The sequence below is a fragment of the Perognathus longimembris genome, chromosome 7, assembly GCF_023159225.1.
Source record: "Perognathus longimembris pacificus isolate PPM17 chromosome 7, ASM2315922v1, whole genome shotgun sequence".
NCBI classification, from domain to species: Eukaryota; Metazoa; Chordata; class Mammalia; order Rodentia; family Heteromyidae; genus Perognathus; species Perognathus longimembris.
Window position 1 is genome coordinate 82,195,641 of NC_063167.1, and position 60,205 is coordinate 82,255,845.

General features: G+C 38.1%; 1 protein-coding gene across 2 annotated transcripts; it reads right to left on the reverse strand.

The window, feature by feature from the left end:
* Positions 1 to 6,523: 6,523 nt before the first annotated feature.
* On the reverse strand, positions 6,524 to 40,576 carry Dph5 (diphthamide biosynthesis 5). 2 transcript variants are annotated; one of them, XM_048352060.1, is made up of 8 exons: positions 40,446 to 40,576; positions 40,102 to 40,263; positions 32,198 to 32,322; positions 24,175 to 24,283; positions 17,101 to 17,221; positions 11,195 to 11,234; positions 9,689 to 9,792; positions 6,524 to 7,304 (listed from the first exon to the last, which is right to left on the reverse strand). In XM_048352060.1, the coding sequence occupies exons 2-8, from the start codon at positions 40,234 to 40,236 to the stop codon at positions 7,099 to 7,101; spliced, it is 840 nt and encodes a 279-aa protein (XP_048208017.1). In that variant the 5' UTR covers positions 40,237 to 40,263; positions 40,446 to 40,576; the 3' UTR covers positions 6,524 to 7,098. The 2 variants fall into 2 exon arrangements, with proteins under 2 accessions (XP_048208017.1, XP_048208016.1); XM_048352059.1 differs by having other exon boundaries at positions 6,525 to 7,304; positions 40,428 to 40,576.
* Between the last annotated feature and the right edge of the window lie 19,629 nt (positions 40,577 to 60,205).

Genomic DNA, 60,205 nt, shown 5'->3' on the forward strand with positions numbered 1-60,205 from the left:
CTGCCAAGAAGTACTAGATCTCTGCTATAGGAGTAAGATAAGTAAAGTAGTACTTAATTTAAAACATTCCATTCCATACAGACCTTTTTGAAATGAAGAAATTGATTTCATGAATGTGTCAACACAGCTTTGAAAATTTAGTGTATCTTTTGATTATGGTGTTGGAAAGCTTGTGGAAAAAAATTTCTTGCTTTGTCGTGTTCATCCTTCTATTCCCAGATTTATCATGAATTTACACTTAGGCAATCTCTAAATGTTTAGTCAGATAGAAACTATGACAGTAGGAGATAAGCATGGATTAAGGACAGGTAAGCCAATAATTATTACAAAAATATCTCACCATTTCTTTGGCATTTTGCACAAATAAGCAACATTGTCCATTTTCTTTAAAACAGTCCTGTGAACCGCACATTCTTTTGAAGGCAGTGGATGGGGAAAATACTTTGACAGAATCGGGACTAGAGCCTGGGTCACTTGAATTTTTAGAATTGTATTGAGCTAAATCAGTAATTGCAGTTTCTTGATTTTAGAGAAAGTTTCCATATTTGTATTAAGAGCCAGTGTTTGTTTTAATTCTATATCCAGCTGTATCATCATCCAAAACTCTTTCAGAGAGTATTTTTTAAAGGTGCTTCTATTTAAAAAAACAAAAAACACCATAAAAGCTTAATGCCTTCACCACTTTCATTTTCTTTAAAATAATTTGTTTTTATCTTGTTCTCTTGTGAATTCCCAGATTTTGGTTGAACACTCCATGGTTTCTTTACTCATTTTCCTCTTTGTGTTGTTGTTTCCACTTGGTATTGTTGCTTTGACTTCCAGTTAGGAAAAAATGCTATAGTTTGTATTTTGGTATTTGAGGTTTATTTGTTTGACATACTGTGCATCAACCACAGGGAAATCCATTTTGAACTGAATGTCCAGAGCCTGTCAGGAAATTCCATTGCTTTCTCAAGAAGTGGACAGTCATAGTTCTCCCACATGTGACCTTTTTCCCCAACTTGTCTCCATTTAACAGAATGAGTGTTTGAAATTGGAAATACTGTGAATGGAAAATTGCCACATCGCTTCCTAGTGTATCATAAAAACCCAACATTTCACCTCTCTGCCTTTAATGATTTTAAACGTATGGCCAAGTTTGGGATTGGGTTTGATTTCCTTGGTGAAGATTATTGCTTGAAAACATACAAGCATTCGGGTCGAAGGCTGGCTGTTAACAGTGTGGTTTGAATATGCTCACTAGAGCCGGCATTATGATTGGCCCAAGTGCAATACCACAGATCCATAATGTATATTTCTCTTTCTACTTGCACATTTACATTTTGTTTACACTCCAATGTATTTTTAAAGAATCACAAATGTATCAAAATTCATTTCAATAAAATTTGTTTAAGCCCTTAGTACATTGTGTCTTATACATTGGGTGAACTGGGAAAGAGCACTGGTGCACATTTCAGAAAGAACAGATGCTAAAAGGCTAGAAGTGGCTTCCATTTATCCTATCATCTCAAAAAATATATCTTAGTACATTCTAGCTATTTCCATTAAAGCCAAATTGTATCCTTAACTCATTCTCTATGATGGCCTTATTTTAGGAAATAAGACCAGCACATCTGACACGAACCTGCATTTTCCTTCCTAGGTTTTCCTTCTTATCAGTAACAATTCTGTCTCTCTGTCCAAGTGTCGTTCCCCACCCCCCGAACTCCTGGGGCTTTCATCCAGGGCCTGAGCATTGTCCCTGAGCTTTTTTTTGCTCGAAGCTAATGCTCTACCTTGGTAGAACATGTAGCCAAAGCTCCACTTCCAGCTTTCGGGTGGTTAATTGGAGATAAGAGGCTCACAGGCTTTCTTCAGATCTCAGCCTCCTGAGTAGCTAGGATTTCAAGTGTGAGCCACCAGTGTCTGGTTCAGAAGCAGTATCTCTTTAATAACTTCTTCCACAAAATCTCAGGCCCTGCTCATCCACCTTTTCAAATGAATTCCTATCAAATGATCTTTTAATACACCAGGTTTGGGCCTTACCATCTGCATGTCTGCCTGTGGATTAGATTCCTTAGGGGGCACAAATGTTTCTTCCTATTCTTCCTAGACATTTCCAGAGCTCCTACCTCTAACTTCACTTCTGTCTTGTCCACATTGTTTAAAAATAATTGTTGGCTCCTTTGTCACATTCATGTAGCACTACCAACATCAAAATTCAAAATAAATCAAAACAACAAAAAACCCAAGTTCATCTTTCCCATTCAAATCTCTTCTCACTACCAATTCCCGTCAGAATTCTGTACAGAATTCTTAGAAATGTAAACACTGCCTTTGCCAACTCTGAGTCTCTTATCACTGTCTTTCCCTTTCTTCTTTGAAATCTGTTAAATTCACCTTTGCATGCTTCTTGCCCTGGCCTGTCAGTTACAAGCAGAATCACATTTGGGAATGGCTTCTCATTTGGTCCAGGCCCTGGCTTTAGACCATACTCATGTCAACCACTCCCTCCCCTCTCCCCTGTATGAAAACAATTCTGGCCTTGACAAGGAGTGCAGGAAAATCTGTGGACTGACTGCCCAGGCCTTTTCTAACAGTTGCCTTACCCTGAATTTCTGACTCCCCTTGCTGGTCTTGACATGTCCTGCCCAGACTTGCTGGATGTGGAGACCTGCCAGGCCTCCCTAACTTTTCTGTGTCCTCTGAAGTTAGCCTCAAGCTAACTCCACTAAGCACAGCATAGTGACCTCTGGACACGTTAGAGCAGCCTTTTGTCTACACGGGGAAGTTTCCTCGAATAATGCACTAGTATTTTAATCTTTCTTTAAAAGAAGCTTTCCTGTGTGGACTAACAGTCTCAGTTTGTATTCTGTGCTCTAGCTTGGAACCTTGAGCAGCAGCTTAGTGATTTGTGTATGTGTTTTTGTATCCATACTGGGGCTTAAACTCAGGGCCTGGGCAGTGTTCTTTAGCTCTTTTTTTTTTCAAGACAATGGCTCTATCACTTGAGCCACACCTTCATTTCCAGCTTTTTGCTGGAGCTGAGTCTCATGGCATTTCCTACCCAGACGGTAAAGAAAAACTGAAAACTATAAAGATCATTCAAAACTTACCCATAAAAAATACTCAGTTTAAGAGGGCAAAAGACACAGACAGATGTTTCATCAAATAAACTAACAATGCCAAATAAACACACGAAAAGATGCTAAGCATCATTAGTCATAAGGGAAGCAAATTAAAGTCATGATGAGAGATGGCTACACACCCATCTAAACAGTAAAACAAAAACAACAAAAACCCTCTCAACAGGAAGAACTGGAAAAATTCAGAGCAATGGGAAGTCTTAAGTAATCATGGGACTAAAAAATGGTACAGCCACTGTGGAAATCATTTTGGCAGTTTGTTATGGAATTAAATTTAGACGTACTATGATCCAGAAATTCCCCCAGACTCTAGAGAAATAACTTATAAGCATGGATGTGAATATTTCAAGAACTCCCCGATAGGAATGGATAAACAGTCTACCCATTTAAAAGCACACAATTATTTTTTTTCTACTAGTATCAGCTGTCCAAATTGAGTTCCATTTTGACATGTCCATAAACGCATACAATGCACATACAGGACCCACCTCTCCATTGTTCTTCACTCCTCTTACCAAAGCAATCTAAACAAGCTTGCTTATCCCACTTCTTAACAATAAGAAACAATAAATGTTTGGTATATGCAACAATTTGTATGAATCTCAAAGTGTGTTTATAGAAGTCAGACTTATTTTGACATTCAACAAATTGAAAAACAATAGAGAAAGGACACATCAGAAGTAGCCAGGGATTATGGGTAGGAAGAGATTTATAAAAGTGACAGTGGGAGTTCTTTTGGGTCATGCAATTGATACATATCTAGAGATGGGGAGGTGTCACTATAAAGTAACTTGAGTAACATTTAAATACAGCTGACAGTGCAACTTGGTAAACTCTTTCTAGTATGTACAAGACACAATTCTACAAGTCCTGTCCCCAACACTGATTTCAGGATAGCAGGCTGAAAACAATATTGGCCATCTTTTTTCCAAAGGGTGAATAATACAATTTTCATTTTTATAATTTCATTTATTAAGGTCATAGTACAAATAGGTCTGCCATATTTAGAAAAAAAGGCATTTGAATTTTCATTTTAAATACAAAGAGTTTCCCCGCCTATCATTTGTGATTTTTGTCTTACCTCGGATTTTCATCAGTTTTATCTGATGTGGTAGGTATGGTTTTCTTTCTATTTATTCTGTTTGGAATTCACTGAGCTTAAAGGATCTGCATTGATTGTTTTACCAAATTTGGGGCAATTTTGGCCTCTACTCACATTTTTTTTTCTGCTCATTTTCTTTCTCTTCTCTTTAGGGAAATCCAGTTACATCTAACAAACTGCTTGTGAATGCCCCACACAGACTGCCCAGATTACTTTCAGTCATCTCTTATCCCAGGGTGAACAGCTGCCCCCTGCGGCTATGCCCAACATTTTAGTTTTCTATATTATGTTCTAAGTTTCCATTTGTCACTGATATTTATACATTACAATCATGTTCGTCTGAATACAGTTCTAAAGGATGTCTAGACCAGGATTTGAACTCTTGACCTGACACTTTGGGCTCATTCGCAGATACTGTACCATCTGAGCCATGCCTCCAAACCCTTGATCTACTAAATTTAATGTCTAAGTTATGTTGGGATCTCTATTGCCTATTTAAAAATAAGGCTAGGCTTCATATTTTACTGTCTCTTATCATTTTCATAATACCCCGAAGCATGTTAAGTTTTGTTCTAGCTGGCATTTAAATTATTGGTTAATCACCTTGATGGAGGCCTGATTTTACATTGTGAATTAAGAATTTGCCCTTAGTTTTGTTTAGAAATATCTACCCCCAGACCAACTTTTTACTAATAGAAGGCCATCCTTGGGTTTTAACCCAAGTGCATTGTCAGAATTTGAACCAGAAACTGTCTTCTCTGGAAATAGAATGTGTCAGCTTCTGCAGTCTTCTCTAGTGGGGGCCTCTGCCAGGTTCTTTGGGATACCCCCAACACGTGCTGTTCAGGAGTCAGCGCAGGATTTGAGAGATACACAGACGAATGACCCTCCTTTGGCACCTTATTTCTGAGGGCAATCCTAGCGTGCTCCAGTTCCGTCTTCTACTCCAGTTCCGTCTTCTACTCCCTCAAGCCAGAAGACGGCAACTTCCTGTAGTTCTGACCACCCCCATCTCTAAATTCTGGGAGTGCAAGGATGGCAAAAGCCATGTTAACACCCTTCTCAGCCTGCATCTGACTCCCACGGGTCCTTAGACAGCTGATTCCAGAGTTTATAACAGAGAAAGTTTGAGCATCATGGGCTACTTCATTACTGCACCAAACAGAAGCCCCTTCTTCAGCTTAGGCTTTTTGGAGGGGTCAGTAACAGGACTTGAACTCTCTTCAGAATGCTGGGCAGGTGCTCTACCACTTGAGCCCTGCTCTAGCCCACTGATGCTTTATTTATTTTCAGATGAGTGTTGGTAACTTTTTGTCTGGGCTGGCTTCAAACTTCAGTCCTTCCAATCTCTGCCTGAGTAGCATTTTAAAATTCTTAAATGTTTAAGCATTTTTAAAAGGAAATAACAGAAATGGCTTTAACATGAGAGGTTATCTCCCCTTTTGTGCCCAATAGATGGATGAGATGTTTCAAACATATTAGAACTGTTTATTCCAAATGAAATATCTAAAATAATTTCTACTGATAATACTAAAAAGAGAAATTTTTCTTTAACTACTAATGAATTCAAGAAGTCAAATTGATTAGGCCATGGAAATACACAGAACTGAACTAGCCTGTAACAAAGATATTTCTATTCTGAATCAATAGAAAGTACATAACTTTATGGTTATGATATATAATAAATGAGTCTTACTTTAAAGTGGGTAGGGTTGGAAGAGATGAGAGAATAATGGAAGTGGTGACGTTGATCAAGATGCATTAAACTCAAACACTCACTGAACTGAAACTCCTTTGTACAAGGACGTAAAAGCTAATTTTTTAAAAATGGAATAAAAAAAGATAAGAAAATAAAACACCTCCAGACTTCAGCAGAATACAAGTCACATATTTGGGACATCAGCTCAGAAGGGTATCATTTTGTGGCAGCGGCTTGGCTGAGCTAAGAAGGACTGCTTGGTGAAGATGGATACTTCCTACTTCTTTCTAGAAGTCTTGGTACCAGTTGTCAGAATAACTTGTCTTAGAATCAGGACAGCAGGGCTGGGAATATGGCCTAGTGGCAAGAGTGCTTGCCTCGTATCCATGAAGCCCTGGGTTTGATTCCTCAGCACCATATATACAGAAAAATAGCCAGAAGTGGCGCTGTGGCTCAACTGGCAGAGGGCTAGCAAAAAGCCAGGGACAGTGCTCAGGCCCTGAGTTCAAGGCCCAGGACTGGACAAAAAAAATAAATCAGGACAGCAGACTTTTATAATGGAAGAAAATTATAAAAATATATGAAGTTATTGGTCTTCTATTTGCTTTTTCCCCCCATTTTTTACCATTGCAAACTAGAATCAAAAGGCAAACTTGTTAACTGGCTTCATAAATAAAAACTGCTTTTAAATGATTCAGTCTATGGATGTTCTCACCATTATTTCCCCAGCTTGGTCTACTCTACTTGCACATATCCTGAAAAGCTGCAAGTGATGATGCCATAAGATTAATCTCTGCTGTTGGAAACTAAACACTGTTGAGTCAAATTATTTGTGTGTACACGCGTGCGTGTGCACACGTGCACCAATTTTTGTGCCTAGGTGCTGTCCCTGACCAAATTTTTTGCTCAAGGCTAGCACTCTACCCCTTGAGCCACAGCTCCACTTCCAGCTTCTATTTTTGGTAATCTGTACATAAGCTATCTTGGCTGACTTTGAACTGTGATCCTCAGACCTCAGCTCCTGAACAGCTAAGATTGCAGGTATGATCCATCAGTGCCTGGCAAATTATTATTATGCATACTAGATAAATCAAAAGAATGTTTAATTTGTTATACAAATAATTATAGAACATCTATATCTAACAAGACACAACAGAAATGTCTGTCAATACTCAGGATTCTAAGCTGTTTTCTTGTATGGCAAATAGACTTAGCATCTCCATCTCCAGCGGATGCATGCTGCCTCCTGTGATAATCAGGGAATGCAGGGGACCCCCCAAGTCCACGGTGCACATCTGCTGTAATGTGCCGGTTGCAATTTTCTGGTCCTCAGCTCCAACCCTGGCTAAGCCAACACAGAGCGTGTCCTCGGTGATTGCTATTGAGAAAGAGAGAAGAGAAAAGGAGGCAGGGAGGGAGGGGAAAGCCAGAGAGAATGCCATTTAATTCAGCAATGTACCATCCAGTACAATACTAAAAAAAAAAAAAAAAAAATACTAGTGCAAGAACCCTCAAGAAGGCCTTATAACATTAAAAGCAAATATTTTCAAAAAAAAAAAAAAAAAAGAAAGAAAGCCTCAAACATCGACCCAAACTAAGCTGTCTGCAGTGAGTGGCTAAATCTTAGAACATGATAATAACCGTGTTAATACTCCTTATAGTTGTATAGCATTTGTTGTAAAACAGATTCTGAATGAACATGACTGTGACACGTATTTTAAATATGTTTTGAGACAAGTTCATATTAACTGATACTAGGAAAAAAACCCATAGGATTATAAAATAAAGACTTCTGAATTTTTACTTGGCTACTTAATGAGCTATGTGACAAACTAGCTCCCTCTTGTTCTTCCCCTTTCCTTCCCTCTCCATCTCCTTCCCTGCCTTCCTCTGTCTCTACATTTTGCTGGTTAATTGGAGGTAAGTATCTCCAGTTGTCTGCTTCAGCTGGCTTTGAATCTTTGTTTTTTGTGTGTTTTTTTTGGCCAGTCCTGGGGCTTGGACTCAGGGCCTGGGCCTGAGCACTGTCCCTGGCTTCTTTTCGCTCAAGGCTAGCACTCTGCCACTTGAGCCACAGCGCCACTTCTGGCCATTTTCTGTATATGTGGTGCTGGGGAATTGAACCCAGGGCCTCATGTATACGAGGCAAGCACTCTTGCCACTAGGCCATATCCCCAGACCCCTGGCTTTGAATCTTAATCCTCAGATCTCAGCCTCCTGAGTGGCTAGGATTATAGCCATGCGCCATGGGTGTTCAGACACTTTTCTCACTTTTTAAAAACTATAACACTATTAGTTTTTGTGAGAGTTAAGACAACGGATATAAAAATATTTAGTAAACTATGGAGCCTTTGACAAACAACAGTCATTGTGACATTACTTATGGTTTTAGTTTCAGAATAATTAATTTTAGTGGTCTCTGTAGGGTCATTCCCTCTGGTTTGAAAGCCGAATGGCTGACTTTGAGCTCGTCTTACCGTTTAGTGGAGAAAGCTGTCCTGGCTGAAGTGATCAAAATGGGGGCAACAATTTAACCAGGAACAGCAGGCATGCAAGGAACTCAGTAAAAGTCATGAATACAGGTCATCCTTGCAAATGTTTTCACAAATTTAGTAAGAGTTACTAATAAGAATGAAATATGAAGTATACTCAGCACTCAATGTATCCCTTCTCACACAGGATAGATGCTCAAAGGCAGTCAGTACCTTATAGCCATAGGAAAGGTACATTGAATGTTTCATTGTTGTTTTTTAATAGAAGAATATGCTTTAAAGTAGGGACTTGCCCACTGCAGATGGTTACATCCAAGGAAAGAGGAGTGATAAGTAGACATGCACAAAAAACTGAAGAGATTGGCAGTGAGGGTACTGAGACTAGCACCGTCTTCCCCTGAAGAGAAGAATCTGGCCTTCGTCTTTGTCTGGCCTCTGCACTGAGAAGTACAGACCCTGACACACCAGCCCCATCACCACTCCCATCAACAGCTACTGTCTATTGTTTCTGGGTTAGAATAAGCTTCCCCATAGTGTTGATCTGGCCATGGTCTGCCATGTCTCAGACCTGGGATCTGTAGTCTGGGACTGGGACAGAGCAGCTATATGAGGGGCAGCAGGGAGGACAGAGGCTCCTGGGGGGATACTGATATCTGCCATAAGTAGACTGAGATAGTGGGTACACACAAGCTGTGCAGGGGGTGGGCCCTGCTCTGTGCTCTCCAAGAGGGACTAAGCTGCCACCAATATTGTCACCCATGCCCTCTCATCCTTAGATTCCAAATTAGCAGATCCCCAAGCGATCAGGGCACCCAAAGTCTAGAAGAGCAGCTCTGGAGGCCATCTGCAGTCTGTGCAAGCCTGCAGGCTCACTGGGGTGACAGCTACATTTAAGAACATTTCAATAAGGATCGGAGAATACATATCATATACCACACAGTGTCTAATTATTAAGAGTGTAAGTACAAATTCTTTTGTCTTTACCCAGAAGAAAATGGTCTTTAGTCTCAAGTGTTGAGTAAAAACATAGAATAAATATATATATTTTTTGGCCTGGATCTCACCATTAATAGTGGCTGAACTGGAAGCACCTTACTTGATCAGATTACTTTGCATTATCTCTTTACATCAAGTCTATCATAATTGATGAGAAATCCTTACTTTCTGGAATTGTGTTAATCTGACAATAAAGCAATCCATTCTCTGTCTCTCAGCACCCCTGTGGCCCACAGTAGAGGGAAATAGAAGAGCCCTTCTAGAATGTTGGTACCTGGTTCTTCTCCTTGTTTTCTCTGATTTTGAACAATTTCCAGAAGCTGCTGGGCCGCCTGGTTTACACTCATATACTGAGGAGGCTCATAGATCTTCTTTCCCCTGTAACACAAAACCACAAGCCAGGGTTCTCACCAGGAATTGCAGAATGCTCTATAAAGTGATTACCCCCCAGATGCTCCCACAACACAGCTTCCCTGAGGGCTTTCACGGGAGACCACATTAATTGTACACCAAAGCAGTACTGGCTCATTCACATGATTCTAACTGTCCTTCTATGCCACAGAAATCCAACAACTCAGGTGTCTAAGTCAGTTATCTTTATTCAAAGTGATGCCTTTGGTGAAACAAAATTCAAATTAAGTTTCAACATGGTCTATACCACAGCTTCACCAGGTCCGTAAAGTGTTCTAAGGAACACCCCAGGGTCTAAAACATGCTGGTCACCTTTTTCCTAACCTGCTTAAACTAAGCTGTTTCTGTTTAAGCAGTTTCTGTGAAAAGTAAATAAAGACTGAAAATCTTGGATGGTGACATATATTTATTTCCATATGCCTCAGGGCCAATGATGACAGTAATAAACTATGAGCTACAGAACCTGATTAAAATTATTTTACTGACTCCACAATAGTTCTCTAAATTGAATATGATCCAACAGAAATACAATGCAGGCCACAATACAATCTCAAATGTTACAGTATCCACATTAACAAAGTTTAAAAAAGCAAATAATACATCTTATTTAATCCAATATATTTTGAGATATTTTCATATTTCTTCACATAAAAATTATTAAAGAGACTGTTTCATACTACGTTTTTGAGATCTAGTATGTATTTGAAGTATATCTTAATGTAGATGCTAAATTTTCATTGGACATATTCAGGTTGTGTTTCATAAAGTTTGTGGTGATAAAAATAGATTTATATATTAAATTTATTCTAAATAACTAAAAACCTATTGGAGTATTTTAAATGAGTTAAAATGCAACGAGAACCTCATATCATCCATCTCACTAGCCACATTTTAAGTGTTCAATAGTCACATGTGGGCAGCGGAGCCTGGAGATTGCATCTAAACAAAAAAAAAAGGGGGGGGGGGGAGACTGTCTTCACTAAGCATACGGAGAATTCAATGTCAGGCAGAAGTGAACTGCCCAAGACCACACCACTAGCGACAGGCATGGAGCTCCAACTCTAGTTCTCTGCGTTCAAAGTGCCCACCACTGCTGCCAGGGTTGAATCTGTGGAGTCCATACTTATTTCTGCCCTACCACACTACGTATCATTCTATAAGAGAAAATGTTTTTATGCTTAACTGTTAATGAGAGCTCAGGTTTTTTTTAGAGCTCATATCATTTAAGTAGATATGTTTAAAGAGTTCAAAAAGCTGTATATATGCTCAGAATAAGGGCCCATACAAAGGCTGGGGTGGAGCTTGATGGCTGAGCACTTGCCCAGATGCACAAGGCCCCACATTCAATCCTCAAGGAAACAGGACTTACTTGATTAGATTTTCCAGAGACTGCTCCTTTACTTTGATGTCTGTAGGGAGTGAAAAAAAATTAATTTGATACTTTATCCAAAACTCTTAAACTGCCAGGAAGAATCTAAATTTTTAGAAAATTTAAATTTTTAGAAAACATCTACATTTTTAGAAAACATTCTCCCCAAGTCCCTTGAAGCTCATGTGAGAGTAGGTGCATCTTCCTCTCATTTGGGAAATTACAAAAGAATGGAAGGCAGCATAGAGGCCACCATTTAGAAAACAAGTATGGGTTTGGCTCTGAGACATTGTGCAGGGGTCTAATTTCCTGTTGGAAAAGAAGATAAAGGAAAAAAATAGATAAATACTGGCACAGACACTACCTAACAGCTAATTAAAATCTTTGTTTTCTACACAGGCTCAATGGTAAGTCTGGTATTGAGCCTATTCAGAGACAAGGTTTCATGTTCTATTTTGGCTTTCTTATGAATGGTAAGATATGTCATAATTATGAATAAATACTTTGACATCAAGTACTCATACTTTTTTTTGGTCAGTCTTGGGGCTTGAACTCAGGGCCTGGGCCTCTTTGTGCTCATGACTAGTGCTCTAGCATTTGAGCCACAGCACCACTTCTGGCTTTTTTGAGTGCTCAAGAGCACTGGCATCACAGAGACCTGCCAGGACAGAATCCCGGATCTCATGGGAACTGACAGTCTACTCCCTGCAAACATTTGATCCCTCATACTGTGAAATCACTGATGCTCCACTGAACTAAGTGGGAGAAGGTGAAAGAGCATAATTGTTCTTCGTCCTCACAGGAACTCCACACACAGCAGCAAGAACAGCAGCTGCTTCCTGTTTTACATGCTGAAACAAATGGTTCAGCCAAAGTTTGCTTCTGCGGAATTAATATGGTGCAACTGAGGAGCTGTGGATAAACGTCTACAACTTTCTTCTTGATAATAAAGGCTTTTTTTCCTTATGAAGAATATTAAACAATTTGCTTAAGATTTGCAAAGATTAGTCAGTAGTTTTTGGTGTTCCCTGGAACCAGCATTAAGGTATTTTTCAGGTTTGAAATATCTTTAATATTTCCACTTGTCTGGCAAATATGGGAAAAATGAGTGCCTATAATGGAAAATATGACCTCCAATATAACTAATGGCATAAGTCAAATTTTAGATTTCCTTTTTATTATACTTATAAGAATTTTAGGGCTGGGAATGTGTATTAGCAGTAGAGTGCTTGCCTAGCATGCATGAAGCCCTGGGTTCAATTCCTCAGCACCAAATATATAGAAAAAGCCAGAAGTGGTGACTCAAGAGGTAGAGTGCTAGCCTTGAGCAAAAAGAAGCCAGGGACAGTGCTCAGGCCTTGAGTTCAAGACCCAGTACTGGCAAAAAAAAAAAATTAAGCTCAACACCTTTATTAATTCATTCATGTTGAACTTCTGAAACGTGTCTATGTATGTATGTATGTATGTATGTATCTATCTATCTATCTATCTATCTATCTACGGAGACCTAGTGTTGCTATGTAGCCCAAGCCAGCTTCAAACCTGTGATCCCCTTGCCTCCCATCTACAATGTGCTTGGTACTACAGGAGTATACCATCACAGTCTCCTTAAAAATGCTGTTATAATTTATTTTTGTCAGTATTAGGATTTGAATCATTTCCTAGGTCTCTTTGCTTGGCTGGCACTCTACCATCTGAACCATGCTTACAGCCCTGCCTTAAGCTAGTTATTTTGGAGATGGAGCAACACCAACTTTTCTGCATAGGCTGGCTTAGAACTGTGATCTTCTGGATCTCAGCCTCCTGAGTATCTAGGAGTATAGGTATGAGCCTGTAATATCATTTTAATCTGGGAGTATCAGCTTATTGTTTATAGTAAGATCTTTCATATTTTCATTTTGTTAAAATTTTATTTTTAACAATATGCTCTACAAGAAATTTGATTTTTAAAATGAAGAAAGCTGGGGAGAATCTTTACAGGAAAGTGTGTTTTTAGCTGAACCTAAGACTTCATTAGTTAAACCTTTTGTTAATGAAGCCTTAATCAAGGTAGACCAGTTGACTACTTTTTCCTTGTCTTCCCACAGGTTATAGTTTTTTCTCTCTACACCTACTTGCTAGAATGTAAGCTTCTCCTACTTACCTTAGCTCTAAGGCTTGGCATAATGTGAAAGTAGCCAGTAGAAATTCCATACATAGTTACTGAATAAATTTACTCACATGACTCTCCCACCACCAACTTATCAGTCACTTTAAACTATCTTTAAGCAGCATAAATTCCAATTCCCTCATAAAGTCTTTGTTGACTTCTCCTCTAGTGCTCTGTTATATATATACATACACACACACACACACACACACACGTATCTTCTAGTAATATTTAAATTCCCTCTAATTTCTTTTCATGTTTGTTTCTTACTATTCCTTACAGGGTTTGGGCCCTAATAAACACACACTACTTCAAATGATGAAAATGCTAGATAATTAAATGGTTTGATTATTTGGGATCATGAGCTCCCATACTTCCTGTTCCTGCTTTGGTTACCAGACCATGGAAGATATATTATTTAGCTTTGTTTGTATTTCCCTAAGAAAGCTAAGAGACAGCTCTTAGTAAAAGAATTCAAGAGCCAAAGCTGTGATTCATCCTGTCTCTCCATACATAGAACTTAATTGTGCCTTAATCGTTTATGTGTAATTCCTTAGTATCCAAATGAACCAACTACATAGATCAAGCACTTAATAAATTTCTATAAAACATCTTTCTACATGCTTTCTCAAAGCTTTCCAAACATTCATGTTCTTGCTATCCTTCTCTCAGTTTTAATAGACCTATGGGGAAGTTTCCAGGCACTCTGTTGCTTTGACTCTTCCTTCTCTGTTCTGTTTTAAAATTTTCAGTGTTCTTGTAAAATACGTACCCATTCTATGATCTGAACTCCACTGAAGCCCCACTTCCATCTTTTAGTTAAATGTACTTATACTTCTTCCTTTAACAAAACTTCTTTTAGAATGCATTTTCCCCCATCATACCACTTTGAGCTTCAACCTATCACTGGCCTTAATTGGATCTAAGCTTAGACTAACAAATCTGTAGCACTAACTAATCAGTGCTCTACAATGCTCTTGTTAATAATGACAACAAAACCGTGAGATTCTTTCCACATGGAAAATCCAAGAGCCAACTGTAAAATACTAACTTAATTTCTAATGAAGCACTAAATCTCTTTGGCAATACGTAAGATAACATATCAAACAAGCAAACTGTGGAATATAAACATAAGACAAAAAGGAAAATGTTACAAGGGTTTAATAGCTCGAGTCAGATGCAGAATCAATTGGGTGTCAATGTAAATAGAATAAAAGAAATGTATTTTATTGAATGACCTAACAAAGATTCAAGATTTTCTGTGCCAATAAATGACCAAATGAACTTACAAGAAAAAAAGTTTAACCAATTAACTTCCACAAATATTTGTTCAGGAGCTATACTGTGCTAGATGTCTAGGCAAGCGAAGTCCCTGCTGTTTGGAAGCAAGGAAAAATAAACCAAGCTGATAAGGTGTTTCCAACAGGTGGTGGATTACACACAAATAACACTTGGGAAAGTCACCGAGGGAGTACAGGGTACCACAGATGAGATTACAGGAAATTTCATTCTACATTAGGAATTGGCAAACTTGTATAAAGGGTCAGATGACAAATACATATATTATGTTCTGAGCATCACAGAGTCTGTTACAAGTTATGGCTGCCCTTGCAACCCTACAGTTACCCTATATAGATAATACATAAATGAATGCAAAGGCCATGTTGTGATACAACTTTCTTTTTTTTCCCTGGTACTAGAGCTTGGGGGCTTGAATTCAGGGCCTGGGCACCATCTCTGAGCTTTTTTGCTCAAGGCTAGAATGGCACCACCTGAGCCCCGGTTCTACTTCAAGGCTTTTGGTGGTTAACTGGAGAAAAGAGTCTCATTGACCTTCCTGCCCAGTATGTCTTCCAACAGTGATCTTCAGATCTCAGCCTCCTGAGGAGCTAGGATTACAGGTGTGAGTCAGATGGGAAATGACTTTCTTGACCAAACATGTATCAGCCCAGAATGGCTACCTGGGCACTAGTTTACTAACCCCTGCTCTGGACATTAATATCTAGTTTCTGTACTATATGAACCATGGTGTGCGTAGAATGTCAGTCATTAGTAAAAGTAAACTGTATTCTTCTCCATTAAGGCATACTGATGGGATTGAACAAAATGATAGTAACTTTGAATAATAGAGAAGCAGCTATCTTAGGTAAATGATTCTTTTTAGCAAACAGAAGCCTTTCTAAATGTTCTGGATATCTGCATTATTGTAGATGCCTATATTATGATCCATCCCCTGCCCTGCTGGGTGAGTTTCCAAACTGTATCACTAAAAGTCCAATTCAAGTATGTTTTCAAGATCAAGGCCAATATGTGAGCTTTTTACTCCCAGTAAATTATAAACTACACATTTGAGAATAAGAATTTACAAGCATTTGCTGGACGTCACTAGCTCATGCCTGCAATCCTAGCTAATAGGTGGCTGAGATCTGAGGATTGCAGTTCAAAGCCAGCCTTGGGCAGGAAAATCCATGAAGCTCTCATCTTCAATTAGTCAATTAGTGGTGCTGTGGCTCAAAGTGGTAAAGCACTGGCCTTGAACAAAAACGTTCAAGGACAAGTATGTAGGCCCTGAGTTCAGGCCCCGAGTTCAGGCCCCATGACCTGTTTTTTTTTTTTTTTTTTTAAAAAGGCTGAAAGTGGAACTGTAACTCAGTGTTAGAGCACTAGCCTTGAGCAAAAGAAGCTCAGGAAAAGCTCCTAGCCTTGAGTTCAAGCCCCAGGACTGGCAAAAAAAAAAAAAGAAAAGAGAGAGAGAGAGAGAGAGAGAGAGAGAGAGAGAGAGAGAGAGAGAGAGAGAGAGAGAGCTTCTACCACTGAGACAAAAATATATAGAGAAATTAAAAACATTAAACAAACCAACTAATCCTGGTCCTTCAATCATGCAGTTTGAAAAGAACTGCCCTATACAACCCCATGGAGCAGGAGTATTCATTCCTTTCTGGTAACTATGAAGACAAAGGTTAAGAAATATTCTACAATATCCTCTCTCTCTAGTAAGCAGGAACACTGGGATTTAATCTTCTGATTCCAACCTTCAGTATAATTTCAAAGTTACCAAAGACATCACTTGGCTGTGTCCTGTTCACCAGGTGAAGTTTAAAACAGTAACACTAATATTTCTTTTGCAACATATGCTATTAGAAAACAGCCTACTAAATATGAAGCTTTCAGGGCCTCTGTTAAAAAGCAAAGCCCATATCCTTCTTAAACTTTGAGTGCTGGGAGAGTGAGCATTGCTCTTTCCACACCAAACAAGAAATACAAACTGGGCAGAGTACAGGGAAAGGTGCAGTGAATAACAGCTCTGCCACTAGTAGCTGGATGGGAGTGGGGAAATGGGGTGTTGATGTCATCTGTAACACAGGTAGCATTAAGAGGCTCTCCACAGTCTCTTTCAGATGTACCAACCTGTGACTGACAGCAGTATTAGAGACATTCTAGGAAGATGACGAAAAGTCAGGGATGGTGGGAATAAGAGCTCAATGCAAGTCTCAGTTGTAGTAGGTGGGCAAGGAGCCACAGCAGACAATGTACAGGATCCCAATGGCCAGGGGATCTGCAGAGCAGAAGGAGCAGTGTGAACTATAGCATGCACACAGAACATCAAATGGTGCCGGGAGAGTATGGGGCACGGTGCTACATGGAATGGCTGCTGCTCCACGCCCTTGCCCTTCCCTACCTCTTACTAGCTGTCCATAGAACAGTTCTTACTTAACACAGAAGCAAAATGACTTTATGAAAACCCCCAAATTCTCACCTAGTAAGCATAATGTATGCATGCCATTCTGTCTGTTTTTCTTCACTTTGTCAAAGAAGCTTTCTGGTCTCCAAGTGTCTGTCCAAAACACAATAGACACTGTCTCTCCGAACTTATACAGCTAGAAAAAACAAAAACATTAGGCAATGACGGGGCAATTCACAACTAATTCATTGAGAAAGAAAAAGTTTAACTCCTTTACAACCAAAACAAAAAGTGAGAACCAGACTTGAGATAAACCCTACATGAAATCTGTAGCAGAAGTTCTTATAGTAGCTGGTGTTTTTCTGAAAACTCATTTCAGTAGGAAGCTTCTAGGCAGCTCGGTATAGCACCAGGCAACCAATTTACAAGTTACCTATGCAGTGGCTAAAAATATGAAGAACCTAGAAATTAAAAAGGCCTTCTATCACTCGAAGTAGATTTCATAAGTTTATAGCTGACATTACCAAGGCTAAGAAGAGTCAATGGACTTAGCTAAAGTCACCTAGTGAGTTAATAAAGGAGAAATGCTCCAAATAGGTCCAAGGAAATGCTCCTGTCTGCCATACTATCTGAGTAAAGCCCACAAGGCACATGATCACTCCAGCCACTCTCAAAACCTCTGCCCCCTTTATTTAGCAAGATTCTATTGGCTCCCAAAGTCCAATGATAAGGATCTACTCCCACATTTCCTCCTTTGTGCTCAAGTAGGCCACCCACCTAACCATCAATGCAACAGAGAGGCTGGTTCCTCTCAATCAAGCTGACTGCACCAGTTCACTTAAATGTATCCTGTTCTGTATGGTATGCTGAGAAAATCTAGTTTTCAGTTCTAGTTCTACAATTTGCTCATTGTGTGACATCCCTCTAAGTCTATATCTATAATATAGGAATAATGAGAAATGCTGTCCTTCCTACCCAGAGGGATGGGAAGTCTAAACAGCGTAAAAATATATTCAACAGCAAAGTGACTATGTTAATACTAGCTTTTATCCAGGCACTGGGAAAAGGAGATATACTTTCAAAGACAGTGTATAGCAAAACGCACTATTAATGTGTTCTATAATGGTGCAATTCTTTCCATTTCAACATGGTTTTTAAACAACTTGTAACAGATTTGGAAAGCATTCTAATCCTCTGTCACAAATTAACTGCACTGAAATACTGTGAGCCTTGAGGAAGCCATTTACCTTTCTAAAGCCTTTTTTCTTCATTGGAAACATGGTCTGATTCTGCTTCCAGTGGTCTAAGGCATCTCGCTTCAGTTTCAGAGGTGCTGTGAGAGGTGAAAGGGAAGCAGATAGGAAGGGAACAGGACTCTCTTGGCATTTATCCCTGCTTCACCAGAGTGGTTCAACCTCTCTCATATTTTACATTTCAAGGTCATAAAAACTCTAAGAGGTATGGCTCAAATGGTAGACCACCAGCTGTAAGCATGCTAAGCAAAAGCACAAGTCCCTGAGTTCAGGCCAAGAACCAGCAGGCACCCAAGCACAAACACGCGCGCACATGTGCGCACGCACACACGCACGCACACACACACACACACACACACACACACACAGATGAGTACAGTAACTATAACCCTAGTAGCAGTTTGTAAGGGTTAAACAACGAAGGGCATGTTATGTGCCCTTTACAGTTAAGAGATTTGATGATGTTTATAACAATACAAAAATGTTTTAAAATTCTATGTCCTGACAGAATCTAACTGCATCCCTTAATAGAATGAGGGCAAAAATTACCAAATACCTGAAGCTGCACTTATGATTCAATTCTGACAAGCTCAACTACATATATTCAAAGACTGGATTTCTTACTCTCTGGTTGGATTTTGAAATATCAGTATTATTTCCTTGAAAAATTTTCATGAGGAAACCATTAAGAAATAATATTATATATAAATGCAATACAATTATATAAAAATACTTTAAGCAAATCTTAAATACTTTAAGGGACATAGAAACATAGCTACGGAAGTAAATAAGTTCTCCATTCTAAAGAAATGATGTCTTTTTAAAAAAGAGAATTAAGATGCTAGTCACATAAAAACACTGACTGAAGTACTCAGTGTAAAAGCATCTTTGAATTGTCTAATTCATGGGACTAAAGGAAACATCACATAAGCACTGCCTCTAGGCCCCTGATTTATAACTAGCAGCACCTTTGTGGCTGCAGGACAAACCGCTTCAGTAAATCCTGGAACATCACGCAGAGTTTCACCACTCAGATGTCAGTACCTCAAAGAACAGAAGGACCCATACTCTGTGTTTCACAACCAGAGCACTTACCAGCAAGCTCTAAAAAGAAACTAGGGCAAGTAACTCAGGACAAGAACTGAGGTTGCATAAGTTCACATACTGAATTGTCTCCTAAGGTAAGCCTTCACGAGGGGACTGATTTTCTTAGCACTGTTCCCATTAGTTTCTAACAAACAAAGCCTGCTGTTCTCTAGGAAAATGGTAAAGAAAACACAGGCTTTTTTTCATTTTAACCTAGAGTAACTCACAGAGAAAGCAATGGACCTAACTTTCAATTCAATTGTACTTTATCTATGAGAAAATATAAAAACCACTTTTGAAAAAACACAACAAAATACTCCTAGTTCAAAACTATCCAGTCATTCATTGTGTGTAAGGTACTACCTAGAGTGAGAAGATGAGACAAAAGAGACAAATAGTCCTAGATAGTAAAAAGTAATTATCAAATTTTTGAGAGTCCAGCAACCCTACTTCCTCCCTCTCCCCCGCATACAACATATAAAGCTAACTTCTAAAGAAGACTGGCTATGTGCTGGGACTTAAAGGATACATAAGAATTATAGCATAGAAACAACCTGGAGCAAGAATGGGAGGGTGAGCTGAGCAGAAAGGCATTGTATAGACATAGCTATTACACCTGATGCTCTAAGCAGTGTCTCTAATTCCTGTCATGGTACCAAGTGCAAATTCCCATCCATTCAAGCTGTACAGCTTGTACAGAGGCTGACCACTCATTTCCTTCCTTCCACCTTGTTTAGCCTGAGTCTCACCTCTTCTCTCTGCTCCATGGTTTCTTAACTTTCACAATTGTAGATGCTTTGTAAAAACTCCACTCATGATTAGTCATTAAAACACTTGTTGTTTTATATTACTAATAAACATTTCTGTGCTTAATTTAAAATTAAGAAATATTATGGACATGAAAAATTAGAAACATTAACTTGCTATGAGAAATTTGGCTCCACAGTTAAATCTGTGAAGTGTGAGGAAAAGCAGAATCAGCAGATTTGTCAAAACAGACAACTGTTTGGATCACATAATTGAGAGTGAGTTGTTTTCTCTCCTAGACAGGATACATTGCATAACACTGATGTGATAATTTAGTTTTGCTGAAACTAAGAAAAAGATTTTGGACATAGCCACATACAAGGTACATAGACCAACTTAAAGTTGACTGTGACTGAATATACAGAATAGATACAAAATATATATGCCTACATACAAATGAGAAAACCCATCTATAAATTGAAATTTAAAATTCGGTTAATTCCAAAAGCAATATCTAATGTAGGGGATAAATAAACAGTTAAACTCAAATATGAGTTGAACTGTAACCTCAGCATTTAAAGCAAAAGGATCATGAGTTCAAGGCCTGGGCTATGCTGTTACAGAAAATCAAAATGAATAAATAAGTAACAATTAGAAAGAGTAGTAAATAGAAATAGAAAGAAAAGGAAAAAAAATTCTAATAGGCCAATGATTTTAGCATATAGTCAAAGATAGTTATTGTAAACTAAAAGAAAATCAAAATCTTGAATGAGTTCTTCTAAAGTTGCAGATCAGGCAGAGCTCTGATATCCTTGATAACTAGTTCTTTGTATTGGACTAGATTTCCTCATTCCTACATTAGTCCATGGACAACAGACCAACTAAGGTTTTCAAAAACAGGAAGAACCACTACAAGGTCAACAATTATTATTGTGAGTGGTGAGACATGAAAAAAAAAGAAGTGAGTTGTTACTTTTTGAAAGAAATATACATTTTCCAGAACAGATATGTACTATATAAACAAAAGAACATATGGCAATACTCAAGGTCACTCATGTAATAGCAAGAGAAAGTTGAAGCATTTCACAATGAGAAAATTATACAATCCTCTGCCTGAAAGAAAGCAGCTTCAACTGATGAAAGTTTCTACCCAGAAATCATTGCTATCTGCTTTCATAAAACGGACTCATTTACCTGTCCTCTGAAATGCTTCAAAACCCTTTTGGTCACTAAATTTTTGCATAGGAATTCATATATTGTCATACAAATGACTAAAAAAGGTGAAAGTTACAGGAGGCTTATAGGTAGCTCACTAGCAGAGAATTTGCTTAGTATGCACAAGAGTTTGGGCTCAATCCTCAGAACTCCCCCACACATACAAAAAGAAAAAAGAAAAGGATTAAAAAACAGAAATGTTTCAGAATGTGCAATGCCTTCCTATATTTGTTCTGCCTAAAAACCCATGTTAATCATTGAAGAAGACTGTATGAAAATATACCAAACAACGAGTGTGGATGCCTCTAGGCTGAGAGACCATGGATTTTTTTTAAATTTCTAATCACTGTATTTTCCTAATTTTCCAAGAGTCATCCACTTACTATCAAGTTATTTTTCAAACAATAAGGCAGAAGCAATATGAAATATAAGCAAGTCTAATTCTATATGACTAACTGGTAAATGTGTCTGCAGAAATGTTCATCTCCAAACAGTCAAGAAGAGCCGGAATGTAGTTCATTGGTAGAGTATTTGCCTAGAACCTGTGAGTTTCAGATTTCCATCCTCAGCAATAAAAGAAAGGAGAAAGGGAAGGGAGGACAGAGAAGAGGAAGGAGAGGGGAAAACCCAAGAAAAGGACTTTAGTCTTCTTGTTGTGTACTGAAAAAAAAATCAACTTGTCTAGCTTTAGACAAGTAAATAAACTTTTCTTTCATTAGAAAAATCTAAAAATAGAAAAGAGTAATAGCGTTATTCAGAATTTCAAATCTCATGATTTGAAAAGATATGTGCTTAGAGCTAATGTACAGATTCAGTTTGACATGACTGAAGCCATCTTGATCAGAACACCATGACTGTCCATAAGAAACCATGGTTGATTTTTCTCTGCACACCTTCCTAGCACATTATAAATAGACAAAACCATTAGAGGGTGTATGTGTAGCTCTATGATTGCCTCCTACTGTCGAGAATCTGCCTAAGTCTTTACAATTAGCCCAAGTACATTCTACCTCTGTCCTGACCATCTTTAAGAAACCCAGGCCTTGTGACTCAAATTGTAGGACTCCCCCTGTTTTAAGGGTGACCACATGCGTTTTTGGCAGCGAGTCCTCGAGTACTCAGTACTGTGTGCAATTCTGAATTGTCTGCCTCTTTTTCTGGTCTCATGGCACCTTGGAGCAGCTTCTAATACACTAAACAGTTTGTTATGGAACAACTAAGATTTTAAGCTTGAAAAATCCTAAAACTTATTCAACAAAAAACCTGAATGCTCAGCCTATTTTGGTCAAGACAATTTTTGCCTTGGAAAACAGGTCAGCTTTCTTAATTTCCAAATCTACAATGTTCCCGAGATTCTCTCCTTTAACTGAACTTTCTTCACTGTAGAAATATCTTACTCTTATCTAGCAAACTTCTTGTAATTCATTTTTTGCCACTTAATTCAGTTATAATTTAGATATCATAACATTTACCTGTTTCAAGTTCACTGTTTTAGAAATTTAGAGCTGTGCCAGCCATCACCACACCCAGCTTTAGAACACTTTCCTGACCCCACTAAACTCTCTTATGTCCATTTACAGTTAACCCAAGTAATTCCCACCAACTACGTTCTGTCTGTAAATCTTCCTTTGGGGAACATTTTCTATAAGTAGAATTATACAATATGATTTTCTGTCTGGCTTCTTTCACTTGACATATATATACTAATTTTTACCATAGCCCTCAAGGTGTACCTTTCTGCTCAAAAAACAACTGGATAGTTGTTTTTGAAATTATGGAAAAGTTCTTTCACAGAGATAACAGAATGCCTTTGAAAGTGCTGCCTACTTCCCTTTTGAAAAATTATGTAAAAGCATACAAGAAAGCTGTTAGTATTCTATATTTTACAAGTAGATTTCTGGAAACTAAAAGAGTTAACATAGTTCCTTGTAAGATTCCTTTCTAGGATTTTTCACTTATGTGAGCTGGTGGTTGCAGCTTCAGTGGCACCTAGGCACTTGTTACAAATATAAACCCTTGGACCCTATCCCAGATCTACTGTGAAAATCTGAGGATAAGACACAGTGATCAGTCATACAAGTCCTCTAGATGATTCTAATCAATACTAAAAGCTGAGAAACACTCGTTCCGGTTTATTATTTCTCCTACAAATGGTAGCCCAAATAAATACACAGTAAAGGAATATTAAAGGAAAAGGTCTTTTCTAAAAATCCTAGCTACTCAGGAGACTGATATCTGAAGAACTCAATTTGATGCCAGCCTGGGCAGACAAATCCAAGAGACTCTATCGTCAATTACCTAGCAAAGAGCCAGAAGTACAGGTGTGGCTCTTTAGAGAGAACACCTTGAATGAAAAAACAAGCAAGAGCATAAAAGCCTGGGGTCAAGCCCCAGTACAAAAGAAATAGGAGGAGGAAGGAGAAAGGAGGAAGGAGGAAGGAGGAAGGAGGAAAGAGGAAGGAAGGAAGGAAGGAAGGAAGGAAGGAAGGAAGGAAGGAAGGAAGGAGTCATTGTTATGCCTTTGATGACCAAAAATAATACTGTAAGGAAAAATATGGTCCTCAGCAATGCTGAATTAGTCATTTAAAGGAATATAGAAATAATTTAAAAAATATAGTCATATTTGTTGATTATGTATATTTTCCATTTTTCTGCATGTACAAGATACAAAATTAAAATACTTCACTAGCTAAATCTAAGCACCAATTCCAAGAAATGGAAAGAAAAGCAGTATATACTAAATAGTATACTATCAAATAATGTTTCACAACTCATAAAATCTCCTTATAACATATAGAAAATGAAAATATTGTTGTTTAATTACACATGAAATGCTTTGCAACATTACCTGTAAACCACAGCAGCCTACAGCATTCATGATAGAAGCATTGTGAATCACTCGATAAGGGATTCCCAACTTCATTGCTCTCAGAATAAGATCACTGTGTGTTGTAGCCCTGCAGTGAGAAATCAGGTTAAATCATACATCACTAAAATGTTAAAGCAGTTTTCATGAGTTTAAGTCAGAGTTGTTTTTCCTCAAATTCTGCTTAAGGGTTTTATCTCCATCCTATCCACATCCTTTACAATGTGGAATTGGAACTTCAGTATACTGGTAGCTTCTGAAGAAAGGGCAAATTTGTTTGCTTGTTGTCCTATGGACATCTACAGAAGACATCTGTGGATTCACTGAAAATCCTCTCTACCTGCTATTTTGAAATATCAACTAATTGGTGTCGACCAGTTATACTGCTGTGCTATCAAACATTAAATGTAATTCCCTACCCATTCACCACCCTTTCTCCCCTCTTCCCCCATGCACTTCCTGGGCTCTCACACCATTAGTATAATCTCTACTTCTTTGAGAACAACTTTTTAGCTTCCACATATAAGTGAGACCCTTTAAATTCTTCAAGTTACTACTTTTGAGTTCTAAGTTATGGCAAAACTATACCAAATTCTTTTTCTATCCAATTTTGAAAGTTTTGTTTCGGTATTTTTAACTTTTCAGTCTTTCTGTTAGAATTCTAACAGAATCCTGCTAGGAGTTTATATCTGTCTAGCATCATTCTTTAACTGTTTACCAGTCTTGTTACTGTGTGAAATTTGTGTATGTATAATTTGTGTGTGTGTGTGTGTGTGTGAATGCATGTTCTGCCTGTTGCCTTTCCTTTTTTGTGAGGTAAGTCTCATGGTTATATTCTGTCTCTACAGAATATATGGAAATATAGATTGAATGCTGTGAAAACTAAACCCACATCAATTTAGAACTGCATTACCAAAGGCTTCCCCCTCCACCCTTTTTTTTTTTTTGGCCAGTCCTGGGCCTTGGACTCAGGGCCTGAGCACCATCTCTGGCTTCTTCCGGCTCAAGGCTAGCACTCTGCCACCTGAGCCACAGCACCCCTTCTGGCCGTTTTCCATATATGTGGTGCTGGGGAATCAAACCCAGAGCTTCATGTGTAGGAGGCAAGCACTCTTGCCACTAGGCCATATTCCCAGCCAGCTTCCCCGGCCTCCCCCCCTCTTGATAGAAATGCCAAACCCTACTGAGGCAAACAACATTAGCATGTTTGAGAAACTGCTTACAAACAAGCAGAACCTGTCAACTGGTCAATGCATACCAAGCAGGAAGATCAAGAGCTTAACCCCATGAGGTAGCCAGATACAGATTAGCCAGAATCCACCAGGGAAGCCTGTTTTTAATCACACAGATAAAATAAAAATGTGTGTGAAAAATAATTATGCATTTGATTTAGAGTAAGGTTTTTTTTTTAAAGCATGAGTGCCATTTGTAAAGAACAGTTTTAATATCACCTTGACCAGAATCATACTACTTAATATTAGCAACAAGGAAAAGTGAGTTCACTATTTGCTGTTGTTTTTTAAGTGATCTTGTTGTTACTAAATACAGTAAATTTGTTTGTATGATCAGATCCATACACATATGTAACACATACAAATTTAATATTTCTGGTATGTGGACTGAGTCACAGGCTGAGAAATACTCAAGAAAAATTTTCTTAATAATATACTTGTTATTTTCTATCATTGTTTTTAATTTTTTTCTATTGTTTTAAAGGCAAATTCAAAAGACAAGAGGCAAAATGGCTTAAGGAATGAAATCAATAAAATAATGTACATAAAAGTGACTAGCTTAAAAGTACAAGATTTGTATGACTTTTAAATTTTATCACATCAGTTTGCAGATAAAGTATTGATACATTTAACATAGATAATGTCTGGAAATAAACTAAGGTTTCCAGTAACATAGTGAAAATGATATTCTCACGAATAACTAGAAGGAATATTAATTGGTAATACTGTTTAGAAAAAATAACTTGGCAGTATACTTTATATGCTAGAAATGTCTCTGTCAACAATATTTCATTGTTTGATCTTGAAAACCTACTAGAAACAATCCAAAAACGCAGAAAAATGAAGAGGGGGAAGAAATCATACACATTAGTTTATAAAACCATTTCATGCTGGAGAAAAAAAAATGGACTAATAATGCTGACATGGACTGAACAGTAACTGTTCAAATGTAGTTCATGAAATGGGCACAGACAACACTGGTAACAAGTGGTATGTGCACACACCATTAAGGAAAAGGCATACAACATAAGAATAAAAATTGCACATTCAATTACAAAAGTTATATATTTAACATATATTATGTGTTTATCATATTATATATTATAGAATTACACATAATTTTATATACACACATACTGATGTATGTACTGATTTAACACACGCGTACACATATACAGACACACAATTACAGAGCACTCTAAGATCCAATATAGAATAAAACAAAACCATGATTAGGAAGTTTTCCTAATGAAAATCTCATTCAAGGACTTATATGGAGATTCAGAGAGAGAATACTTGAGATTCTTGGCTTTCACATGATTAAGTCAAAAGCACTGATTAATTTCACATTTCTTTCAGTAAGCTAAATAAAATATAGATGAGAACTACATCAGCTACTTAACATTTTATTTATTTGTTTGTCTGTTGGTGCTGGGACTAAACTCAGGGCCTCAAGCTTGCTACGCAGGCAGTCCACCACTTGAACCAGACTTTTACTCCATGACTTTGAATTATCTTTCTCAGTAACTTAATACTGTGAATGTATTTAATGCATGGAAATGGTGAAAATGGTAAATTTTATGGTACATGTGTTTTTTCACAATTTAATATGTATTTGAAACAATTTTTTTAAAAAGAATTTAAGTATATAAAAAATAAATAACAAAATTAAAAAAATTTTTAAAAAAGAATTTAAGATTGAGCATCCTGAACAATCTTCCTTTCATGTATTTTATTGAAATAAGTTTAAAAAAAGAGCCTAACATTAAACCAGACTTTTAAAAATCATGTATTTCTAAGAATTCATGCTTTATTTGCATTTTATATGTCCTTTCTGGTATAAACAAAACTCTCACTCTTGGGGACCAATTAAAATTACATATTCTGGGTGTGGTGGTATGTTGTGTCTCAAGTTACTAGGGGAGTTCACTTGAGTCTAGGAATTTGAAACAGTCTAAGCATACAATCTTCTTAAAAAAACAACAAAAAACAACAAAAAACACAACAATAAATAGCTGGGAACTGGCAGTTCATGTCTACAATCCTAGCTACTAAAGAGACTGAGATCTGAGGATCATGGCTCAAAGCCAGCTCAGTCAAAAAGTCCTTGAGACTCAACCTTCAAAATAACTAGCCAAAACAAGTCCATAAGTGTGATTCAAGTGGTAGAACACTAAACAAGCAAGCCAAATAAGCACAAAACCCTGAATTCAAACCCCAGTACCTCAATAAATCAAGTCTAATCAAATGAATGATGTATTTCTCACAATCCCATTTCTAGCTACTATACCTCAACAGTAACCCAGTGATCATACGAAAAAAATCTGTAGTAAATCTTATTTTAATCTGATTATATGATTAATCACAGACATAGGGAAAATTAATTGCCATATGATTTTTTTTAAAACACTCAATGAAAGAGAATCTAAGTACCTACACTTAATCCTAAAGAGCCTACAATCTACTAACTAGAAACAGGAAATATAACCTGAACTGTCTTGGATTGTCCTTTTCTATCTTCCTCCACAGACATTCTTGTCTCTCTAAAATACATTCATTCTAGTAATTTAGTGATATTAAATGATGTAAATCAGATTATGACTTTGCAGCTTGAAATCGTCTAAAGGTTTGCTACTGTATTTCAAGTAGATTTCAAAGTATGAAGACCTTAGGCAGTATGGCTCCTGCCTATGCCTACCACCTCCTCCTTTCCTTTTCTCTTAGTCACTATGCAGCAGCCCCCTGAACAGTCATCCTGTTTCCCCAGTCCTGTCTTCCTGTCTTTCCCTTTTCCTCTTCCTTTTCAGTCTTCTGACATTTTCTTAAGGATTATTTCCAGAGAAAAGCTTTTCTACATGACCCTGCATAGATGAGTCTCTTTTTACTATGCCTTCCCCCCACTTAACATTTTATTTCTTTTACTTTGATTACTGTTGGCTTCCTCCATTGATGGCAAAGCCATGTATGCAAGATATCCTGTCACAAATATGTGTATAAAGCTATCTCATTGAATGGATGTCAGTGGAAGACAATGCTTCATCCTTTTGTTCTTTGTTGACTTTAGGAAATACCCCAAATCTTCAAGGAATACTTAATTCACATCAAGTATATGCTAAGTATTGTATGCTAGGGAGACAAAAATGTGAAAGACAGGCTATCAATGTACAGGCATAGTAGATGTACAATGTTATTTATGAAATTCTGTAATACCATATGAAAACTAATATTGTTATGAGTTAGATCTAAGGGTGCTCACCAAAAAAAAACCAAAAAAACAAAAAACTCTCGTGTTGAGTGCATGGTCATCAGTGGTGGTGCTATCTGAGGAGGTTCTGGAAACCTCCGGTGAAACCTATCTGGAAGAAGCAGGTTATGGAGGGCAGGTCTTGAGAGTGTCTTGTCCCTGGTTCTTTCTTGTCTCTTTCTCTACTTCCTATCTGCCATAATAAAGAGGCTCCTCACCTACCATCTCACTACCATGAGGCTCTGCCCAAGTACAGGGAACCAAGGAACAATGGGTTGAACTCACTGAAGCCATTAGCAAAATAAATACTTTCTACCATCAGTATTGTCTGGTATTTTATTCACATATGCACAAGTAACTAATGCACAGATATGGTGCCACATGCCTGTAATCCCCACACTTGGTAGGCTGAGACAGGAGGATCACAGATTCAAGGCTAGCCTAAGCTACACAGGCCAGTATGAATTACACAGTAAGACTCATCTTAAAAGTATAAGTGATGTATGTATGTTGACATAATAAAGGACAAAAGCAAGAAAAGCTATGTTTTAAAAGATGAGTAGTTCTGTCAGAGATAGGTGATGGGGTCGTAGGGATGGAGGAGGCAGCTTGAACTAAGGTGTGAAGGTGAGAAGGATCATGATGTTGGTTGGCATGAGTATGGGCCTTAAAACAAAAGTGGCAGAATAGAGACAAAGTAGGATTTTTTTTTTTAAATATCTGCTAATGATGGAGCTGATAAAGATCTCATCTGAGAGGCCGGTTAAGGTTTCTAAACTGTGGCTTTACAAATAGGAATCTGAGTTTGTGAATGGACCAGACCAAAGGTGTAGAATATAAGAAGCTGGATTAGGTAGAAGTGGCAGCTACAGTGAAAAGGAATGAGATGACATAAAAACTGGATAAAGCAAAAGCCAATAGCAGGGTTTCTCAGACTAAAGTGAAAAGCTAATTTGTAAGGTTCTACATTGTCAAGGAATAATTGTTTGCTTTGCCAGTCCTGGGGCTTGAACTCAGGGACTGAGCACTGTCCCTGAGCTTCATTTTTGCTCAAGGCTAGCACTTTACACTTGAGCCACAGTGCCACTTCTGGCTTTTTCTGTTTTTGTGCTTCATGCATGCTAGGCAAGCACTCTACCACTAAGCCACATTCCCAGCCCCGGAATAATAGTTTTGTAAAATGCAATAAAAATAAATTACTCAAGCCAAGAGTCAATGGCTCATACTTATAATCCTGGCTACCCAGGAGGCTTAGATCCGAAGATTCTGGTTCAAAGCTAGCCTAGGCAGAAAAAGTCCATGAGAATCTATTTCCCATTAGCCAGAAAAAATCTGGAAGTGGAGGTGTGGCTCAAATGGTAGAGAACCAGCCTTGAGCAGAAAAACCCAAGAGAGAGCTTGAGGCCTTGAGTTCAAGCCTCATAAATAAATGAATAACTATTCAGAAAGCAAAACATAAAACAAAGTAATACAAAAACATAAGCCCCACATTTGTGTATGTGTGTGCCTGTCCTGGGACTTGAACTCAGGGCCTGGGAGCTGACCCTGAGTTTTTTTGCTCAAGACTAGCACTCTCCCACTTGGGTCACAGTTCCACTCTGGCTTTTTGATGGTTAACTGGAGATGAGTGTTATGGACTTTCCTGAACCAGCTAGCTTTGAACCACAAACTGTGATTTTTAGATCTCAGCCTTCTGAGTAGCTAGGATTACAGGTGTGAGCAACTGAGCCCCAGATTTTTTATATTAGATTCAGCTGATATAAAATTTACTTTCTAAGGGGGAAGGGGGATAAGGGAATGAGGGAGGAGGTAACAAACAGTACAAGAAATGTATCCAATGCCTAACATATAAAACTGTAACCTCTCTGTACATCACTTTGACAATAAATAAGAAAAAAATAAAATTTACTTTCTAAAATGGCTACAAAGGTTTATAAAATGCTTACTCCTGATTTCTATACATATCTCACCAGGACTAGTAAGTGTATATGCTGGCACCAGTGTGTAAATCTCACTCTGAGTAATATCTGTACTGTGAAACAGACATTGCCAGTGCCAGGAAAATAAAAAGTAACTTGAGACCACTCAGCCAAGCTGGCAAGTGTGGTGGGGAAGAGTCCCATGGAAACACAGGTATTATGCTGAAGAAGTCAATGTGATAATAAGAGACTTTTGCAAAAGTTAGAATATACTTAAAGCTAGGATTTTTAAGTTTATTTTACTACGCTACTGCTAAAAAACATAGGTACTACTACTTTTCAGAAACATTTAAATTTACATAGAACAAGGTCAGAGGCTAAAACAAAATAAATATTTCTGAATGTGTAATTATCCACAGTTACTTGTAATCAAGCATAATTATGATACAGAATCTTCGGCTATTCAGATGATATAAATTACTTCTTTTTAACAGACACATGTACATATAACCCCATTGTTTTGAGAAACATTCTGGATAGTGGGCTCAAAGTGATTTAATTGTTCTCATGTTCCTTAAATCTCCAACATAAATCCTGAGTGACCAGCTGTGGACAAAGGACTCTGCTGTTTGGCTTGACATTAGAGATTGATGGCGCTTGACTAGACAAGTAGAAGCCCATCTTCTTGGTAATGAGAAAGAACAGAGCTCCCAATGGATATAAGGAATTGAAATCAAGGGCTTAATAAATGATAAATTCAAGGCAAGTAAAGTGACAGCAGTGTTACAAAATATTAGAGGACTAAAGAGAAAAGCCTAAAGGAAGATGAACATGCTTGCAATTATCTGCAGCAAATAGCAGGCATGACTTTTGATAATAGGATAGCTTATTTAATAATGATAAACTTAGTTAAGGTATTCCATGTCCTACATGATCTAAAACAGAGTTAAAGAAATAAACTGTAGAGTTGATAATTCACAACATAGTAGCACATCTTTACCAAGTAGATTTTCTTCATTAATCTCAAAGGTAATGGAAGTTTATACTGTGAAATTTTATTTTGTTTCCTTTGGCATTTTTGATATGTTGCTATGAACCTAGCTTGGGTTTTAAATGCAGTAAGCAGTCCATGCTGACCTTGAGTCTGTGATCCTCTAGCCTCAGCCTCTAAAGTACTGGGATTTACAAGTGTATGTCACTACATACAACACTAGGTATGAAATTTAAATAGGGCTTATGTAATCAGGACCTGACAAGGAAGTTTTAAACACAATAATTTGGTTATTGCTGATTCATAAAAATATATAAAATTAAATAAAGGAGAATAAATACTCAATAAATATTCAATGCACATATGTGAAATGGAACCATGTAACTGGAGGGTAGGAGTGGAATTGGGAAAGATGAAGGAGAATTATGAGAGGGTATCATTGATCAAGATGTACTATACTTACAAACTGATATTTTTAATGTTTAAATAAATGTATATGTAAATGTATATGTATATATACACACATATAGAACTGAAAATATAATCCCTCTCTCTGTGTATCACCTTTATAATAACAATAAACTAATTTTTTAAATTCAAAATGTCTGCTTTGACTTACCCAAATGGATCTCCAACTACAAGGAATGCAATATCACTGACATCAGCATCCTTTAAAATATTATCTGCTTCTTGTTCCACTTCTTCTCTATCAGCAAGAATTAATTTTCTCCCATAAAACTCTTCCTACAGATTCAAGTTCAATACCAAAAAAAGAGACAGCAGGTAACTATGCACATACTCACAGAGGCACACATACCACAAAACAATCTTTGTCTAGAACTAGGCAAATCTTGGCAACCATCCAAATACATATCATTTAATATAACTCATCAGTGAGCCAGAACTGTATATCATGCTGCAATTAAACTCTGTCTTTGGGGCTATTGTAATATCCCAAGAGGAGCCGACCCCTTAACATCTGAGGCCTTTAAATTTGACTTTAATAGACCAGGCAGAACATTAGAGAATGAACAGAGAATATGTATGCATGAGCCCCAGTTTAGAAACATGATAATGCAGAATATATTAAACACTAATGATAAACATGCAAGGTGGTCCAGATTTTATTAGATTTTCTCTAGCTAAAGCAAAGCCAACATCAAGAAGATACAATAGGAAATGATTTACCTGTCTGCAAAACCAGCAAATATGTTTATATAATTTTAAAGGCAAATTTAAAATTATATTCTCTTTTGCTGCTAAGAAGGCAGAACTGCAGGAAAAAAGAATTAAATTCTAAACATACAAGGACTTTTGAAACAAACTATTGAATGAGTTAATCTTTTGGAGTTCAAGTATAGAGAACATGCTCAGGAGAGCAAGCCAGTGAACCAGTGTTTACTTGGTACTCGTATTGCTGTTGTGCCTAAAAAGAACCTTACAACTGATTACCGACGGGATAATATGCACCTCTAATGGAGTAGAAGATGCATAGGTCAATAATACTGCTTCTCACATACTGAGAAGCTGAGTTTTAAAAAGTTATGAGGACTGCTGTTGTGGCAGAACATCTGTCACTCAATATTTGTCAAACAAATGAGGTAATAAATGATTAAGCATCCCAAGACCAATGCTATAGGTTCCAAACTCTAATAATTATTTCTTAACACTTAACTCCTTCGATGTGAAAAGGATGGCATCCAGGAGTAACCTTCCATAAGTTCCCAATGACAATATTTTTATAGACAAAAAAAATGCTCTCATTATTTCCAGTTTGCCATATATCTTTATCCCTAATCATTGACTTTCATGTTTTACTTTGACTTTATGAGTCAGAAAATTGAGTAGTTAAAAGAATTATGTTTGCAAATCCAAGAAGATACTCATACATGATTACAGAAAACTGAAAAACAAAAGTTTTTTTCCTGAACTAACATTTCCTTAAAAATAAAAAAAGATTAAGAAGCCACACACTAGCAGGTGGTTCTATTCTACACTGGATAAATAATCTAACGTTTAAAAAAACCCTATCTTGAAACTTCTATTTTGTATCACTCCAAATCATTTATTCAAAGCCGACTGCAAACCAAAATTAGCCAAAAGGATAAAGAAAGTGACTACATAGTATTAAAGGGAATGAGCCATCAAGAAGACATAACTATATATAACTATATATACATATACATGCATTAAACACTGGTGCATTCAATTTCACAAAATACTGCTGGTCAATAAAGAGACACCTAGGTCTATATATTGGGCGATTTCAATAAATCATTCTCATCAATATCCAGACCAAAAATAGTCAACAAAACTTCATTTGTTCTTAACCATAGAACAAATGACTGATGTCTATAGAATATAACATATAATAGATGCAGAACATACATTTTTCTCATCAGCCTTTGGAACTGTCTCCAAATTTTATCACAGTTTAGGACACAAATACCAAAAAGCTGAAATAATCTCTTGTATCTTACCAGAATATAATGTAGAAAATAACAAATATCAATAGTTAAGGGAAACAATCAATATGAACACATGGAAGTTAAAAAATATGCTTTTGAATAACCAACAGGACATTAATCAGGACGGATTTTTTTTTAATGTCTTGAATTAAATGAAAATATACCTTACCAGAACTTTTGATATATAAGAAAAGCAGTTCTTTTATTTTCTTCTTTTTTGGGGGGACGGGGGACGGGGGGCAGTCCTGGGGCTTGAACTCAGCTTGGGCTTTGACTCTGAGCTTATCTGTGCTCAAAGATAGTGGTCTACCAGTGCCACTCCTGGCTTTTTCTGAGTACTTTATTGGAGATAAGAATCTCATGGACTTTCCTGCCCAGGCTGGCTTCTAATCTTGATCCTCAGATCTCAGCCTCCTGAGTAGCTAGGGTTACAGGCATGAGCCACTGGAGCCCAGTTCTAAGAGGTAGCTTACAGCTATCAGTGACTATGTTAAAAAGTGAGACAGGGGGCTGGGCCTAGTGGTAGAGTGTTTGCCTCATATACATAAAGCCCTGAGTTCAATTCCTCAGCACCACATATATAGAAAAAGTCAGAAGGGGCACTGTAGCTCAAGTGGTAGAGTGCTAGCAAAAAGAAGCCAGGGACAGTGCTCAGGCCCTATGTCCTGAGCCCTAGCACTGGCAAAGAAAAAAGTGAGACAGATCTCAAATAAACAACCTCATGATGCAACTCAAGGTCTGAGAAAAATTAAGATAAACCAAACCCCAAATTAGTAGCAGACAGAAATGATAATTATGGTAAAAATCAATGAAGTTGAGAAAAGTACAAAAGCTTAATGGAACAAAGAGTTGGTTCTTTGGAAATATAAACAAGATTGACAAACCCTTACAGAAACTAACCAAATGAGAAGAGCTAAGTTAATGAAATTAAAGACAAAAAAAGTATATTAAAGCAGATACTTCTAAAATCCAGTTCATCTGTAGAAAAATTTTAAAATGTAAGAAATTGGAAGACTTAGAAGAAATAAATGACCTACTAAAATTGAACCAAGAAAATATAAACCAAACATTGAAGCAGGAATAATCTCCCAACAAAAAGAAGCTCAGAATCACATGGATTCACTGCTACATTGTACCTGAGTATTAAAGAACTAATACCAATGCTCTTCAAACATAAAATAGAAAGGGAAAAATGCTTTGAAACTATCCCCATGAAGGCAGCATTACTCTAATACAAAAAACAGATAAAGGGTACACACACACACACACACACACACACACACACCCCTCATAAACCAATTTTTTGGATGAAAATATATAAAAAATTGTCAATGATTACTTACTAATCAAATTCAACAACACATTAAAAAGATCATATACCATGATAATGTTGGTTACGCTCCAGGGATATAAGGAAAGTTCAACCTATGCAAATCAATAAACATAACAGAACACATAAATATAATGAAGAGCAAAAAAATTAGATGATCATTTCAATAGACATAGAAGAAGCCTTTGAAAAAAATTTAAGATTATTTCCCAATAAAAATCCTGAAGATACTAGGAATATATAAGGATTATACCTTAAAAAGGTAATAGCTTTATATGACAACACCAATGTCAACATTATATACGTGGGAAAAATACTAAAAGTATATCTGTAAAATAGGAATGAGACAAGGATGTCACTCTCACCACTCTTGTTTAACACAGAGTCTGAATTCTTAACCAGAGCAACAAGAGAAAAATAAATAAATAAAAGACATGCAAATAGGAAAGAAGTAAAATTATCCTTGTTTGCAGATGATATGGCCCTATACTTAAAAGACCCTGAAGACTCCAGAAAACTTCTAGATATAAGTTTTTTTTTGTTTTTTTTTTTTTTTTGGCCAGTCCTGGGCCTTGGACTCAGGGCCTGAGCACTGTCCCTGGCTTCTTCCCGCTCAAGGCTAGCACTCTGCCACTTGAGCCACAGCGCCGCTTCTGGCCGTTTTCTGTATATGTGGTGCTGGGGAATCGAACCTAGGGCCTTGTGTATCCGAGGCAGGCACTCTTGCCACTAGGCTATATCCCCAGCCCTAGATATAAGTTTTATATAACTTATTTTCAGCAAAGGATACAAAAATCCATGTACATAAATCACAGAGAAATGAAGAAACAGTTTCAAAATAAATACTTAAAGATAAACTTTACTATGGAGGTGAAAGACCACTATGATCAGAACTACCGAACACTAAAAAATAAAGTTGAATAAGATATAGAAAGAAGATGGAAAGACCTCCCATGTTCATAGACCGGGCAGAATTAGTATTGTGAAAATGGCTATATTACTAAAACTATTGTACAGTTTCAGTGTAATTACCATTCAAATTCCAATAATATTGTCCACAGAACTAGAAAAATTAATCCTAAAATTTACATGGAAGCATAAAAGACCCCAAATAGCCAAAGAAATCCTGAGCAAAAAGAGTAATGCTAGAGGTATCACGATACCTGATTTGAAATTATACTACACAGCCACAGATACCAAAACAGCACTATGCCAGGTTTTGGTAGCTCATGCTTGCAATCCTAGTTACTCAGGAGGCTGAGATCTGAGGATAGAGGTTTGAAGCCAGTCTACACAGGAAAGTCCATGAGACTCTTATTTCAAATTGACTACCCCAAAAAAGCTGGAAGTGGAGCTGGGCTCAAGTGGTAGAATGCTAGCCTTGAACATAAAAGCTCAAGGGCAGTGCCCAGGCCCTGAGTTTGAGCCCCAGGACTGACACAAAAACAAAACAAAACAACAACAAAAATAGTAACATGGTGGCACAAAAACAGACATATAAACCAATGGAATAGAGTAGATGTATCAGAAAAAAAAATCCTACATAGCTCTAGCCATTTGATTTTCAACAAAGATGACAAAAACTCATGTGGGGGGAAGAGGGGGATGGATGGGGACATCAACTTGAACAAATGGTTCTGGGGAAAGCAGTTACCCACATATAAAAGGCAAACTAGACAAACTCTCACCCAGTACAAAATCAATTCAAACTAGATTTAAGACTTTAAGATCCTCAAACTCTGAAAACTACTGGAGGAAAATATAAGGAAAAGACTTCAAGAATAGGCATAGGCAATGACATTCTGAATAAGATTCCAATAGCTCAGGGAAACAATAGCAAGAATTAACAAATATGACTGAATGAAATTTAAACACTTCTGGGCACAAAGGAAACAATTACCAGAATGAACAGATAGACTACAAAATGAGATATAATCTTTGCATCTTTTCATCTGACAGGGGATCTTTAAAAAAAAAGTATCTTTAAAAGGTATCTTTAAAAAAAATACCAACTTAGCCAGTCACTGGTGGCTCATGCCTATAATTCTAGCTACCAAGAGGATCATAGTTCTAAGCCAGCCGGGGCAAGAAAGACTGCAAGACTTTTATCTCCAATTAACCATCAAAAAGCAAGATGTGAGCTGTGGCTCAAGTCTTGTGTGTGTGTGGGGGGGGAAGCTCAGAGATAGACAAGAGACCCTGAGTTTAAGCCCAAGGATCCATGCATGCGTGCACACACATAAGTGAGTAAAAATGTATTTTTTTAAGTTAGACATCAAAGAACAAATTATACTATTAGTTAATGGGCACAAAACTGAATAGGCAGTTCTCTAGAAGAACAAATAGCTAGTAGACACATAAAAAATATTCAACACTTTTAGCCACTGGAAAAATACAAATCAAAATTACACTGAGTAGAGGGCAGAGACAGAAGATGGTGAGTTCCTGGCTAGTAAGGGTAAAACTAGTAAGACTTCATCTCAAGAAAGGGAATGAGGGGTGGAGGTATAGCTCAAGTGATTTAACAAGCATCAGGCACTGGGTTCAATCTCTAGTTCTCATCCCCAAGGAAAAAGCACACTAAGTTTCCACATCAGCCCATGCTGAAAAAGAACAAAAAAACCCCACAATGTTGGCAAGGGTTCAAGGAAGAAGAAAGACGTATTCAGTGTTAAATGTAAATTACTATAATCACAGAAATCAGTATGCAGGTTCCTAGAAATATAAAATTCAAACTAAATGATCCAACTAAATCATTCCTAGGTGCACACCTGAGGGATTCAAATCTAGCATACATGAGATGCCTACATATCCACCTGTGTTATAACACTCAAGAGACACATAATGGAATCAGCCTAGGTACCCATCAATAGATGACTGGATAAAGATATGTGGCATTACACACAATGGAATATTACTCTGCCATAAAGAATATTGTGCCACTGCAAGAAAATGGACAGAACTAGAGACTATCATGTTAAGAAAATAAGACTCAGAAAGACAAATCTACTAGGTTCTTCATATATGTGGAATGTAGATTTCTTTTCAGAGACATGAAAGTTGAAGAAATATTTGGGAAAGAGACCCATGAGAGGAGATGAGAAAGGGTAATGGGGTGGTAAATACGACAAAGTACATTATGTACATGCTTGACAATGTCATAACAAAACCCATTATTTTATAAAATTGTACAAAGCATGCCAAAACCATAAAACATTTGCAAAGCACTTTCACATCTTAACAAAACTTGACATAACCCTCAAATTACCTCTGTTTGACAAATAAAGAAACTGATAGTCAGAAATTGAGAAGTGTTTTATTTCTAAACATTTTGCGTTAGGCACTATGTTAAGAATCTATGAGGGAGACATTTTTACCCAATTTTACACAGTAAGAAACTAAAATTAAAAGAAGTTCCCAAGAACACACACACAGAGAACAATGACCAACCAGGTCTCAACTTTCCTCTGTGCCGGGCGGGCTCTAACACCTTATTCTTATTCTATTAAACTGCTTGTTATGTTTTTCTGTTCTGCTGAGATGTTTAAGTTCACTCTAGTTTTCCTTGATTACTGATTAGACATATTTCCCTCAGGTAGAGGTTAGATATTCTGATTCCATCCTAACAGTGAAAAACAACAAATATGCCCAATAGGTGCTCATCGAACACAACTTGTATTCCAATTCGTGACCAATTCAAAGAACATACATAATTTCTTCTTCACAATTTTTTTTTTTTTTTTTGGCCAGTCCTGGGCCTTGGACTCAGGGCCTGAGCACTGTCCCTGGCTTCTTCCCGCTCAAGGCTAGCACTCTGCCACTTGAGCCACAGCGCCGCTTCTGGCCATTTTCTGTATATGTGGTGCTGGGGAATCGAACCTAGGGCTTCGTGTATCCGAGGCAGGCACTCTTGCCACTAGGCTATATCCCCAGCCCCATCTTCTTCACAATTTTAAAGTAACTTCTCTGGGTTGTAATCTCAGGCGAAAGAGATCTGAAGTTCTGCAGGAACTTTTTTGTTTGGAAGACTTGACAGACTGTAAAAATTCATTCCCTGAACGTTTTCATCTTCATCACTACTCCGCTTGGAGTTTGACAATACAACTGAAATTGACCCTTCATGTAAAATTTACTGAGCCCTCAATGATGACCAGCTAAATGTATAATCCACTAACAAATCCTCTGGTTCAGGCTTATGCTAGATATACACGTGGGAACAGGAGCCTTGCTAGGAAATGTCTACTTAAAGATCCAATCTCTCTGGATATGCTGTAGACAGAAAGGCGAGCACCATTCCCAATGGAAATACTTCAAAGGGGTAAGCTTTTATCTGGGTTTCTGAATATATAACCAGCTCATTAAGGCCAATTCAGTACCTCATTAGCACTCAACTCAGAAAGGATTTCTTGGCTATCTCATGAAATAAAGGATTGTGATAACAATCCCTGGGAGTGTAAAACTTTTCCTTTTATTTTCTTCCTTTGCTTACTGGAGAGACACAGCATTCAATTTGTAAAGTAGGACAAACTGCCCTTTCATTTTCTAAGTCATCTGGTCGGTGTATGATTTCCTGCTTTGGACGACTCAAAGGGATCCTATTCAAGATCAGGGGATGTGTTTAAGAGTCTAGCCAGCAGGCACTGGAACCTTCTATTCAGCTTATTGTATGCTAATCATATGCTAGACTGTTCTTTTCCCAGGAGGCTGGGGACCCCCATGACCTACCAGGGCTTCCTTCCCTACAGTCAGGACTGAGGTGTAGGCCTCTAGGTAGGCCCGACTGCAGCGTCTCACAACTTCCAGACCCTTGACAGTGATGTCTTTGGCATCTCCCAGGCCCAGGCCGACGAGGTAAAGCATTTCCAGCTCCAGAGGAAAGGGTGGGAACTGCGGGATGGAGTGAACAAGAAAGACCACGTCAGCGACACCGAGGTGCTCCCCCCCCCGCCCCGCCCCCAAGTCTGGGGACAGACATAAAAGCACAAAGTGGCTCCAGAGCAGGAGCCCGGAGATTAGACCCTCGTGTCACGCTGAAGGACTGAAATAAGTGTTTTTAAACACAGCCGCACCAGTTTGGTCCAATTACTCGAGGAAACGAGTAGCCAGCTGGCCAGACCCCACAAAGTCCTAACTGCAGGGCTTCCACGAAAAAGTAGCAGCGACAGCTGCCAGGACTCTCTCGCTGCCGGTAAGAGTTCCGGTGCCGTAAAGCGCGACGAAAGCACTGCGTCTTGTGCTTTATGGCACTCGCAGCGCCATTGCAGCACTTTGCGACTCCCCGGAGGGGGCGGGGCCAGCCGCCTCCGGAGCGCTCGGGCTCCCACTGATTGGCTGTGCTAGTGGTGACCTGGCGACTTCTGGTGTCTGAAGGTGAAACGTCAGTGGGCGTCGGGGAGTCGGTGGAGTGCTCCCCGCGCCGGCCTTGGCGGGTGGGAACGAACTTGGCCTGCCCACCTTCTCCGCCACTCTTGGCTTAAAAGGGCTTCACCATCCCGGTTCTGGTTCCGGGTAAGAGCGGTCACTCCGAGCCCGGTTAGGGCCGGTCCGGCTCGGGCGGCTGCGGCCGACGGCCGGAGTTGGCGGACGGTGGCTTTGCCCGTCTCCCCACCGCCACGCCGTCCCTCGCATTTTGCTTCACGTTTGCCGTCTCCTGGGCGAGGCGTCAAGTTGGCAGACCCAGCGGGGCGTGGGCTCCGATTTCCCTGCAGAGCCACCCTCGTCCCCTGGCTTTGCCTCTGTGACCTCCGACCGGTCGCGTATCTCACCCCTACCTCCAGGCCCTGCCATAGTCATCCTCAGTGCCCGGACACCCGGGTCTCCCCGTACTGAGAGAAGCGACCTTTCCGCGTCCCGAGCTCCGCGATCCCGTCGTAGGACTTCCCATCAAGGAGTCTAACCGAGTGTTGGCTTAGATGTGATTCCAGCATAGGAAACCTTTGTTTTGACTGAAGATAATTTACACCAGTGACTTCATCCAAGTTCAAAAGATAGTTTTCATTGTTTATCTTGGGACACACTGCTGATTATTCAGATTTTCTCGACGGTATTTTCTTGCCCAAACTCCTTTTCTTTTTTGATTCTCTCTTCTCTCTCCCATGTGTATGTGTGCTTTACATGAGTTACACTCTCCACGGATGACTTTCTGCCGGTTAATTGGAAGTACGAGTCTGGACTGTTCTGCTCAGACTAGCTTCGAATCTCAGTCTTCAGATCTCAGCCTCCTGAGTAACATTACAGGCATGATTGAGCCACCAGCATCTTTGCTAAACCTTGACGTTTTTGTTTTTCTTTTCCCAACAGTGGTTTAGTCTATCCTTTGTACATCTCATGTGATACTTGTTTCACGACTAATTCCACTCTCCTTGCGTTCACTTATTCCTCAAATGATACAAAAAAACCCCTCAAAATATATTAAAACATAGATATAATTGGAAAGACCTAAAACTAGCAGATGAAAATAAGAAAGATGACAGTATTTAAGCATAGGTTTCTTAAGTATGGCGTCAAAAGCATGATGCATAAGTAATTAAGATGGACTTAAAATAAAAATGTATGCTCTTCAGAAGGTACTACTAAACCATACACTAGGAGGAAATATTTGCAATAAAAGACTTGCATAAAGAAAATTCAAAGTGCAATAGAAGAGTTCAACTTGGAAAAAAATTGAAGAGATTTAAACCAATATCAAAGAAGATATGCTTGAAACATAAGCTTTTTTTTTTCTTTTGCCAGTCCCGAGCTTGAACTTAGGGCCTGAGCACTGTCCTTGAGCTCTTTTTGTTCAAGGCAGCACTCTACCACTTGAGCCACAGTGCTACTTCGGCTTTTTCTGTGTTTGTGGTACCAAGCAATTGAACCCAGGGCTTCATGCATGCTAGGCAAGCACTCTACCACTAGGCCGAACTCCCGGCCCCAGATAAGCATGTTTAGAGATACTAAATATCATTAAACATTAGAGAAATAGAAATTTAAACCACAAGAACCTTCTACATGCCTATTAGAATGGCTAAAATGAAAAAAACCAAACAAATATTAGCTGTTCATTTATATAATCCCAGGTTCCTAGTATTTCACTAGCTCAGATTCCAATCTCTCATTCATACCTCTCCTCTTGGCCTATGTATTAACTTTTTTTTTTTTTTTTTAGGAAATGTCCACTTAGATAAGCAAGAGGCATACCATATTCAATGTTTCCACAGCTGATGCATCGGTTTCTCTTCCAGGTAGCTCTTTGTTGCCTGCTGTAGTTCAGGTGAGAGTACACAATTTCCATCCATAATTCACCCAACCGTGTACTTGAAATTTTTTTCCAAGTTGAACTCTTCTATTGCACTTTGAATTTTCTTTATGCAAGTCTTTTATTGCAAATATTTCCTCCTAGTGTATGGTTTAGTAGTACCTTCTGAAGAGCATACATTTTTATTTTAAGTAATTCCTGCATACAATCATGTGTGCTTGTTTTCCTCAGTAGAAGCTATAGCTTATCTATCTTGGTTCAGGTCTTCATTTTGTTACTCCAGCTGGTCTTCATGTCTCCCTCACATCTTTCTCAAAGGATCCAGGGAGTTCTGTTAAAGCTTCAGCCTGAAAATATTACTCTCATTCTAAAATCGTCATTTGAAAGGCCAAGAAAAAGTGCAGGCTCTTAACACATCCCACCAGATCATCTGTGGCATGGTCACTGCCTACTTCTCTAGGCTCAACTCCCTCCACACCATCAATTTTTCCATAGTAGTAGTGAACTGCCTGTGGTTCTGTGCCCACAACACATGGTTTTGCACTTCTGTGCTATGCCCTGGAATCCGATCTCTCATGCTGTTCTGCAGAAAATCTTCCCAGAGTTCTTCAATACTCTAAAGCAAAGTAAGTGTCTCTGTTGTAATAAAGTTCTGCCTGTATATAACAGATCTTTTTCTGGTTGTGAGTTTTAATTTTGTAATTAAGCCACCAGTTTTACAAAATCAAGGACTATGTTATCCCTGCCTCTTCTCTAAGGCTTAGCATGGTACTTGGCACATAGTAGGTATTGGAAAAATGTTTGTCTATGGGTTGTGTATCTACATATAGCTAAGCATTTCTCAAGAAATGCAGGAATAGTATGTTAAATACCTCCTAAAACGTCACTGACAGAACAACAAGCATGCACAAATGCTTTCTCCATATCACTTTAGGAGATCATTTGTGTTGAAAGACCCATGACACATCATGAACACTTCATTGCACTGCTGAATTTATAAGCAAAGTTCCCATGTACTGGCTATGTGTTTGTGTGTATATGTGTTCAGATTTTTCTGAACAATTTCAAGTAGATTCACAGTGTAAGAATGTTGCCAAAGCCGAGCTCTGGTGGCTCACACCTGTAATCCTAGCTACTCAGGAGGCTGACATCTGAAAACTGTGGTTCAAAGCCAGCACAGGCAGGAAAGTCAGTGAGACTTATCTCCAAGTAACCACCAGAAAACTGGAAGTGGCGCTGTGGCCCAAGTAGTAGAGCTCTAGTCTTGAGCTGAAATGGCCCCCAGGCCCAGAGTTCAAACCCCACAACCAACCAAAAAAAGAAAAAAAATTGCCAAAAAAGGGATAAGTGAACCAAAAATAGGTTTTTTGTTTGTTTGTTTGGGGGGGGGGTGCCCTTGAACTCTGGGCCTGGGCGCTGTTGCTGAGCTCTTCAGCTCAAGGGTAGCGCTCTACCACTTGAGCCACAGCACCATTTCCCAAAAATAGTTTTTTTTTTTTTAAAGAAAATCTATATTGAAAATGAAGTTATTCTCTGTAGGCAAGACATTTTAGTTACTTCTCAGAACTTAGCCAGAAGAACTTTTGCTTTGGAACTTTTAACAAACCTTTTACTTGCTTCTTTCCTCAATAGAAATGTAAAATTTGTGTACTTTTTCCCAGAGGCAGATAAGTAAAATGGTTATGAAAATAAGGCTCTTCCCCCCCTTCTCACTCAACAAATAAAAGCAGCAAAATTTTGCCTAGTCTCCTTTTGCTGAACTATTCAGTGGGATTTGGCTGCTTTCCCCTTGCTATTTAAAACAGGTTTCAAATATGATTGCATTTCCCCTAACAATTTATTAGGCAAACTTTCAAACAGGAAAATTGAAGCAACTCTATAAGTGTCTAAATAGCCACCTCTAGGTTATGCAGCTGTTACTGGTTTTATATTTGGGTTGTCAGGCACTTATCCATCTGCCCAGATATCAATCTTTTTAAAAAGTGCATTTTATTTTAAAAATAAGCTCCCTTTTAGTAATAGATTCACCAAATAACCTAAGTGTATGTTAAATTATATCATTTCTTCACCTAGCATAAGCTGAGCTTTATAATTTTGCTTTAATAGAGCTTAGTTTTTTAACACATTGTAAAATTATGTTAATGATAACAAAAGCATTCAGAATACAGATTATTTATAATACTATAGCATTTTTCACCTCTCATGTATAACAGAAGAGAAGAATGATTATAAAGAACAGTAACTCCAGGTCAAAAAGAAGAAAAAAATGTTACAATAAAAGTTCTTTTTTAACTTAAAGGATAACAGGATGGATCACTCCTAAAGAGCTTTTCTTTTTTTTTCTTTTGTAACACTATGGGAAATTTTTATATCTGAAATCTTCAGGCAGTGATCATAAAATATGAGTGAGATGTTCATAGTTATAAGAAGTTAATACTGATGGGTTTTCCATTCCATTGTCATAAATATATGTTACTTGTATTTTAACATAATGACATGGTTGAGATACAGCATTACATTATGGGCAAATTTTAATTACCTTACATCTAAAAGAAGTCATCCTTCAATTTTCCTAGTTAAGCTTGTTGTTAGTCTATTGAAAAGAGGGCATCAGGGGGACTGACTAAACTCCATCTGACCTTATTATGAATAGAGAATATTATTTTATTATGAAGCTGGCCTTTTAACCTACATGTTCCCAGAGATTGCCTTTGTTAGAAGAAATTTTGATTAATATTCATAGAGTCTAGAAACCTGGAATTGATTGATAGTCATTATTTTCTAACAATTCACAAATAAGTGGTAATTAAAGATAGCAGTACTTTAGAAGGAAGTATATTTACCTATGTTAAAAGATTTTGAGTTACTTATTGTGCATTGATTTACTTAGGAGAAAAGTCACTTTGTTTATTCAGTGTTCATATTTCTTTGTCTTTGCATTTACTTTGTTTGATGATGTAAAACAGATAAACAATTTTTAAACAATCATACACACCACAAATCCAGGTCTGTTTCTCTGAAAATCATGGGATAATCTCATTAATCCTGACTTAAAAGCTTATATTTTTGTGCAAAGTGGCTCCCTAGAATGTTGCTGTGTGTGCCTAAGTCTCAGGTGTTTTTTTGTTGTTTATTTATTTGTAAGGCATTTTTATACTTTGCAGCTCTTCAAAGTTTGTAACTAAAAAAAAAAAAATCAGGGATATGTAGATTCATTTCAAGAGATTCAAACTAGGCCAAACTTTGGTATCTTACCCCCTGTAATCCTAACTACTTAATAGGCTGAGTTCTGGGACTCGTGGTTTGAAGCCAACCTGGATGGAAAAGTCCATGAGACTCTTATCTCCAATTAACTAGCAGTAACACAGAAAAAGAGTAGTGGTTCAAGTGGTAGAGTGCCAGCCTTGAGCAAAAATGCTAAGGGATATATTACTCAAGCCCTAAACTCAAGCCCCCTTACCGACACCTCCCCCCACCCCAATACACACACAAGTGATTGAACCTTAGAACTGATTTCTGTCTTGAGACACTTGAGTTCTTGCCCTTAGCCTACTTCCTTATGACTGAGCTTTTTTTTTTTTTTTTTTGCAAATCTAGGTCCTGTCTGAGGTGGGGACTCACATAAGGCTTACTGCCTTTTGAACAGATTGCAGGCACAATCTCAAGAGTTGCCATGCAGTGAGGGGGAGGGAAGAGAGAAAAAGAAATATGGAGGGTGAATAATTTCCAAGTGCAGTGCAACTCTGTGAAAAGAGTATAGGAACCTCACTGAAAGCCATTGATCAATACAACACTAGGGAGTCAGGGAAAAAGAAAACACTAGAAAAGGTTATTCTTGAAAGCATAGGTCTCGGCCATCCCAGAGGACTATGCGGAGATAATCACAGGCAGGAGAAGAAGGTTCATAAGGAGGTTTATTAGTGGGGCCATAGTTCCCATGGGAGAGGGAGCTACATGGCGTCTGCACCTTATCCAGGTGGCTGCTTCTCTCTGTGAGTAAAGGGGAAGTAGTTAGGTAGTGAGTAGGAGTGGCTCATTAGGTATGGGTGGATCTGGGGGCTAGTGGGAGGACCTGAGGACCTGAGGCTAGGGAAATGCTAACAATTCTGATCAAAGTATAATATATGCATGTACAAAATACCATTGTACCCTTTGTACAATTAATGCACACAAAAAAATAACATTCATGATAGGAAAGTAAAATAGTTGCAGATGTGGGTACCAATGAGAGGGTGGAGGGCTAACAAAGAGGCTGAATGAGATGAATATAGTCAAAAGAGTTTGTCTGTTGTGTATGAAAATGGAACAGTGAAACCTGTTCCCATTGTTTTAAGATGGGGAAAGTAGGATAAGGAAGGATGATGGAATGAGGCTGACTGGAGTACATTGTGTACATGTGTGGAAATTTTATGATGAAACGGCTCCTAATACAACTAATGTATGCTGAGGAGTTACCATTTCCATAGTCTCCATACATTGCTGTGCTACAGGTGACCTCATGACCACTGAACGATTTCTCTTTGTTTGCTAGTTTTGTGAGACCTGTGGCTTGGACTCAGCCTAGACTGTCTCTGTACTCTTTTACTCAAGGTTAGCACTCTTCCAAAAGCTCCACTTTCTGTTTTCTGGTAGTTAATTGGAGATAAGATTCTCTTGGGGCTGGGAATATGGCCTAGTGGCAAGAGTGCTTGCCTCGTATACATGAAGCCCCGGGTTCAAGTCCTCAGCACCACATATGTAGAAAACAGCCAGAAGTGGCGCTGTGGCTCAAGAGGCAGAGTGCTAGCCTTAAGCAAAAAGAAGCCAGGGACAGTGCTCAGGCCCTGAGTTCAAGACCCAGAACTGGCAAAAAAAAAAAAAAGAGTCTCCCTCAGACTTTCCTGCCTGTGGCCCTTAGATCTCAGCCTCTTGTGGCCCTCAGATCTCAGCCTCTTTAGCTAGGATTACAGGTGTGAGCTACCAGAGCCTGGCTCCACTTAACTCCTTCTTAAACTGTCACATACTATGTTCCTGCTTGGTGCTCTTCATAGGTAACATGTGTCAGTATTTATAGTCTTAGTTATTTTTTTTTTAAGTATGTTATCTGCTTTGTAGCTGGATTCAGTTTGTCTCAATTCATTGCTACCCGTTGTTCACTATTACTGATCATCAACCTTTGCTTATTCCCGCCCTACTCCTTCCATACTTCGTCTTATAGAAATATTCTCTTCTAAATTACAGTTCTGAAGCCTTTCATTGATTATATTTTTTTCAATTCACCTAAGCTTCAGTTTCTTTCCTTCCTTTTCATTTTCATTGCTTATTTTATTTACTTATTTTTTGGCTATTTTATGTTATTTTCCTAGTTGGACTGTAAACTTTAAGGGCAAAGTCGGTGTTTCTCTATAACACCTACACAGTCTGCTCATATTGAATGAATTATCTGTAGATTCTCTGTAGACTGTCTTGACCAAATTGCTCGCTACTACTACAGGGACAGGCAAGTAAAGATTGAGACTGAGGCTGGAGATCAGAAAGTGATTTGAACTATTGCCATTGCTGTGATCAGTGCTGGAAGCAATAATCAGTCTGAGTGTACTTAATGACAAAATAAGTTGAGATGCTTTGAGTATATTAATCAATGTGATTGCGGACATGTGAACTAGGAAGGAAAGGACAGGAGTTGATTAAAACCTGATGATGACCCAAACTGGATCCTACTCCCTACTTACAGAAGCTTTTGTCAGATGTCAAGAACAGAGGAATAAGTTCAACTTCACAGTACCATTACTCTTCATTCAACCTGTAATCCTGAAAACTGCAAAGGAATACGTTCATAAACTCTCTTAGCCTTTCTCAATCTGTAATACATTTGATTATTATAAGCAAGGTTCTTGGTGAAATTTCAAGCAAACTGGGGTAAGCTGTGTGATTTTTCCTTCCCTTTTATAATCAGCTAGGTGCAAAGTTAGTAGAGTGTTGAGAATACTACTTATTTCTGCAAATAAATTGACATACTTGCCTAGACTTTGCCAAGACTCCTGAGAACTAGTTACTTGTTTTGGATACATCACAGTTTTGATGGATTCTTGCACTGGCATGGGTTCCATGACATGCAAAAATTTAAATTGCACAACTCATTTGAAGCCCTGTGATACGTGGCTGGCCTTGTTCCACCCAATGGATATTTAGTGTCTTTCATGCTTAAGGATGTGCACTTTATACTGTACTGGATAAGGAGATGCATAAATTCCTATTTGAACCATTTAGGAATTATATTCCAGTGAAGAAGTGTTGCAACCCACCACATGTTCCCTAATCCTCTGTGACCAGGAGCAACACAATAATGGAGACTGGATGGTAGAAATGAGGTTGGGGGTACCAGGGCACATGTAGCCTTCTTCCAGCTTCAGAACACAAGGCTCTATTAACCAAGGATTTTATTGGTTTTGTGCAAGGAAGGAAGGTACTAACTTACTTGTGACAATATTTTGTATACAAGTGGTAGGTGACCTTATTCTTGGAAGGAGATCTAAATAGTAAACAGCCTGCAATTTGCATAAACTTAAATCTACCGCAGGCTTGCACACAGTTTAGGGTGGAGTTAGCCCATACCCAGGACAGAAGTCTGAGTTCCTGTTAAGCCAGGACTGATTGACCTTTCCAGGAAATGCTCAGTGGTCTGAGAGTTCAGGCATTCCCTCCTCCCAATCCTTTCAGGACCTTACAACATGGGTTTTCAGGCTCTCACAAAGAAGACAACATAAATGGCTGTGTTCCATAAGGGTAATAAAATATTTGCAGTTATACATGTTACCATCATATAAAGCCTTGTAGTAAAGTAGAAGAACTGAAGTGGGTGATGGTAATTAAACTGAATACTGCTCTATTAGACTGATCTAATTATATTCTCTATAGTTTCTAGGTCCACTATTGGAGATCTTTCCATATTCTTTATGATAACCTGAGTTTGTTTATGTCTTGGTTAGGATGCACTGTGTCTGTGGGATGTAGTTTAAGGAGCTAAATTTGTTGCAGATGGGACATTGTTGCAGATGGCCTAAAATGTACATGTTATCTAGATACTTCAGGGTGCCCAGAATACCCATTGCTTAATAGAATAATACTATGTTTTCTTTTTTTCTGTAGTACAACAATCTGGAGGCCATTTTTTCTACATCCACTAGGATTTAGGGAGAAGTGAGTAATATGTATTCCTAACAAGGACTACTCTTTTGCAGATACCAATTTGAAAATTAGCTGATTTATATAAAATCCAAATCAGTAAATGGAGATAGCATAAGGAAGTACTTCTCTTTTCATGACATTCTAGTTGATGTAATTTTTTTGAGCCCCATATCAGTAAGTTCCTTTTGTAAGCCCTACCTTCTGCCCTGGCCTTTTCATATTCCTTCTATTTATTAACAGTTCTGCTTAAGCTATCGTATAGTTGTTATTCCTGAGGAGCCCAAAGTGTTTAGCCTCACTGTATTATATGTGGATATATTTGGCCATGTCTCAGTTCCAGGCTCATCCTTTCATTGAAATCTGCATTCAAATTTTGATACCTAAAAGGTATCATTTACTTTTTTCTAATACTTCTGAGTAACCAGTTTTACTACTACTACTAATACAGTAGCATTCCAGCTAGTACATAGTCCCCATTCAAAAACCTTATTCCAAGTTAGTTTGTTGGCTGATATTCTAGTGATACTGCTATAACAATAACCTTTTCACTTTCAGTCTCTACTATTTATTTATTTATTTATTTATTTATTTATTTATTTATTTCCAGTCCTGGGACTTGAACTCAGGGTCTGGGCACTGTCCCTGAGCTTCTTTGCTCAAGTCTAGTGCTCTACCACTTGAACCACAGCGCCACTTCTGGATTTTTCTGTATATGTGTTACCGAGGAATTGAATCTAGGGCTTCATGCATGCTAGGCAGGCACTCTACCACTAAGCCACTTTCGCAGCTCCTCAGTCTCCACTTTAGAGCATAAGAGTCACTCTGAAAGTATTTTTCTCCCTCTTCATTATTGCCATGCTTTATCATTTTCATGTCTTAAATACTTCTTGGATCAATCTAATACATTCAGTCATTCAGTCAAGATATAATTCTGGCCTTTGTCATTTCTCAGCTGTCCTATGAAACATTCTCCTACTTCGCCTCCCTATCCCTATCTCAGTATAGCACTAACCCATGGTTTGTATTTTCGTGTGGGAGTTCTTCTCTAGCTGCCATACTGCCTGCTTGTCTGTGTGTCCTCTGTACTTGGATGTTCCATAGCAACTTATGTGAACAACAGAACTTTTCCAACTGTATATCCCCCCTGATTTCCCTGTCATGAAGGGAAGCACCATTGAAAGCCATATGCCTCCCATGTCCTTACCTCTCAAATTAATGAAATCCAATCCAGTTTTACCTTTGTAGTGTCTTGATTCTAATGACTTTTTTCTGTTTTAATTCCAAGGTGTTAGTTGTTTTTCCAGAATTGCTTTGTCAGTTCTCAAGACTACTTAATCTCTTAATCTGACATTAAATCTGTTCATCATTGCTCTCAAAATGTTTATATTATGAAACACATCTTCATTTTTATCATTCCCTTATTTGAATTCCTTCACTGCTTCCCTCCCAAATTAGAGATAAAATTTACAAAGTGTATGACACTGTTTAAAAAGTCACTTTATGGGGCGGGGAATATGGCCTAGTGGTAGAGTGCTTACCTTGTATGCTTGAAGTCCTGGGTTCAATTCCTCATCACCACATATATTAAAGAAATCCAGAAATGGCTCTGTGGCTCAAGTGGTAGAGTGCTAGCCTTCAGCAAAAAGAAGCCATGGACAGTGCTCAGGCCCCGAGTTCAAGCCCCAGGACTGGCAAAAACAAACAAACAAAAACAACCCACCAAAAACAAAAACAAACAAACAAAAAGTCACTTTATGATCTGGCTTCAGCATTCCTCTTTAACCACAGCTATAGTGTCTCCCAGGTACTGGTTGATCTTGGGATCAGATGTTAAGGAATACTCCATTCTCTATTTTTCCATGCCACCTCTTTTCCAGTTCTTATTTCTTCCTTCTCATTATTCCCACTCACTTCTCATACTTTCATCCTGGTGTCATACTTCCACACCTGTGTTTTTCTTCTCCACCCATTCCTCTGACATTGCTGTCCTCAGAACTAATTAATTCTCCTCTGATTTGTCCAGGTCTGTTCAGCATTGTAAGATCCCTAACAACAGAAATTGTGCTTATCCTGACAACTACAATGTGTCTGTAGAACATAATAAAAGTTTATTGGATGAAATATGTGTCTGGTGTTTGATTTACTTCCAAAGTAATAATCAGCATCATATAAAATTAAGATGCCCAGGTTTATGGGGATATATTACACTGATTGTATCATTGGCCGAAGTTTTTCTCAGTCTCCATGTTGGTTAGACTGATGGCACATAGCTTAAAAGCACATCCCTCTGTCAGATTCTTAGTTTTCTGGCATATCTAGCCTCCATCCTGAGGCCTCCATCCTGAAGTATCACATTCGTATAAACTACCATTAGGAAAAGCATAAGACCAGATGACTTTATTGCTCTATTTTACCAAACTTTCAGCAAAGAACTGATGCCAGTCGATCTCAGACCATTCCAAAGGATTGCTTCAAGGGAGGAAATCCTTTGGGGCCCACTTTTTGAGACCACCATTACTCTATTGTGAAAGCCAGGTAAGATTTTGTCATTCAAAAGAGAAGAAAGAGGGCTGGGAATGTGGCTTAGCAGTGGAGTGCTTGCTTAGCATGCATGAAGCACTGGGTTCGATTCCTCAGCATCACATACTAGATCAGAGTAAACTATAGTACAGTGATTATAAAAGCAAAGTCATAGAAGTTGTTACATTAATTCTACTCTTTGTAATACTTAGTTTGTGTCTACAGTTTAAAAACAAACATGGCAGAAGAAAAACTGGGAGAGAAAGCTAAGGGGTAACGTTGTCCCCCAAAATGTACTCTTTACCTGACATGTAACTGTAACATCTGTACATCACCTTTATAATAACTATAAAAAAATTAAAAACAGTGCAAACAAAATACATAATGTGGGGCTGGGAATATGGCCTAGTGGTAAAGTGCTCACCTCATATACATGAAGCCCTGTGTTTGATTCCTCAGTACCACATATATAGAAAAAGCTAGAACTGGCGCTGTGGCTCAAGTAGTAGAGTGCTAGCCTTGAGCAAAAAGAAGCCAGGGTGGGCTGGGGATATAGCCTAGTGGCAAGAGTGCCTGCCTCAGATACACGAGGCCCTAGGTTCGATTCCCCAGCACCACATATACAGAAAATGGCCAGAAGCGGCGCTGTGGCTCAAGTGGCAGAGTGCTAGCCTTGAGCGGGAAGAAGCCAGGGACAGTGCTCAGGCCCTGAGTCCAAGGCCCAGGACTGGCCAAAAAAAAAAAAGAAGCCAGGGACAGTGCTCAGGCCCTGAGTTCAAGACCCAGAACTGGCAAAAAAAAAAAGAATTAAAAAATACATAATGTATTTGCATGTTGAGTATAAAAGTTATGCAAAAAATAATTTGCCAAATTTTAATATCTTTATATGTGAAATATGTTCTTAATCATTAATTGTTCAGTTTATGGAAAACTGAAGAATGAATTAGAAGTTCTTGTAGAGAGCACCAAAAGTACTACTTCTAAAAACCAAGCTGATAGACTTCATCAAAATCAAAACTATTTGATGAAAATATATTGGTAAGAAAATGCAAAGTCAAACAAGAATTGAGAGAAAATACTCAATGTCATATCTAGTAAAGGACTAAAATACAAGTAAGTAAATCCTACTAATCAAAAAGAAGACACCCTAATTTGTGAAAATCACTTCGATGACACCCCAGCCAAAATTTATTTGTGGCTAGCAAGCATAGGAAAATGTATTCAACTTCATTAATCATTGGAAAAACGATGGTGAATGTGGCCGTGTAATACTACTCTACATTCAGAAGAATAGTTAACCTTGAAAATACTGACATCTGTATTGGGAAGGATAGACAGTACCTGGAACTGTCATCCAAGAGTGGTGTAGTGTGAAATGGTAAAAGGACTTTGGAAACCTGATTAACAGTTAAATCTACCCTGCGATCTAAACCATTTGGATCCCAATTACTTATTCAGAGAAATAAGTACATATGTTCACAAATATATTTGCACTCCAAGAGTGTCTATAGTAATTTTATTCATAATATCCTAAGTTGGAAACAATCTATATGTCTATTATCAAAGAACAAAGTTAAAACAAATTTAAAGATCTTAGCTGGCCTTATTTGCAATTCTAACAGGAGGCAACAGTGCAGTCAATAAAATAGAATAAATGCTTCAACTAGCTCCTAGCACAGGAGTTGACTTTCTAGAAAGGAAAAGGGTAAAGAAAATAGAAACCAAGAACAAAAACAGAATTGGTTACTTCAGAGTTATTTTCTTTATAAGATGGAGACAGATGTGAGGGCAATAGAAAAATAGCTGGTTAACATAATTTCAAGTTACTTTTAAAATTTTTTTGGTAAGGATTAAATTTTTTTGGTAAGGCAGAGGGAAATTCATTATCATGTTAACTGAAACAGGACTTTTTGAGATATTTGTTTGCTTTTTCTGTCTCCTGAGTTCTCAGCAGGTCAGATAACAATGTAGTTTGGGTTTGGTGAATATTTTGTGTGGGTGAATCCATTTTGGAGTCTATTGGTGCAGGACATTGGTAATGAATAAACAAATAATAGCCTCCTCTGATTTTTTTTTTAATTTTGGACTATCAAAAAGAGAACTGAAAAAAAAATTGAAACTCCCCAGGTGCTGCACACATGGTAGAATACTATAAGCAGTTGAAAACGAACCACTGACACACAGAAAGACTAACATTGACCAATGAAAGCAATTGAATTGATCAAAAGATAATTTGAACAAAAGGCGATTGAGGTGTTGGCTGCCTGTGAGACTTGGCATGTGATGGAAAAGGTGTTATAGGGAACTGTGTACAGTGATCATCTTGATGGTTACATGAGTGTGTGTGCAATGGCAAAGCCAATCCAATCTCACACTTCAAGTATATGAATTTCTCTGTCAGTGTAATAAAAGAAAACTCAGTATACACAAAACTTACATTGCATACTTTTTTTTTTTTTTTTTGGCCAGTCCTGGGGCTTGGACTCAGGGCCTGAGCACTGTCCCTGGCTTCTTTTTGCTCAAGGCTAGCACTCTGCCACTTGAGCCACAGCGCCACTTCTGACCATTTTCTGTATATGTGGTGCTGGGGAATTGAACCCAGGGCCTCATATATATGAGGCAAGCACTCTTGCCACTAGGCCATATCCCCAGCCCTTACATTGCATTCTTTTTTTTTTTTGCCAGTCCTGGGGCTTGGACTCAGGGCCTGAGCACTGTCCCTGGCTTCTTTTTGCTTAAGGCTAGCACTCTGCCACTTGAGCCACAGTGCCACTTCTGGCCGTTTTCTGTATATGTGGTGCTGGGGAATTGAACCCAGGGCCTCATGTATACGAGGCAAGCACTCTTGCCACTAGGCCATATCCCCAGCCCCCTTACATTGCATTCTTAAGACTTAGAACAAATATTTTGTTTAACATTTTAATTACTAGTGCCTCTGTATTTCAACATGAATATGACAACATGAATATTCAACATGAATATTTCCAAAATAATATTGCTAGAATGTAAAATCATTTGTTTTCCAACTGGAAATCTACTTGCCAAAAAGTAAGAGAATCATTATTTCTGACTAACTTTATCATAAATGAAGTATCTATGGTTAAATCAATAATAAATAAGTAAAGCATACAATATTATCAAGTTAAAATCAGGATCTCTAGAGTGATCTTGTATTATTATTTCAGTGAGCCTTTACTATAATCACAGTCATGGGAAATTAGTTTTGTTGACGTTTTATAGATTAAGTATATTGAGGTGAAAAGTAAACAAAACTAAAAAGCTAATATGTGAAAACGAAACCTAGTTGTTTTTTAACTCAAAATTTTAAGCTCTTTTCACCATTCTCTTTTCAGAGATCAGTGAGAAATGGGGGGGTGAGGGTAGCAGCAAAGGAGTTACAGGCTAGAATGCAATGGAGTCTAATAGATTGATCACTTCAGTGAAGTCTAAAGCTTTGACTGCTTGGCTGCCCCTTCAGATGTCTCTTTCAATTTCCATCTAGGCCTCCAATTTTCTGTACTTCTTCTGTTTCCTATTACTGTGAAAGTCAAGGGACTAGTCCATTGATCATTAGTTCAGTTACAGTTCTATCAATAGGCATGATCAACACTGAAAAAAATGGAAGTGAGCCAAGTGGAAAAATGAAGATGAGTCAGCACAACACATCCTTCAAATGCCAGGAAAAGAATTGGTTCTCTATATCCTGATAAAGAGGAGCAAAAGGAAAGAGGAGAGAAACAAAGAGTAACTCAAAAGCAATTCAGGCACAGTAAAACAGGTGTGTTTTTCTATTTTTATTTAAAACCCTATAATCTGGTTGAAAGCAAAGAGAATGGTAGCTGCTGACTCTGAGACAGAATAATGGTATTTGTACAGATCCTAAAAGGAAATAGAGAAAACTGTGGCCTTTCAAATTTTAGGAAAAGCAGTGTCAACTAGCTACATTTTTGGAATGCTTAGACTATTGTAAAATGTATGAAAAATGCATGCATTGGTTGTTAGGGTGAAGCTTGTCCCCCACTCCAATTAAAGCATTCTGGATTTGAGTCTTAACCTGTCTTAGACTCTTTTGGAGCCTCAATATTATATTATTTAATTTAAACTACTTTTTTATTTATTGTCTTCTATGTGTTACAATCCTTAAGAGATCATTTAAAGTAATTTTTCTCATCTGATGGTTATTGTAAATTAACCCCTATGTTTAACATGGTTTTGGCCAGTAAACAGGAGTACAGTTAAACACCAATCCTTAAATGTCAGAACACTTGATTAGAACCTTACTTTTTTCTTCACCTCTGCTGGCAAGCAAATGTTAAGCTGGTCTAATTTAAATGTAAAGAACGAGGTGAATAACCTTAAAGAGGATTTGCTCTACCCTCTTTCCACCATTTTTTTTTTTACAAATTATACATACTCAGTAAATTTTAGCTGACTACATATAAGAAAGGTTCAAAAATTCTGTCTCCCTCTTTCTCTCTTTCTCCTTTTCTCTCCCCTTCTCTCCCCCGCCCCCCATCTCTCTGTCTGACTTGATATTAGGGTCTTATGCTCTAGTTCAAGTTTCTTTGCTCATTTAGGCCACCAGCCCAGCTCAGATCAAGTCTCAATAAGAAATGCGCTTCAGTCTATAGAGATAGAAGTCAAATTACTATTTCCTTTCTGGGTTGGGCAAGATGGAGATATAGAATTTTTTTTTTTTTTGGTTTATGAAGTTATTCTATATTTGAAATCTATTTGGTGATTGATGCACACCTCTGACCTTATTAACTACTATTTAATTATGTTTGAATGAGGAAATTACATGACATGAATTATACTTAATAAAGTTATTAAAGGGCTGGGAATATGGTTTAGTGGCGAGAGTGCTTGCCTCCTATATGTGAAGCACATGGGTTCGATTCCCCAGCACCACATATACAGAAAACGACCAGAAGTGGCGCTGTGGCTCAAGTGGCAGAGTGCTAGCTTTGAGCAAAGCGAAGCCAGTGACAGTGCTCAGGCCCTGAGTCGAAGGCCCAGAACTGGCAAAAAAAAAATAAAAAAAATAAATAATAATAATAAAGTTATTAAAAACTTTTAAAGAAATATACTTGACAGGTTGGGATGGAAACAGAGATTTGGCTTAAGTGGTAGAATCAGTACCATCAGAAAAGGAAGGAAGGAAGGAAGGGAGGGAGGGAGGAAGAGAGAGCCTTTCTTAGAGTATCCCTCCAGCTTTCCACTTGCTCATTTGCTGTTCATTGCAGAGGCACTTCTCCATCCTTGATTAAACTTCTGGGTAGATTTTTACTATTGCCGTGAAAAAATTATTTTTTTTCTCAAGTACTGTTATCATTTATTTTGAAATAAGAAATAGAAATAATAAGAGTATACCTAAGTATATCTATGGGGTATTCAGAAATATGTATGCCATACTTTTCATCTATAATAAAACTTCATCATGATTAGCTTATCAACTAATATGGTACTCTACTAAATACTAGAGTTAAAAATAAATATCTTGCAAAGTTTTCAGTTTTAATTAATAAATTCAGTGCCCTTTTTCCTGACTTTAGAAGAAGTCCCTTTATGGTAAGGAGATCCAAATAATTTGTATGCATGTTTTTAGTTAAAAAAGAAACACGAGCCAGGTGCTGGTGGCTCACGCCTGTAGTCCTAGCTACTCTAGAAGCTGAGATTTGAGAATAGTGGTCCAAAGCCGGCCCCAGCAAGAAAGTCTGTGAGACTCTCATTTTCAATTAACCACCAGAAAAAAGGGAGGTGGAGCGGTGGCTCAAGTGGTAAAGCACTAGCTTTGAGCTGAAGTGCTCAGGGACAGTACCCAGGCCCAGAGTTCAAGCCTCATGACCAACCAGAAAAAAAAAAAAGAAAGAAACACACTTCAGATTATCTCATTGAAAAAATATTAAGATTATATGTCAAACAAATTTCTACCAATTGTGAAATTCATGTGTTTTATCTTTATTCCCAGTATTAATTCTCTTTGACTTCATTAGAGAAAAACTAAAATTTATCCTTCTAAACAACCAATTTAAATTCTATTTAATTATCATGACGAAATAATCCTGTGGATTCATTTGTCCTCGATGTAATTTTTATTAAGTGGCTTGTCTTCAGTCAGTCAAATGGTTAAATCTTAGTTTGACTTTTTTTTTCTGGCATCAATAAAGAACATAGCTTACAACTGACACTTTAAAAACATAATTTAAAAATGAATACATGGAAGTGGAACTGTGGCTCCAAGTGGTAGAGCACCAGTCTTGAACAAAAGAACTCAAGGACAGTGCCCAAGCCCTGAGTTCAAGTCCCACGACTGAAAAAAATGATGATGATAACAATAATAATAAATACATAGTATTTCTTTTTAATTTAATTTTATTGGCTAGGTTATGTACAGAGGGGTTACAGTTATATACGTAGGTAATGAGTACATTTCATATTGAACATTGTTACCCCCTCCTTAATTTTTCTCCCACTTTTCCCCCCACCACTCCCGTTATAAAGTTCTAGTATCTTTGTCTAGTATCTAGTATCTTTGATTGATTTGCCCTTTGTCCTTGTCTCACCATTTTGTTGTTCCCCTTCACTTCCCCAAATCAGATAAACATATATACAAGAGACAAGGTACCAAAATAAAAAACAGTGACAACAGAGGGAAACCAACCAAAGGAAAAAAAATGAAAGAAAAAAACCCGAAACAACTTCACATAGTACATTAAAAACAACAACAAAGAAAACCCTCTTGTTTCCATATCTTGGAGTTCATTTAGATTAGCATCATTTTATATGGTCACATGTAAAAGCTACTGAGCTGTTGTGATCCTCTGCTAGGACTATCCCAGACATATACTAATTATTACAAATGAGGGAAACCATGGAGCCTATGTTTCTTTGGGTCTGGCTTACTTTGCTTACTATGGTTTTTCCCAAGTCTTTCCATTTTCTTACAAATGGAGCGATAGCATTCTTTCTGATGGAAATAATAATTTATAAGCATTTAATTATACCAAAAATTAAGAATTTTTCTAGAGACTCATGTCTCAAATATAGTGTCAATATTTCTATTGTAGTATCCCATTTTTTCCCAACTGGGTCAAGAAACTAGTTTCTGTAATGCTTGCATCTAAGTAGCCATTATGCGCCTGTTGCTGGGCTAGGCCTTTGGCATGTGGCTTGAGCCGGGGAAGCCCCAGATAATTTGGTAGTGGGGAAGGCCCAGCAGAAGGAGGGAAAATGTTGTTCTGGGATATCTCATTTAACGTTTCTGAAGACATATTGCAGTGATGCCTTTACTTCTTCAGTTCCCCTGCATGTTTCAAACTACTGCAAACCCCTTTCCCTGTGCTCCATTGAAATAGATCTTGCTGGGTCACAGCTAATTACAAAACACCAACATTTATGAACAGATTTAGGCTCTTAGGTGACCCTTCATAGTGCTTGATACTTGATCTTTTTTTTGCCAGTCCTGGGGCTTGAACTCAGGGCCTGAGCACTGTCCCTGGTTTCTTTTTGCCCAAAACTAGCACTCTATCACTTGAGCCACAGCACCATTTCTGGCTTTCTCTATATATGTGATGCTGAGTAATTGAACCCAGGCCTTCATGTATACAAGGCAAGCACTCTATCACTAGGCCATATTCACAGCCCATGGGTTTTTGTGTTTTTTTTTTTTTTGGCCAGTCCTGGGCCTTGGACTCAGGGCCTGAGCACTGTCCCTGGCTTCTTCCCGCTCAAGGCTAGCACTCTGCCACTTGAGCCACAGCGCCGCTTCTGGCCGTTTTCTGTATATGTGGTGCTGGGGAATCGAACCTAGGGCCTCGTGTATCCGAGGCAGGCACTCTTGCCACTAGGCTATATCCCCAGCCCCGGGTTTTTGTTTTGTTTGCTTCTGTGAACCCCTTCTGC

Bases quoted from the DNA above. Each gene is read 5' to 3' on its own strand.
- Dph5 (XM_048352060.1), bottom strand. From the start codon at position 40,236: ATGCTTTACCTCGTCGGCCTGGGCCTGGGAGATGCCAAAGACATCACT. The intron at 24,284-32,197 runs GTAAGTCAAAGC...TTCTCACTGCAG, and splicing joins GTAGTTGGAGATCCATTTGG to GGCTACAACACACAGTGATC. The intron at 17,222-24,174 runs GTAATGTTGCAA...TGTTTTTTCTAG, and splicing joins TAGGCTGCTGTGGTTTACAG to CTGTATAAGTTCGGAGAGAC.